Below are 68,435 nucleotides of genomic sequence, written 5' to 3'. Positions count from 1 at the left end.
TTTAAGAATGGGTTCTAGAACATCCGTAATATCCCCCCAGAAATGCGCCTCATAAGATGTCTTCTAGAACATGAATAAAGGGGTCCCCACCCCCCGGGTCACGGTCATCCCATTACCGTGGCAGCTTTTAACATTACACGATATTTACTTTCGAATAAGCTTTATAATTGGACAGTGGGTATGGACAGGTTGAGGTTGGCCTTTCTAAAACCCAAACCTCAAAATCCAACTTCATTTCCGCTCCGTCTGGCTCTATCTTTATATTCCTTTTCTATCCCTAACCTATCCCAATAGGTCGGTCGGATGTAAGGAAATCCATTTGGAATAAACCAAAACTTTACAGGGTGAAACTTGACATCCGAACTGAAATTTTTTGAATTCTGTTCGGTCGAATTCCCCACAAAAAAACGAAGTGAGAGGGCTGGGAGCATTTTTCGAGCCACAGATGCTCTTATTTTGTCCAGAGAGGCAACAACAAACAACTTAAATCACTGGTTCGCATGATTAATCACGCCGGTCCCTCTGAACGATGGCACTGCTATCAAAAGAGCAAAAAAAAACAGAGCAGATGAACACGTGCATGTGGCCGGTGCAGCCAAACACTGGGAGAAATTGAAGATTCCGCCACGAGGTCTCCACCAGCGTATACATGTTAATATAAGAATATATGTTAATGTTTAAGAAGCCAAGCCAGTAGTATATTTGCCCAGTGCAGGCGGCCAAACGTGCGGAGAAGCTTCCGCTAGGTCGTGATGCCCCTGGTTTTCTTTTCTCCTCAGTACAAACACGGGTTTTAGAAGTGAACGACCGCCAAAGCAGGCCCCCGGAAAAAAATGAATTTCGTGGAAGAATATTCTCTATTAATAAGAGATCCTGTAAAGATCGCTAAAAAGATCCATAGAAGATTATGGTCCCAGCTACCTTCAATACGTTTCTGGCAAAAGGGTGACAAATCACTCCATACGCGGGATATGAAACGGAAGTGGAAGCATTAATATATAATGCTCATCATACACGTTGAAGTAGATTTATACGTCGAGGATCGAAGAGGCATTAATATCATATCTCTGAGTCGAGTCACGATTAGGCCATGAGTCGACTCTTTCAGCCCCATGAATCTTCCCGGTGTTATTGGTAACAAAGTCTGGTTTCAACCAAAAGAAAATAGAAAAACTACACCAGTGCCCACAACTAGTTGAGATGGAAATTCAGGTTATTTTTGGTGATCTTCGTTAGATATGTGAGGGCAGTGTCAGTGACAAAGATGGTAAAAATGAAATTTCGCTATTTATTTTCTAAAGTAATCTATTTTCATAATCCATGCACAAACTTTAAAATTTACATAATCTGAATACGTAGGTCACGGCTGTTGGCGGGACTGAGGAGGTGAGCTAACGGATATGTATCCGCCTTAAGAAGACAGCTGGGCTGCTTCCGCTAACCGACTTGTCACCTTGTGCGTCTCTGTGCTGCTTCCTCGCATACTCATAACTGCTCACGCGATGAGCCAAAAGTCATTCAACAATAGATCCCCATCTATCGGCAGTGTGAACTCCACCAAGCGTATTTACCTCCACGGTTATTCATTCCTTGTTCCGGCAGCAAGCTGCTGGAGCCCTGAATGGAACCCATCCCCGTTCGAGGAAAGGAAGGGTCTCACTCAGGGCTCCCCTCCATTTCTTTGCTTAGAGATAAAGCAAGAGCCATAGAGATAAAAGCGCTTAATCCCAGCACTTATCGGTACGAGACAAATGACCTGAACTGATGAGTGATGCTGGCAATGTAGGCCACACTCAAAAGGAGACAAGCTAATGTAAACGACTTGTAAAGAATTCATTACGTCTTCCCAATACTCAATATCCGCATTTAGTATCTTAGTTCCTTCCACGATTGAGAGTACTGGAAGAAAGCAAATAATGTGACTTCGGAAGGGACTTGACGACATCTAAGCCAAGTTGAGACATTTTTTTGCTGGGTCGGACTTGAGTAGGGCTCTTTACTGTACTAGCGCAGAACAAATATTACTCTACATATTGATTACGAGCGTTGCCATCTGAACAAATGAATGTTTTTGAGAATTTCAGACAAAGATGCAAACAAAAATTGTGATCTCCATTCTATAGGTGATTAGGGATATAAACTACCCAATAAGTAACTTATTCATAATTGAAAGTTTGAAAGTATGCCGGTTCAACAGGAAACCTACTCCAACCCAATCTGTTCAAGGCAGCGATAAGTTTCCACTAGAAAACTTGTGTTGGGTGGGTCAAAGGTGGGGTTAACCATCCAACCTGGTGTATTTTTAAATATATATTTATTTTAAACAAATATCTCTTACTGACTGAAGTTAGGGATGGGTTGGCGGATAGAGAAAGATTAAAGACTGTCATGTCTCTGTGCCAATCATTTGCGGTAGAATCTACAATTTTCCTTCTCACGCCCGACAAACAAATCGTATTCAGCAAACTAACCTCCCAACCAACCATCAAGATACTTGGTGAATATTTCAGGTCTGGTGGGGAATGGTGTTAGGTTTTCCCCAACGTTGAAGGATTAGCTTCTCTTCCGCAAAAAGCAGAAACTACAGAATGGAAATTAGAAAAATGGATTGTTTTAACAATCAGCCTCTGGGTAGGACGACTTCACATTTGGATACAATCCACCAACTTACATATTGTGTTGGTAAATATTTAATCCAAGTTACTGGGAAATCAGCTTCCAAACATTTTGGCAATTCAGTCCAACATCCTACCTACATTGTCTGAATTTTTACACAAACGAAGAAGCAAGGGCCTTTCATTAGAAATGTTTATTATGGTTGGTAGGTAACCTACAGGCAATTTCTTCAGAGAGAGAGAACTGCCAAACTGCTTTTTGGACATTTGGACTCGACCAAATTCTCCTCCGGTGGTAAGTAGGAGTTCGGTGGACCGACCTCCGCGAGCTCTTCAACATGTAGCCAAAAAATGTGTTGAAACTAATCGACATTTTCAGTCAAAGCGAGCATTAACAATTAACGAAAACTCGGTTTTTTCTTCTGGGGGTTGAACTTGCTTAGCCAGCAGAATGATTGATTGTATGAACATGTCCGCTCTTTCAAGAGGCAAGCGGTACGCGTGATGGATGTCACCAGTGTCAACGAGTCTTGAGTTCCGACGCAAATTCTCTTCGAAGAAAGAGAGTTTCCGAGTCCCGAGAGCGTGTGAATACTGTAACTCACCCGATGACGCGGAAGAACAGCTGGTCAAAGACTTGAATGCTTTTTAAAACTGTCAGATTCTTTTATAAAGGTTTCTGAAAGGAAACGCAACAAGGTGGGGATATTTCTTAGTTGTTTCCAACTATTTTATTTTCATCAAGATCAAGGGTTCTTCATCAGTTCATCTCACTCTCCAAAAGAAAAAAAAAGAAAAAAAGAAAAAAAAAGCGTAAAAAAGAGAAGAAGGGTCATGTGCCCACTTCCGCCATGAAATCCGTGAGTGACGGCACCGTAGTCTTTTTATATCAACAAGGCCATGAAACCCCTCTGACGGGCGGTACGACTCCTCGACGTGTCTGAACAGCAACATGTTGACCATCAATATATGGCTTCTAGATATCGGGTCACTGCTCACCCTGGAGCTGGTTCTCGATCAGGATCCCAGATCAGCCATAACTTACACTTCACTGCTTACACCTTATGGCCGTTGGTTTATTTATGACCTAGTCAGACGAGGGGAATGACACATTTTTAAAATGCCTTGGCAGCGCAGCACAAGTGGGTCTTATTGTGAATTTTTTTGCTAAATAAAATGAGAAACCTGGCTGTTTCCAATCAAAATAAAGGTCGCATCGTTCCCAGGACTCACTCTTCTACCTCCATCAATGTCATTTGCGATGAGCAGCCACTGTGCCTTCTAGATCAATTAAATGATCTTTGAACAGCCTGGGTAATTGGAGTTGCCCACTTCTTTCGTAGAAATTGAGCATTTGCGTTTCTTTGAAGAGAGTTTTAGTAGAGAGTAGCTAACAGTTTGTTTTGGGCGGCGACTCATTAGTAAAACCCATCGGCATCATAAAATTAGGGTTTCTGTAGATGTGCCCATGTTCTGTCCTTCGGTTTATTAATAATGCAATTATGCTTTCACTTGAGTATCGCATTATCGTTACAGCATGGAACTTGTTGTCTGCTCCGGCATAATTTCCATGAAACATGTTGTCCAGATGACCTAAGTGAGGCCATTCATTGGGTCAGCCACTACTCCGCTGCTCACAAAATTATAAATCTAGCTTTTGAACTTTTAAGCCCCCTCCCAAGCAAGATCTCAACGCAGTATCCATACTCCATCCACACCGCAAAAATAGTCAATGGCTTCTAGACAAAACCTGAATTCTTTTCCACACGGACGTTAAAAAACAGAAAAAGAATCCATAACTCACAACCGAATGCTCACAAATCCACTCAAACTAATTAGAATGCCTGTTATGAATTTAGTATTAACCAGTGAAAGAAATCTGCATTTGAGTACATCTATGGCTGGAGAATACTGATGTCCAAAAGTGACTTCTAGAAGCCGGCCTGCGTGTATTTGGGTTGGGTCCTCCCTTTTGCAGCCTTTTTTACTTTAGGTAAAACTGTAGAAGATTCCGAGGGAGAGGGAGAAGAGCAAAAGATAAGAGATACTGCGTGAATCATCATATCATATGTCCAGTTTTTACAGATCAATGACCGGAAAAAAAGAGGCAAGATGCTTGGGAAGTGGCAGGAGTTTGGCCAGACGACTGGTCCAGTATTTTACGCGCTCACTTTCTCTTTTTTGAAAGTTTTGGTGTTGGGGAAGATGCTTTTTTTCTCAAAGAGCAAAAGGGCTTCTAGAAACTGGAACTCTGAACGATAGATGCTGAAAAACCAGAAGGTCTGGAGACCTCTAACTCTAAAGAAGAATCAAAAGCATTTTAAGGTAACAAGCAAAGCACCCGTCCAATCCCCCGGATGCTATTCTATTGGAATAAAAATTTCTTTTAAAAGATAAAAAAAAAAAAAAATTGACACACATAAATTTCAATAAGAATCATAAGATACAAAGCTCAGAATTCTACCGGACTAAAAGGTTTAAGAATTTAAATGAATGTATTCAATCGTATTAAGAAGATAAAAAATTCAACTTGTATTTAATTGAAGTCTTTAGCGAAACAATAATTAGTATTTACTCCTAGAGCATGAGGCATGCTTAAATACCCCTAAGTCACCTTAGAGCATGAGACATGTATCCAACCTGTTTGCCTGATTCAAATTAGACAACACTGATTACTCTATTTTTGGGTTGAATAATGCTGCTTCATGAGTAAAAAAATGTTTAAACTTTAATCCGCACACAAAAGCGTATTAACAACAAATTAAACTAATCTTATTTCAAGAACAGAAATATAATATAAGAGAACAACACAACGACAACAACAAAAAATCCAGTGCAAACGTGGCTTTGTTGAATTTGAAGTTGATGATGATATCTGCTTGACTCTTTCATTAGACTATTTAAGGATGTCACAGCATGTTAACAAAAAAAACCTACTCAGGTGGAATGAAGGGAAGTGAAGTGGTTAGGTGTGATTCAAGCCAAATCAATTATGTTCGACTATTACTTGATCATGATAACATCATAGTAATACCATTATGATGTCATTTCTCTTTCTCACCATAAAAAAAAAAAAAAAATGGGCCAAAAGAGATGAGAGGAGAGAGGGGCCTCTTCTAATTTTGTGCGGGCAGAAATTTCCTCCACGATTAGTAAGGACGATTTTTAAATGATTTTTTTATACATTAGAATAACATTATTTTAGGCCTTTGTGTATATAATCACAAATCAGAAAGCAGGAGCAGGATGGAAACAAATCAGGTAGATAAAAATCCAATCCTCGTATATACTCGCATTTTTGTTCTGATTTTTTGTTTTTTTATACCTATTATATATACGAATTTAAATTTTATTTTTAAATACCTTGGATCGTGTCAGGTTTTTACCGTTAACCCAATATTCTACCTGATGTCTCACATGAGTTTTTCAAAGGATTATTTTCTAAATTCAAATTATACAATGAAAAAACCCACCCCATTTAAAGCAAGTTGAGTCGCGGCTGATTTCCCAATTGAATCTGCATTGTCGCCATCCCTACAAAGGAGTGCCCCTACTCCGTTAATTAATCAGTACACCATGAATTTAGAGTTTGGTTTGTTCTTTTTTCTCTCCTTCTAAGGTTTTGCTATGTAGACTACCACCTAAACACTTCATCCAAGGATGGTCCATTGATAGATCCTGTTGGAAATTCTAATCACAATCCAATTTGAAAGAATAAATGAATGATCAATATTATTCAAAAATACATTGTTGGCTTATATAAGCCTTACACATAGATAAAACTAGAACCCATTACTTACAGATCCTAAATAATAGGATCTATTGATCGGACAAATTCAACTAAAAACTCTAATAATCCCAACAGATCCACTATAAACGATGCATGACAATGAGCCGCTTGGAAGGCCGATCGTGTCCCAGAGATAAAAAATATTAAAGTCAACTCAAGTATATTTCCCTAATTATTAAATGACGGTATGCTAATGGTTAATTTATTTACTTTGTATATAATTTCTATGTATATAGATGTCTCTCCATCCACACCCTTGCTCAAGCAAGTACGTGGTCTATTAAAGGGCTCTAGTCAAGGATTTATAGTCCACTCCTCATTTATTAGTGTGTTTGCTAAGAAGATGACCATTGGTAAACTCAAAGTAAGCACATTTGGTTTTGATAAGGTTACATGGCAATGGATCTCAAAGCTACCAAGGGCAAAGACACCCAAGAGGAAGAGTATTCGGGAGATGACAAAGTCTAGATCAAGACCAAACTAAACAATAAGCCTTGGTGAAAAGGAAGAGAACTGACCGGTCCTCTTATTCCTACCGGTTCATGAAACATGAGGATGATGCGGATGACATCAAGGAAACCCTAGTGAATATCAAAGCAGCCCAAATTGAACTCTAAGAAGGACAAAAGGAATTAAAGACCTTCTCTACTCCGTTATTGATTACACCTCTCTTTCACATCGGCCTCCATCTCCACCCACAACATAGTGTCTTGGACTTCACCTAGTCCTATTTTGCCTTAGGTTGACCTAACTTATACTCATTTTATTTTTATTTTATTTTTGTAATTAAAGTTGGTGTTTGTTTTCCAAAAGTTTATAGACTCATTATACTCATTAGCTCGTTTTGAATTAATGAAAATTTAATACATTTTTTTTACAAATCTTTGTGCTTATCTTTTTGATCCATGACAAAAAGGGAAAGAGAAAATTGAAATAAGAAAATTGCTTAAGGGGGAGTACTTAAAAACTATGATTAAAGTTGCATGTACAAATTCTAAGGGGGTAAAAGCTGGTGGGCTAATGCAAGAGGAAGTGTACCCTGCTTAGCCTTAGTGAGCAACAACTTGTGGATTGTGACCATCAGTGTGATCCATTTGAACCCAATACATGTGACGTTGGAAGCAATGGTGGGCTGATGACCACTGCTTTTGAGTATACACTCAAAGTTGGTGGGCTAATGTGAGAGGAAGCCTACCCTGCTTAGCCTTGGCGAGCAACAACTTGTGAATTGTGATCATCAGTGTCATCCATCCGAACCCAATGCATGTGACATTGGATGTAATGGTGCACTGATGACCACTGCTTTTGAGTATACACTTAAAGTTGGTGGGGTAATGCGAGAGGAAACCTACCCTGCTTAGCCTTAGCGACCAACAACTTGTGGATTGTGAACAACAATATGATTCATCTAAACTCAATGCATGTGATGCTGGATGTAATGGTGGGCTGATGACCATTGCTTTTTGAGTATACACTCAAAGCTGGTGGGCTAATGCAAGAGGAAGCGTACCCTGCTTAGCCTGAGAGAGCAACAACTTGTGGATTGTGACCATCGGTGCGATCCATCCGAACCCAATGCATGTGACATTGGATGTAATGGTGCGCTGATGACCACTGTTTTTGAGTATACACTTAAAGTTGGTGGGGTAATGCAAGAGGAAGCCTACCCTGCTTAGCCTTAGTGACCAACAACTTGTGGATTGTGAGCATCAGTGTGATTCATTTGAACCCAATGTATGTGACGTTGGATGTAATGGTGGGCTGATGACTACAGCTTTTTGAGTATACACTCAAAGCTGGTGGGTTAATGCGAAAGGAAGCCTACCCTTATATAGGAATTGATCGTGGTCAGTGCTAATTTGACAAGACAAAGATTGCAACTTTTGTTGCTAACTTTAGTGTTGTTTCCCTTTATGAAGACTAGATTGTTGCAAATCTTGTGAAAAATGGTCCGCTTGCAGTGGGTATCAATGCAGTTTTCATATGGACATACATTGGCAAGGTGTCCTACCCTTACATTTGCGACAGGAGATCGGATCATGGAGTGTTTTTGGTAGCTATGGATGATATGCTCCCATCAGACTCAAGGAGAAGCCATTTTGGATTATAAAGAACTCTTGAGGGGAGAACTGGATTTAATTTTGAAGACCAATGACTTAGACCGGACCGGTTTGAACTCAGATCCAAACTGAATTTGGAACAAACCATACCAGACAAGACTCGACCTGGACCAGATTTGGACCAAACTCAAGTCGGACCATACCAGATCAAACAAGACTCGACCCATATCAGATTCGGATCAAGTTCAACACAGACCAAGACTCGACTTAGACCAAATTCGATCCAGACACGACCTGGACCAGATTTGGTCCAGGCTTGACTCAGACCAGACTCAAACCTATCCCAGGTTGTCGAGATGTATATCTTAGGCAAAGACAAACTGGGGTATTTGGAAGAAGATCTCCTTTGCTCGTGGTTGAGATGACCACGAGAATGACTGGATTATCATTACTTTGAGTAAAGCTTCAGCCAATACCCAGACCACCGACATTGACACTTCCCAGGTGTATGATCTCCGGTGACATGTGATAGTGGTAATTATGTTGAAATATTCTAGAATAATCTCGAGGGCCTCTTTTATGAAAGAGACTTCCGTTGACCGTACCCGATGGAGCACTCAAGAATAGAGGATATATGATATATTTTATCTCCGACCAAGAACAATATACAACAAGAACTTCTACAACACACTTGCAAGTTGGTCATAAGAGATTTATATAAAGGGGGACTATTAACAAGTCTGAGAGACAAAATTAAATAACTGTAATTTTATTATATAAACACTGAATGTAAGTAGATAAATGCATTCGAATGCAAAAGAAAGATTTATCGAAAGTTTACATTATTTGTTGTTCTCGACGTATCGTTGAACGGGCCATCACCAACTTTCAAAAGAATGAAAGAAGGAATTAAAAGCAAGAAGGACACTGGACTGACTCCGGCAAAGGACAAATCTGAGTAAATCAGGGGAGAAAGCTATGAGAAATAAATAAACGAACAAAAGAGAGAAAAATAAAGGCAAACAAAAGATTGGCAAAAGGAAAACAATCGATGATCTTCCGACTGTCTCCAACATCCAAGACATGGAATCATTTCCATCTCCCCTTTCTTCCTATTTCATTCCACTCGTCCTCTCTTTTCTTCCTTCATCACTCTTCCTTTTTTCTTCTTGGCATGGCGACGTCACGGAACGCACGCCGCAATTCCGAGCTCCCCCGTCGTCTCCCATATTAAATGCAAAGGGTCGCCGAACGGCGACCATCGACGACGAGGACCTGACACATTTTCTCAATTGCTCATTATTAAGTATCTAGCAAATATTACCCAAAAGGTCGGCCAAGTAGGTAGTGGAAAGCCAAGTACTTAACCCAGGACCATAACATCACATCTCACCTTCACGAGCCAATGACCACTCTAGTGATGGCCCACTCTAGCGACGGCCTACTCTAGCGATGACCCACTCTAGCGACACCGCTAGGTCGCCCCCTCTGGGATTCGAACTCGCGATGTGGGTGTCTGCTCTGATACCAAATGTTAAACACCTAGCCAATACTACCCAAAAGACCGGCCTGGTAGGTAGCGAAAAGTCAAGTATTTAACCCAGGACCATAACATCACATCCCACCTTCACGAGCCGATGACCACGGCGGCCCACTCTAGCGTCACCGCTAGGTCGCCCCCTCCACGAGATCGCCCCCTCCAGGATTCGAACTCGCAATGTGGGTGCCCGCTCTGATACAAAATATTAAGTACCTAGCCAATACTACCCAAAAGACCTGCCTGGTAGGTAGCGGAAAGCCAAATACTTAACCCAGGACCATAACACTCACTTCAAAATCCGGATCTCATCTTGCTGGATCGATGAAAAGATCGTCGGAGAGACTATACGGCTTTGAGGAAGTCTCGTGTGAGGAGGAACGCAACGTGTGCTAGTAATTCTATTGGTGTCAAAAGGAGGAAAAGGAGGAAGCAAAGACATTAATGGAGGGAATTTGGCCCGACGGATTTTCGAATTTCAGGTAATTGTTTGTTTACCAATTTTCATTTTGACCAAAGCACATAAGGGGCTGTGACCGCCAGCAACCACAATCATTCCAATGCGAATTTAGTTCTATTTTGCATGCATCGATCTCAGGTAACTAAACTAAATAAAATAATACTAACTCAAAATATTGATTATTACAAATTGACAAAATAATATTAATTTGATGTGTACTCTATCGCCTCCTGTCATTAATGGATACTCTACATAATACTAAAGTTGATTTTTGCTTCAAAAGATATAACAACAAAATTAACATTAATGCGAAGTTTTTTTTTGTTTGTTTATGTACTAAAAGAGTGATTTTTTGTCTTGAAATTTTCACTAAAGAATATCTAAGCTTCCATCCCAACTATAAATTGAAAAGAAAAAAACGCTCTCTCTCCTCATTTTCTTTATTACGGTTCAGTTCTATATTACGGTTTGGAACCGCAAACAGCACTTGTATATGATGAGCCTTTTAAGAATTAACGCGACGTACCCCGGTTGCAGTCGAAGTACAGAAGAGCTATGGAGGGAGATAGAGAAGGTCGCACGCAGAATCACGCAGTCACTAATTGAAGCTTCTGGCAGAAAATCATGTGAGGCTGGACAAACGTTCGAAGAAATGGCTAGTCCAGTACTCTGAGTCTACAAGCATGGCCGCACTATACCGGACAATCCGGAACTGAGTTCTCTAAAATCCGACGTTATCCGAATGCTGATAAGAAGATCCGACTACCCGCACGCCTTATGCATCCATGCATGCGATGGGGCATCCGAGTTTCATGTCTCTACTCGTCGAGAATCGGTTGGATGTCTTTCTACCCCCGACAAAGAAGCGCTCCTTGTGGCGATCAGATGCAGGTACAACCAATTTATATAGCGTTTAAATCTCTTTGAGTGCCAACTAATCTGGAAAAGCCAAAATGGAGATCTAATTAAAGTGACCGCGCCATCTCTTTTTCAGGTATGGACCGACGGCCTATTTAAACATGCGGTGGGAAGACCCCTTTTCACGTCGAAGACGAAGACCCCATATCGATGGCGTTCATTTATACTCCGACGACCGCCGCGGAGCATCATGAGTCCTGTTCTTCAGGAAGCAGCCAGAAGATGATTTCTGCTAGGCAGCAAGTCGTAGTGACAATCTGCCTCACGCTTGTCTATCATCCCTTCCTCCAGTTCCATAACATGATGGCAGTGACAAAGTGAGAAATATGCGATTTTTTGTTGCAGTCAGCAGCGAGGGATGCCAAGAGTGAATCCAAATTTTTAGGTTGCACTCGGTTTGATTGAGATGCCTTGCCACTGGGGATCTATACGTTCGACTGTTATTTCCCTTTTTCCAAACGACAGAAAACGCCTTTACGTGTTATAACCTCCAATAATTAACTTGTAGGCTCTTCAAACTCGGCCGCTCCATACAGCCAGGGGATCATAAACCTCCAATAGCTCATCAGTAGGAATGCTGGACGCAGACCTGATTCTTTCTGCCTGCATTGTGCTTCCTGTTGCGGACCCGATTCCAAAGTGAGGAACCGATGAGGAAAAGAAGAGGCAGCCGTTGACCACTCCCAAAACTTGGTAACAGGCAAGAACGTCGCTGAAAGTCGTGACTAAAGAGAAAGTGATCAAATTCAGCACGATGGACCAGGTGAAACGAACGATCTTGATGATGAAGATGGTAAACCATTAGAACATTGTCAAGCTTCACGAGGGGATTGGAAAGAAGGGATACAATGGCGCTAAAATGGATCTCTGGTCCTTATTTGACAGGCTTCATCTCCGAGGAAAGCAAACCCCTGATGAACTTGAAATGGAAGATGGAGATGAAATTGATGCGATGTTGCACCAGACAGGGGGTGCGGATGTGTTTGCTTGATTGCAGCGAGATGGCGGGAACATGGAGCAGTAGCAGATCTCGCCGCCGTCGCATAGTCGGCGACTGTCAGACTTCTTGCACAGCGTGAATCTCAAATATGTGAAACTGGGTTATCATTACTTGATTACCCATTTGCTGACTCTATTGTTGATTCCGTTAATGGAGAAGATTCTTGTGGAGGCGAGCCAGACAAACCCGGAGGAGCACTCCTACCGCCTCTGCGTCTTCAAGGTGAATCTATCACCAGAAGCTGGACCCCACTATTATTAATGGGGTCACCTAGTTCAGCGATCTCACTCCAGAGGTGTTCGAACGCAATTATTTGCGGTGAAGTTCAGTCTTTCCTAAAGGAAGCCCAGAAGGTTCTAATTCTATCTACCAACAATTTGCCAATTGAGTTTGATTGGGGAGATCGTGGGGCTGGTACTCTTGTTAAGAACCAAGGTTCTTATGACTCATGTTGGTCTTTCAATGCTAGTGTTGCGCATGAAGGTGCTAATTTCATGGCGATGGGGAAATTGCTTAGCCTTAGCGAACAACTACTTGTGGATTGTGACCATCAGTGTGATCCATCCAAACCCAATGCATGTGACGCTAGATGTAATGGTGGGCTGATGACCACTGCTTTTGAGTATACACTCAAAGCTGGTGGGCTAATGCTAGAGGAAGCTTACCCTGCTTAGCCTTAGCAAGTAACAACTTGTGGATTGTAGCCATCAGTGCAATCCATCCGAATTCAATGTATGTGACGCTGGATGTAATGGTCGGCTAATGACCCTTGCTATTGAGTATACACTCAAAGTTGGTGGGCTAATGCAAGAGGAAGCGTACCCTGCTTAGCCTTAGCGAGCAATAACTTGTGGATTGTGACCATCAATGTGATCCATTTGAACCCAATGCATGTAACGTTGGATGTAATGGTGGGCTAATGACCACTGCTATTGAGTATACACTCAAAGTTGGTGGGCTAATGCGAGAGGAAGCCTACCGTGCTTAGCCTTAGTGAGTAATAGCTTGTGAATTGTGACCATAAGTGTCATCCATCCGAACCCAATGCATGTGACATTGGATGTAATGGTGCGCTGATGACCACTGCTTTTGAGTATACACTTAAAGTTGGTGGGGTATTGCGAGAGTAAACCTACCCTGCTTAGCCTTAGCGACCAACAACTTGTGGATTGTGAGCATCAGTGTGATTCATCTGCACCCAATGCATGTGACGCTGGATATAATGGTGGGCTGATGACCACTGCTTTTTGAGTATACACTCAAAGCTGGTGGGCTAATGCGAGAGGAAGCCTACCCTACTTAGCCTTAGCGAGCAACAACTTGTGGATTGTGACCATCAGTGTGATCCATCTAAACCCAATGTATGTGACATTGGATGTAATGGTGCAATGATGACCACTGCTTTTGAGTATATACTTAAAGTTGATGGGGTAATGCAAGAGGAAGCCTACCCTGCCTAGCCTTAGCGACCAACAACTTGTAGATTGTGAGCATCAGTGTGATTCATTTTAGCCCAATACATGTGACGTTGGATGTAATGGTGGGCTGATGACCACTGCTTTTTTAGTATACACTCAAAGCTGGTGGGTTAATGCAAGAGGAAACCTACCCTTATATAGGAACTGATTGTGCTCAGTACTAATTAACAAGACAAAGATTGCAGCTTCTATTGCTAACTTTAGTGTTGTTTCCCTTTATGAAGACTAGATTGTTGTAAATCTTGTGAAAAATGGTCCGCTTGTAGTGGGTATCAATGCAATTTTCATGCAGACATACATTGGCAGGGTGTTCTGCACCTAGTTTTGCTGCATGAGATTGGATCATGGAGTGCTTTTGGTAGCTATGGATGATATGCTCCCATTAGACTCAAGGAGAAGCCATTTTGGATTATAAAGAACTCTTGAGGGGAGAACTGGATTTAATTTTGAAGACCGACTCAGACCGGATCGGTTTGAACTCGGTTCTGAACTGGATTTGGACTAGACCATACCAAACAAGACTCTACCTAGATCAGATTTGGACCAAACTCAAGTCAGACCATACCAGATCAAACAAGACTCGACCAAGACCAAATTCAGACCAACTTCAACACAGACCAAGGCTCGACCTGGACCAAATTCGGTCTAGGCTTGACTGAGACCAGACTCAAACCTATCCCAGGTTGTCGAGATAATACTATGAGATAAACTAAATAAGATAATACTAACTCAAAATACTGATTATTACAGAGTGACAAAATAATATTAATTTGATGTATACCCTATCACCTCCTGTCATTAATGGATACTCTACATAATACTAAAGTTGATTTTTGCTTCAAAAGATATAGCAACAAAATTAACATTAATGCGAAGTTTCTTTTTTTTGTTTTTTTATGTACTAAAAGAGTGATTTTTTGTCTTGAAATTTTCGCTAAAGAATATCTAAGCTTCCATCCCAACTATAAATTGAAAAGAAAAAAAGCTCTCTCCTCATTTTCTTTATTACGGTTCAGTTCTATATTACGGTTTGGAACTGCAAACAGCACTTGTATATGATGAGCCTTTTATGAATTAACGCGACATACCCCGGTTGCAGTCGAAGTACAGAAGAGCTATGGAGGGAGAGAGAGAAGGTCGCACCCAGAATCACGCAGTCACTAATTGAAGCTTCTGGCAGAAAATCTTGCGAGGCTGGACAAACGTTCGAAGAAATGGATAGTCCAGTCCTCTGGGTTTACAAGCATGGCTGCAGTATACCGGACAATCGGGAACTGAGTTCTCTGAAATCCGACGTTATCCGAATGCTGATAAGAAGATCCAACTACCCGCACGCCTTAAGCATCCATGCATGCGATGGGGCATCCGAGTTTCACGTCTACTCGTCGAGAATCGGTTGGATGTCTTTTTCCCCCGACAAAGAAGTTCTCCTTGTCACCATTGGCGATCTGATGCAGGTACAACCAATTTATATAGCGTGCAAATCTCCTTGAGTGCCAACTAATCTGGAAAAGCCAAAATGGAGATCTAATTAAAGTGGCCGCACCATCTCTTTTTCTGGTATGGACCGACGGCCTATTTAAACATGCGGTGGGAAGACCCCTTTTTCATGTCGAAGACGAAGACCCCATATCGATGGCGTTCATTTATACTCCGACAACCGCCGCGGAGCATCATGAGTCCTGTTCTTCAGGAAGCAGCCAGAAGATGATTTCGGCTAGGCAGCAAGTCGTAGTGACAATCTGCCTCACGCTTGTCTATCATCCCTTCCTCCAGTTCCATAACATGATGGCAGTGACAAAGTGAGAAATATGCGATTTTTTGTTGCAGTCAGCAGCGAGGGATGCCAAGAGTGAATCCAAATTTTTAGGTTGCACTCGGTTTGATTGAGATGCCTTGCCACTGGGGATCTATACATTCGACTGTTATTTCCTTTTTTCCAAACGACAGAAAACGCCTTTACGTGTTATAACCTCCAACAATTAACTTGTCGGCTCTTCAAAGTCGGCCGCTCCATACAGCCAGGGGATCATAAACCTCCAATAGCTCATCAGTAAGAATGCTGGACGCAGACCTGATTCTATGAATTTGCGGATAATATATGCAACCGCTTCGTATCCTTTCAACTATGTTATCCCTCCACCCTCTCACAATGCTGCAATGCCGGCCAACAACGGAATTTGGACTGTGAACACTACTGATTCAGTTTTGGATACTGCTTATTCATCAATCAACAGAATAGAGTTTCAATTTTGATTCAGGGATGAATAAATGAAAGAGACGTGCTCAAAGATGGAAATCAACATTGTTCAAATCATATCCATCTCAGTTTCAGTATGATAAAATACAGTAAGTCAGATATGTACCTCGCTAAAAACTACCATCCTAGACAGATGTATAGACAAAACTATCACAACCTGTTGGAGTCTGACAAGAATGATATACAAAAACCCAGTAACAGCCTATATCACATTCTCAAAACATCCAAAGAGCTCTCAACAGACAAAGAAGCCAGGGTGGAATTAGTAAAACTACAGCAGTTAAGTGAAAAAAAATACAAAAATACAAAAATACCCCCAAGAAAAATTTCTTCACTGCCAACGCTTAGTAGATTTTGTTGATGACAATGATCCTAGTGTTTGGTTTGTGGGTATTCTCAAACCTGAACAACATAAGAAAATCGTATGAGATGGCTCAGCCCTTTCTTCTTGAATGTTTATCACATACACCCTATGCCCTGGTGGGGACTTGAAACCAAGATCTTACTCTATAAACCCCTCATCTAGCCATTCAGCCAAAGGCTTAATCTGTGTCTTTTTTTTTTTTTTTTCGAATGCTATGATTGAGTCCTGCACATTTATGTCGACATATACCTCGCACAAGCAAGATGTGAATGCAGTGAATTGACAGCCCGTTTGATCTTTGATGAGGTGTGTGCATGTCTGACAAAGCTGATAGAATAGTATACTATTAGAGTAACCGGTTGTAGATTACACATGTACTAACCATTAGGTTAATCTAGCACACTTAACTCTCTGATTTTCTCCATCAACACAGATATTGATATAGGACAGTAAACTTACTAAGAATGCCCATAGGATTCTAGCATGTCAGCCAGCTAGGAAAGCACTTCAACTTCATCACTTACAATACATCCTAGTATAACTTAAGTCGGGGTGATAAAGAACGTTACATACTCGTTGACACCTTGGAAGGCTCCTTTATTGACGAGACTTTTGAAGATTCCTTTGATGATACCCTAGGAGACTCCTTTGCGGCCAGACGACTCAGAGCTAGCGGCCCAGACTTCTGTAGTGGTCGAGGGAGTCTATTTGGAAGTTTAGGTCTGCATAATGAATTAAACATGTATTAAAACCATAATAAGCCAAAATTTAAATGCTTCTTATGTTTTATCTATTTGTTAGATAACGATACTCGAGCCAATTATAATAATTGAATCTTGAAAGAGAACAAGCATCAAGTTAACCACATGAGCCCATGCAACAGAACACTAAACAAATAGAGCTAGCTCATGACCAAGCAATCACAGGAAAAAAAGAAGTAAAATAAGACATTTAAACATAGTAGATCAGTCTTTCTAAACAAGATAGCCTTCAATTAAATAAAAAACTACGATTGAAACATGGCATCTGGAGTAAGCATATAGAGATGAGGAAATTAGTACGGTAAACATGAAACAAAGAACAGAAGATTCTTTCCAGCAAAACAGTACCAAACTCAATTAAAAAAAATCTACATCTAGCTAATTTAAGCAGGCAGCATGAGCAGCCGTATGGGGCTGATCATTCATCCCCAACCCCAAGTACACAAAACCCTTCAAATTGGGTTTTTGAACAAGGAAGAACATGCCCCTATATTCTCCCACAATGCAACTGAAAGGTGAACTAGGACATGAAAACAATTTGCAAATGGGTTTACTCCAAATGAAAGTTTATGAGGTATATTCTTCACAGGGCCAGCAGATATTGGCTGCTTTCTTGAAGGACGAGTCCACCTATAGTGTAGCAGGGATTGGGGTCAGAGAATCTGGGGTTATAGAAACGAGGTTTATGCTGGGAAGCCAAATTGTGTTATGTCCTCCTCAACAAATGTTTGCACTGTTATTACCGAACTACAGCATTTTGCTTCTATCCCCAATCAAAAGAAGTACATGTACTTACTTGTTGGTGCTCTCCACCAGTTTGACACCTTCGGTTAAAAGGGAGACCTCGCCTTCAGTTTCTGTTCCCACGGAAAGGCCACTGTCAGATATATCACTCGATCTCTCCACAGATTCTGCATCTCCAAATCCCAAGAACTCAACATCAGTGGTTGAATTCTCACCAAATTCTGCTCCAGAAGGTATTGATTGGCCTAACAATTCCTTTTGATGGCTATGATCTTCCGTAGACTGCTGAGAACTGCCTTCAGAATGTTTGTCGCTGCAATCAGAGCAATTATCTGCCTCAGCAGCTGTGCTGGTTCTTCCACGTGACAGACTTTGACTTTTATTAGGTTGTTTGGCACCAATAGCTGATCTTTGGGGAGAGGATGGATGCCTCAAAGCATTTGCCCGTTGTGATTCATGGCGAACATTTGGAGACGCACTTCTTTGATCTTTGAGAAGTTGCAAACGCTCAATTTCTTCATCTTTCTTAGCAATAATGTCCTGAAGGGACGCCACCTGCAAGAAGGCAGAAAATTTGGATAACTATGCTTTCATAGAAACAAAACTTAACATACAATTTTCAACGCACGATATATCTTTGATAATTATTACTTCCATTCATTAATAGCAGTAGTGTAAGACTGAAAGGCCTCTTTATGTAGGGCCATAAACATAATACAAAGATTTGACATAAAAATGAATCTCCTGAGCATACTAATTGATCTGCTGAGAGGTATATAATTGTCGTCACACCAGATGGTGACAATTGTAGTTTCCCCAACCTATCAGTGGATTGAACAGTCTTAGCCCATAACGGACACTTGCAAATTTGCCTCGATTGACTGTGTTGTCTCAAGGTTTGTGACCCTGAGTTTAGTGAGCACATGCAATCTTCTGCAAAAATATTCATGCTTTTCTCAAACCACACTTCTCTTTAATTAATTTCATTTGCACTACTAAAGAAATACTTTTTTGCTTCTACATATTTATTCACGGTCTTTAGAACCAGTATTTCCAAAAAAATTGAAAGAAAGAACAGTTATTCCATAAGCTACTTGCTCTATTCATGTGACATAGTCACTGAACTACATCACAAAATTTCATGTATGGCAACCTTACTGGCTATCGAAAAGCCTAGAGATGCAAATGAATCTAATTGAAGAAGTATTATGAGAAGATGGAATCTTCCAATGCAGATTATTTCAGTGACTTTGAGCATATTAGAATCATAAAAACATGCAACAAGAGGCAACTATGTGCACTGGGGAATATTCATTTAAGTCTGATAATAGAAGCAACTAAGTTGCAACAAGTGACTAGTATGTATATTTGGAAATAAGTCTATTACTCAGTCTACTCATTTGCATTATAACAATAGAAGCAACTTTATGATTTTTTAAAGTTGTGAGTGAAACTGCAGATGAGTTGTCATGAAATATTTTAATCCCCCACGACCATCTCTCTTTTTTCTTTTCTGAGTGGATCCTCAGTTCTATTTCCTACAAACCACAGACAGACAAACTTCGAGAGAGTTTATCACTCAGCAGAAAGTTAAACCATTTATTGAAAAGGGTTTGTGTAGAGGCAAACTTGTTCAATCAATTCTCTAACATCCTTGCCCTCTTTACTGCTTCTCGCAGCTCCCAGCTCTACTCCAGAGACCCTTTCTGCAAACATTAAGGTACTCAGGGTCTCAGAATATGATGCTGCATCTGGATTTAGTTGTACAAACATGAGGGTCTTCGCTTGACCACCTGAAATAAAACAAAAGAATGTAAAGTTTTAACAGATTAAGAAATGCAGAGAAATAATCCACTCATTGATGTAAATCAAAGTAGAAACTTTTAGGGTTAAGACCTAGGGAACCCTGAAGGACTTGAGTAAGCTTGCTATTTCTGTAGGGTACATGAGCACTTTTTTGGGATAGAGCAAAGATGACATCCCCAAGTGCTGAGAGTGATTTATTGATATGTTGTGCCTCTTTAAGCCTGTCTCCTATTGCTTCAGAACGAAGAACTCTTTCACTCCCTGCCAGGTCAACCAAATGAAGTGAACCACGCAAGACAGAACCAGTCTTCAAATCCATACCACGAACATGAACAGTAACAATACTGCAAATATCCCAAATGTTAGGATCTAAAAAACAGGAGATCAGGTAACTGGGTAATAACCTTTTTTACAATCACGAACACATACCTATGGGACCGGCTACTTCTGACATTAAGAGCTGTGGCACCAACAGATCTGTTTGTGTGACCAGCATGCATCAATTCTAAAACATCTTCAGTTGATTTCACAGGGTGCATACTGGCATCAGGGACAGCAAGTCCATTGGGTTGAGAGGTACAAATCCCAAGTGTGTGCAAGTTAAAGGCAACAAAAGTCAACTGAACAAAATAAAAATTAAAACAAAAAATAATCTATTTAAGAAAAAGGACTATGATTTCACATTTTGACTCTAATGAAAAACAAGATAAAGCAAGACACAAGGTGACAAGGAAGCAGGACAAATCTATATGTTAGGAGCAAGGAAAATCTAAGAGAAGCTCACAAGTTCAAGATTAGATAAAGATATGCTTAAGCTGCTTGTCCATTAGATTGACTAAGACAATGGATGAGTGTTAAATTGGATCCAAGGCCCTATCCCAAAATGACTAGTCAACTTAGGAAACCTCTTTTCCAACTAATAAACTCAAGATCTTTGTATTCACTAATCCATGTGGGATTATTCCTTAACACTCCCCCTCACGTGTAAACCATCTTTTGTGGCTCTACAAGTGGATAATTTAGGAGTAGGCCCTCTTTTGTAGCTCTATAAGTGGATAGTTTTAGGTGTAGGCCCTTTTTTGTGGCTCTACAAGTATATAGTTTTTAGGTGTAGGCCCACATATGAGTACCTACTCTGATACCATGTAAAGTTGGTTCCAAGGCCTATCCCAAAATGACTAGCCAACTTAGGAAACCTCTTTACCAACTAATAAAATCAAGATCTTTGTACTCACTAATCTATGTAGGACTATTCCTTAACAATAAGTTTATATATACTGTACTAAAACGGGAAAGGACAACCCTAGAGAAAATACCATTGGTGTGAAGAGCAAGAAAGGAAAAGATGTTAATAGTGCTAGTGATCGTGACTCAATTAAAAGCCAAACAACCAAACATCACCGATAAAAGCCAAATTGACGGATATCTCTTTGTTGAACCACCGTTAGAGAGCAGATCACGAACTTGTTCATTGTAAATCTCGACTATTTGAACCCCAACTTCATATGTTACAGTTACTTTCCTCTCCTGAGATATATGAAAGAGATCATTTAAAGCTCGATAGTTCACCCCCCACTCTTCTGGAGATGCCTCCTCGGGGCCAGTCTGTAAGTAAGAAGTGTTCAGATGCTTAAAGTTACCAACTGTGATTCTCCAATCATATATCTAGAAGAGGAACATGAAAACCATGCTGATATAGAAAGTTAAATGCAAAATCATAAAATAAGGAGGTTTCTTATACCATTGTGTAAGTCTTCCCTGAACCCGTTTGGCCATAAGCAAGTATGCAAACATTATAGCCATCAAGAACAGACCGTATTAGTGGTTGCGTATCTAAAAATACTTCCTCTGTCAATGTTTTAACAAAAAAACATAATTAAAATTTTGTATCTTGAGGGACAAGCAAAATGACATAAAAACTAAGGTTACATGATCAAACCAATTATGGAAGAAATATAAGAGCAGTTTGTGATGCCCCCAAAGGAAACATTAAAAGCTAACCCAAGGAAAAATTCGTCAAATATGATGCTGGCATGATGCATGTCTCATAAAACAAGAACCATGAGGTTCAACAAATCAAGGAGGCAAACAGTTTACTTTTTCAGCAGATTCTCTTTTTCTCTTTTTCTCTTTAGGACAGTGAATGATTTTGTAAAAGGAAAAACAAAAAACACACCAGTAGAGATTAACAGAGCCAAAACAATCAAGATAGGGGAGAAAGGGGGTAGGAGCTCCCACAACAAGAGAGTCATGTATGACTCCCTTTGCAAGAGCATGCCACAGTGTCAACGAATTTGGGTATACATTTCTGTTAAAATATGTCCAAATTCATTCTCTTATTGCCTTGCTGAAATTTCTCCTATATTAGAGGCTAGATTAGCTCCAGGAATTAATCAACTTTCCTTTTATTGATTATCCTATATTGTATATAGAATGACCATTGTAGTTGTGATTAAAGTAATTGTATAAGAAGTTTTTCTTCTTCATTTTCATCATGGTATCAGAGTTTAGGCTCTAAATTCTTCTTTTTTTCACCAACCTTCATTGTCAGCAGTCACCGTTATTTCTGGTCTTCATTCCAAGAAAGTTTTTTTTACCCTTTTACCGGCCTCTATTTGCTGAAATTCCTTTCATCGGCCTTCATCGTCGGACTTGTCCGTGCAGAAAGGTGCAACAGCAGCTTTCTCTTTTCCCTCATACAACCATCATGTCTGAAAATTCCAAGTCCTCTGCAATCACCTCTATTCCCCAACAAATTCCAACTCAACCTGAGAATCCCACCCTTCAAATTTCTACAATTAAACTGAATGGAAGGAACTTTAAGGAGCAGCTGTAATCAGCAAAAAAGATTTTGATGAGTCGTGGGAAGTTTAAATATGTGAATAAAGTTGCAAAGGCACCGCCAAAGAATGAGACATCCTACGAAACATGGGAGGTTGCCAATCCACTATCATGTCGTGGCTGCTATACTCTATGCAACCTGAGATTAATAGGACATATTTGTTGGTTCCTACTGCTGGGACATTTGGTTGGCTGTGCATAAAACCTATTCCAAGATAGGATTTACTTCTCAAATTTTTCAGAGGACCACAAGACAAAACAGGGGTCCTAAAGTGTTACAGACTACTATAACAAATTACAAGGGTTGTTTACAGAGTTAAATGTGTATCAGCATGTGGAAATGGAATCTACTATAGAAGCAGAAAAAATAAAGGACATGTTAGAGAGGAAGAGAGTGTTCCAGTTCTTGTTGGGACTCCATCCTGAATTCAACCAGGTATGTGACAGTGTTCTTGGTAAAAAAACCTTTTCCTGATCTTGTTGAAACATTTACTCTTGTTCGAGGGGCTTAAAGTCAAAAAGAGTTATTAGGTGATAAAGAACCCGATCATGAAAAATCAACTGTGGATATCTTAGCATTGATGGGAACTAAGTCCAACTCTAACAGTGTTGATAAGAAGAAAGGGGTTGAGAAAAATAAAAGGTAGTGTGATATTGCAATAAGCCTAGACATACCAGGGAATCATGTTGGAAGTTTCATGGTAAACCTCCTAACTGGAAGAACAAAGATAGTAAAGGTATGCATGCAGCTACACAAAATCAATGAGCAGTTCATCCCAATAGTTCCAAGACACCTTTAATCAATAAGGAACAATTAGAGCATGGACTAATGAATCAGTCCAAAATCTAATCCCAATACTCTGCTACTAGTTCACTTGCTCAAAATGGCAGTTATCCTGTCACCCTTAACTCTTCTTTGATCACACACTATAGATAGTTGATTCAAGTGCGAGCAATCATATGACCAGTCTTTCTCATTTGTTCTCGTCCTATACTCCTTATCCTGGTAATCTTAAAGTGCATATTGCATATGGGTCTTTATCTCTGGTTGTAGGGAAATGCTCTATTATTCTTTCTAAGAATCTATTGCTGCAATCTGTCTTACATGCTCTTAACTTGTCTTGTAATCTTTTGTCCATCAGCAAACTCAGTAAAGATTCAAACTATGTTGCTAAGTTCACTCAATCTCGATGTGAATTGCAGGAAATGTACTCGGTGATGATGATTGGTAGTGCTAGAAAGGTTGATCAACTCTACTACTTTGACAAAAGTGCATCCATGGTTAGACAAACTCAAATTTCAGGCAGTTTGTTTTCTCTTTCTATTTTTTTTAAATATGTTTTCTCTTTCTATTAAAGAATAAATAATTTTATGGCACTATAGACCATGCCATCCAAATTTCTTGTATTTGAGTAAGTTTTTCCTCACTTTTCAAGAATAATTTTTTTTTTTTTCCGATGTGAAATCTATCAACTTGCCAAACATCACCGTACCACCTTTCATTCTCAACCTTACAAACAATACCAACCTTTTTATCTCATACATAGTAACATTTAGGGGGGCCATCGAGAGTAAAAAATATAATAGGGACACAGTAGTTCATTACATTCATAGATGATCACACTCAAAGTTTGTTGGGTGTATCTTTTGAAAGAAAAACCCAAGGCTGCCAAGGTGCTTCAAAACTTGTATACTATGATTGAAACCCAATTCCATACTAAAATCCAAATCCTAAGAACAGATAATGCAAAGTTGGTTCCAAGGCCCATCCCAAAATGACTAGCCAACTTAGGAAACCTCTTTCCCAACTAATAAACTCAAGATCTTTGTACACACTAATCCATGTGGGACTATTCCTTAACACTCCCTCACGTGTAGGCTCCTTTTTTGTGGCTCTACAAGTGGATAATTTTAGGTGTAGGCCCACATATGAGTACCTGCTCTGATACCAAGCGAAGTTATATCCAAGCGCATCCCTTGACGTTTGGTTGTGTTGTGTTTGTTTATGTTCATAATCATACCTATAGTAAACTTGACCCAAGAGCTCATAAATGTATCTTTCTTGGATGCTTCCCAACTCAAAAAGGATATAAGTGTTTTGATCCTACGACCAATTGGGTCTGTGAGTATGGATGTCACTTCCTTTGAAGATCAATCCTTTTTCTCCCTAACTTCTCTTCAGGGGGAGCATCATTTAGATGTATAAAAGTTTTAGAAAACAGTTGTCCCTTTGCCTGTCTCTTTTGTTTCCTCTTGTCCAGAAATAACCACTTCGTCTTCTCAACCATAGATTTTTTCCTATCACAAATTGTCTTCCTGAATACGAGTTTATTGTGCCAGAAACTAAAAAATCTAATGTCAAGGGAGAAATACTACCTGAGAAAAACAAAGAGTTGCATGTCTATACAAGGAGGCATAAGCGACAAAGTGTGGAGCAAAAACACAAATAAACTGTCAAGATTCAATTCCGAGTACATCAGGTAATTCAGATTCTTCCTTGTGTCCACACTCTTGTGATTTTCAATACCTTAATGCCCCCATTACTCATAGAAAAGGCATAAGGTCATGCACAAATCATCATATATCTCACTTTGTGTCCTATCACAGGTTGTCCTCAAACTTTAGAGTCTTTTGTTTCTAACTTGTCAAAAACAAAAATTCCTAAGTCTATTCAGGAAGCTCTTGTTGTTCCCAAGTGGAAAGAGGTTATTCTTGAGGAGATGAAGGTGTTAGAGAAGAATCAGACTTGAGAATTGGTATGTCTTCCCAAAGGAAAAATTCCAGTTGGTTGTAAGTGGGTATTCACAATGAAATATAAGGTTGATGGATCAATAGAAAGATACAAAACAAGGATGGTAACAAAGGGATGTACTTAAACATATGGAATAGATTATGATGAGACCTTCACTCCTATTGCAAAAATGAATAGTGTCATAATTCAATTGTTCTTGAAGCTATTATGGACTAGTCATTGCAACAACTGGATGTGAAGAATGTTTTCCTTAATGGTGAATTGGAAGAGGAAGTGTACACGCATCTACCTCTAGGATTTGAAGGCTCACTTGAAGTTTGCAAACTCAAGCGATCACTCTAAGGTCTTAAACAATTTGCTAGAACATGGTTTGATTGGCTCACTAAAGCTATAGAGAACTTGGATACCTTCAGAGCCAAGCAGATCACACTATGTTTTTTAAACACATTAATAGCGAGAAGATTGCTATACTTATTGTGTATATGGATGATATTATCCTAACAGGTGATGATCTTGTTGAACAAGAGAAGCTCAAGACCTTTTTGGCCAAAGAATTTGAAATAAAAAAACTTGCATTTTTTGGGTATTTCCTGGGCATGGAGGTGGCAAGAACTAAGGAAGGAATCTTGGTGTCTCTAAGAAAATATATTTTAGATCTTCTCAGGTAAAACACCTATGGATGCAAATTGCAAGTTGAGTGCAAATGTTGGTGTTGAGGTTAATAAGGGACGATATCAACAATTAGTTGGGAAATTGATTTATTTCTCACACTCGACCTGATATTGTTTTTTGCAGTTAGTGTATTGAATCAACTCATGCACTCCCCTCGTGAGGAGCACTTAAATGTAGTTTATAGGATTCTCATATAATTTTAAACAAACTTCGAGAAAGGGATTATTGTTCAAGAAGAGTGATAATGTATGTGTTGAAGCATTCACTAATGCTGATTGGGCTAGAGGTATAGTTGATGGAAGGTCTACATCTGGATATTGTTGCTAATATATATATATATATATGTAAAATAGGAATAGGGTAGGGGCACTATTGTAATTTTGCATTCATTATCACTTGCGGGATTATATGTTCCCTAAGTTCTCTCTTTCGATGGATGAAATCAATTGGGGAAATAAGAATTATCGCAAGATTTCTTGACATGGTATCAGAGCTCCGTTCCGAGCCCTAATTTTTTTTTTCAGAGCTTGTTCGGCGCCCTTGGCGGTCTCAGTTCGGCGTTGGAGATCATCGGCGAGTGCTCCTTTGGGTGAGTTATCTTTCCCTCTTTCTCGGTTCGTCATTTCTCGGATTTGGTTCTCAGTTCTCACTTTGCAGTGGATTTCGAAGGCTCTTGTGGCGCCATCTTGGTTTTATCTCGGATTTAGTGGATTTCGGAGGTTCCTATCTCGGATATTTTTTTGGTTGTTCGTTTTACTGTTGCGTGTGGATTTTTTGGTTGTTACTATCTTGCAGAAACCTAACAGGGGAGAACGTCGACAAAGCACTGGTGGTTGTCAGTGACAACAGCTAGCCAATACACCCAAAAGACCGATCTGTTAGGTGCGGAAAGCTACCGCCTATAAGAGTGGATGGAACCACTCTGACACCCACCCCGCCCATTCTTGACCGCCTCTCATGGGATTCGAACGCGGGACGTGGCGTGCCCAACTCAGATACTATGACAGTGCCTAGCCAATACAACCCAACAAACCGATCTGTTAAGTGCACAAAACTACCGCCTAAAAGAGTGGACGGAACTGCTCTGACACGCACACACCCCCCCCCCCCCCCCCCCCCATTCTTGACCGCCTCTCACGGGATTCGAACGCGGGATGTCACGTGCCCAACTTTGATACCATGACAGCGGCTAGCCAATACAACAAAAGACCGATCTGTTAGGTGCGGAAAGCCATCGCCTACAAGAGCGGACGGAACCACTCTGACAGTCAGTGCTTCTCGTCGGGATCCTTTGAGGGGCCATTGTTGCTCTCGTTTGAGTTGCTTCTTCACCTCTGGTGGGTTTGGTGGCTCCCCAGAAGAGGAGCTAGGTTTTCTAGGGTTTTTGGTCGCGGTTGTGGAGGTGTTGAAGTGGCTCGATCAGTTGGGGACGGATTAGTGGGGTGCTTCCCGCTGCATTTCTTGCCAGGAACTTTGGAATTAGGGTTTTTCCGTTTGTTGGGTGGGATGAAAGCAGGGGAGATTCAGTAACAGGGGGCTTCTCAAAAGGTCTAAGCCATTTTTTTGGGCTCTATGTCTGTAGATACAGAACACCAGCCAAGTGCGTGTACGCAAAGAGGGCAAAGAAAGGAAAAAAGGGTGTTTCTTTTCTGCAATTTGTGGGCTTCTGTCCAGAGAGGTGTCATCTGGATTTTATAATGTCATCTGATAGGTTAGACTCGTTCCCTATCCGTTTCACGGGTAAAAATTACACTGCCTGGGAATTTCAGTTTCATTTATTCGTTATGGGAAAAGAGTTATGGGGTCATATAGATGAGAGTGATCCCGCACCTCGAGAGGCCGAAGCTTTGTCCAAGTGGACAGTCAAGGATGCTAGGGTCATGACCTGGATCCTTGGCTCATTTGTTCTCAATATGAGGCCTTATAGAAATGCAGCTGATATGTGGAGTTACCTCGCCAAGGTTTATCATCAAGACAACACGGCTCGACGTTTTCAATTGGAGTATGAGATGGGTAATTTCACACAAGGAAGTCTCTCTATTGAGGAATATTTTTCTGGTTTTCAAAACCTTTGGGCTGACTATGCAGACATTGTTTATTCTAATGTTCTCGTTGCAGCTTTCTCTGCTATTCAAGTTGTGCATGAAACCAGCAAGAGAGATCAATTCTTGATTAAGCTCCATTCCGATTTTGAAATTGCACGGTCTAATATGATGAATCGTCATCCTGTACCTTCTCTTGATGCTTGTTTCAGTGAACTTCTTCGTGAGGAGTAGCATATAGTAACTCAAGTTGGCATGGAACATTGGGCTAATGTTAGTGCCCCTGTTACTGTGGCTTATGCAACACAAGGGAGGAATAAGGGAAGAGACTTGCGTGCTGTTCAGTGCTTTAGTTGTAAAGTTTTTGGTCATATTGTTCGGGATTGCCCTAGGAAGTTCTGTAACAATTGCAAGAAATAGGGTTATATCATCTTTGCCTGCCCCATTCGACCTGAAAGAAAGTAGGGTACTGCTTATCATGCCTCCGTTGGTGCCTCTAGTTCTATTACATTGCTTGCTGCCTCGCCGGTTGTTCCTATTCCTGTTGCCCTTGCAACCTCAGCAAACCCAAACATACTCACTCCTGAGATGGTATAACAGATGATCATTTATGCTTTCTCTACTTTTGGGCGCTCAGGAAATCATAAAATTTCTTCTAAGCCATGGTATTTTGATTCTGGAGCTTCTAACCATATGACCAATACTGTTGTTTCTCTTTCCAATGTCAGAAATTATGATGGAAATCAGAAAATTAACACCGCTGATGGCAGTTCTCTGCCTATCAGTGTTGTTGGTGATTTTTCCTCTTGCTTAACTGATGTTTTTATGTCTTCTGAGCTCTCCACAAATCTTATTTTTGTTGGTCAATTGGTCGATAATAATTGTAATATCCATTTCTCTCGATTTGGTTGTGTTGTGTAGGATCAAGTGTCAGGGACGATGATCGCGAAGGGGCCTAAAGTAGAACGACTGTTTCCTCTTTATGCTTTTCCTTCCACCATTAGTGTTAGTTTTCCTTTCCTTTCCTTTGCATGTAATGTTGTTGGTTCTGAATCTAAGATGTGGCATAAACATCTAGGCCACCCAAACTCTGATGTACTTCGAAAATTATTTAATTCTGGCGTATTGGGACATACAGCATGTTCTTCTCTTGATCTTTCTTTTGAATGTCCATCATGCAAACTTGGCAAAAGTAAAGTTCTACCTTTTCCTCATCATGCATCTCATTCCTTACAATGTTTCGATATTATACATACTGATGTTTGGGGGATTACACCTGTTGTTTCTCATGCGCATTACAAGTACTTTGTCACCTTTATTGATGACTGTATCCGGTTTACTTGAGTTTACTTTCTACGGGCTACGGCTGAAGTTTTTTTAGTATTTAAGCGTTTTCTTGCTCTTCTAGAGATTCAATTCTCTGCCAGCATCAAGGTCTTGCGTTCTGATTCTGGCGGTGAATACATGTCTAATGAGTTTCAGGACTTCTTTAAAGCAAAGGCATCGTCTCTCAACACTTTTGTCCTTCGACACCGCAACAAAATGGTGTTGCTGTGCGGAAAAATCGTCACCTTCTTGATGTGGTCAAAACCCTTTTAATTGAATCATTTGTTCCTTCTCGTTTTTGGTGTGAAGCTCTTTCAACTTCGGTTCATTTCATCAATAGCTTACTTTCTCCTACATTACATCATGCATCTCCCTTCTTTAAGTTGTTTGGCCATTCTCCTTCATATTTTGATCTTCGGACATTTGGTTGTGTTTGTTTTGTACATCTCCCTGCTCATGAACGACATAAACTTACAACCCAGTCAGTTAAGTGTGTTTTTCTTGGTTATGCTATACCTCAAAAAGGTTATGTTTGTTATGACCCACATGCTCATCATATACGTGTTTTTCGGAACGTGGCTTTCTTTGAAAATCAATATTTCTTTCCTTCTCATGTTGAGTTGCCATCTACATCTTTATCTCTTCTGTCTAGTTTTGATGATTCTCCGACAATTGTGGAAAGGTTCAAACCTGGTTTTGTGTATGGAAGACGAGTAGACATGAGTCTGGTTCCACTTCCTCTGTGCCCCCTCACGATCTTGTCCTGGCGTCTGCTCCTACTCCTGCTCTAGCTTCCGCCGGTCTACTCGCCCTTCTCGGCCTCCTCATTGGTATGGTTACTCCTCCACTGTCTCTCATGTGGTTACCTTATCCTCTATTCCCATTCCCACTTGTTACAAACAGGAATTGGAGCATGAGTGTTGGCAGCATGCAATGCAAACAAAACTTCGAGCTCTTAAGGAGAATCACACTTGGGATAGTGTTCCTTGCCCCCCTACAATTAAGCTTTTTGGGAGTAAATGGGTTTTCTCTGTCAAACTTCGCTCTGATGACTCTTTGGATCAGTACAAAGCTCGCCTAGTAGCTCTGGGCAACAAACAGGAATATGGGATAGATTATGAAGATACATTCGCTCCTGTTGCCAAAATGACCACGGTTCGAACTATCTTAGCTATTGCTACTTCCCAGTCGTGGCAACTGTATCAGATGGATGTGAAGAACGTCTTTCTTCATGGTGGCCTTCAAGAAGAGATCTACATGAAGCTTCCCTACCACTTCTTCTCCTCATGATGTTTGTTAACTAAGGCGTTCTCTATATGGACTCAAGCAAGCTCCCCGGGCTTGGTTTGAGAAGTTTCGCAGTAAGCTTCTTACCTTCATGTTTACACAAAGTCAGTATGATTCGTCTCTCTTTTTCCACAAGTCGGCATCGGGTATAGTCCTTCTCTTGGTTTATGTGGATGATATTATAATTACTAGCACTGATTGTGGTTTGATTACTAAGGTTCAACAGTCGTTACAAACCACTTTTCATATGAAAGATCTTGGCCAACTCACCTACTTCTTAGGACTGGAAGTACATCATCGGGCCAATGGTATTTTCATAAACTAGCATAAGTATATTCAAGATATTATTACCTTGGCTGGTTTGGAGGATACTTCTTCGGTTGATACTCCTATGGAGGTCAATGTCAAATACAGGAAAGATGAAGGGGACCTACTAGATGACCCCACTCTCTATCGGCGCCTGGTTGGGAGTCTCATCTACTTGACCACTGCCCGCCCTATATCTCATATGCAGTTCATCAGGTCAACCAGTTTATGTCCTCCTCTCCTCGACATCTCCATATTGCTGCAGATCGACTCATCATTCGCTATCTTCGAGGTTCTCCTACTCGTGGGTTATTCTTTCCTACCGGCTCATCCCTTCAACTTGCTACTTATAGTGATGCTGATTGGGCTGGGTGTCCAGATACACGTCGATCTACTATGGGTTGGTGTATCTTTTTAGGTGATGCTTTAATTTCTTGGAGATGTAAGAAACAAGATCGTGTTTCAAAATCCTCTAAGGAGGCCGAGTACCGTGCTATGTCTACTGCTTGTTCTAAGATTGTATGGCTACGTGGTCTTCTTTTGGAGCTTGACTTTCCTCAGACTACTTCTACCCCTCTTCATGCTGATCACACTAGTGCTATTCAGATTGCCACTAATCCCGTTTTCCATGAACGCACCAAGCACATTGATGTTGATTGTCATTCTATCCGAGATATCTTGGAGAGTCGGGTGATATCTCTTCCTTACATTTCTTCGGATCTCCAAGTGGCCGATGTCTTCACCAAAGCAATGACTTGACAACGGCATCAATTTTTGGTTGGCAAATTGTTGATATATATATATGTAAAATAGGAATAGGGGCAAGGGTATTATTGTAATTTTGAATTTATTATCACTTACGGGATTATATGTTCCCTAAGTTCTCTCTTTCAATGTATGAAATCAATTGGGGAAATAAGAATTATCGCAAAATTTCTCGACAATTGTACCTTTGTAGGAGGAAATCTAGTGACTTGGAGAAGCAAAAAGCAGAAATGTGGTGGCTAACAGCAGTGCTAAAGTTGAGTTCCGAACTGTTGCATAAAGGATACGTGAGTTTTTGTGGATAAAATGGTTTCTAAGTGAGTTGAAGACTGTGCTAACCAACCTATGAAGTTATACTTAGAGAGAAAAGCAGCTATTAGCATTTTACATAATCCAGTACAACACGACATGACAAAGCGCATTGAGATCGATCAGTATACTTATTGTGTATTTGGAAGATATTATCCTAACAGGTAGGAGATAACTTCACGAAGAGTCTTCAATCACAGCAATTTGACTTCATAATTAGCAAACCGGGAATGCTCAACATTTGTAAACCAGTTTGAGGGGGACTATTGAATTATGACAAGATTCATTGTAGAAATATGTCCAGATTAATTCTCTTATTGTCTTGCTGAAATCTCTCCTATATTAGAAGCTAGATTAACTCTAGGAATTAATCAACTTTCCTTTTATTCGTCATCTTATGTTGTATACATTGTAGCCATTGTAGTTGTGATTTATGCAATTGTATAAACAGTTTTTTCTTCTTCATTTTCATCAAATTCCATGTAAAAATCTTTTTTTCTTCAATTTCCTTAAATACTCACTGGCTTTTTCCAAAATGGGATGAAGATGAGACAATAGTATAGATGATTGTCAGTGGTCACTTTTTTAGTTTAAGCAAGCATCACCTTCTAAGCATAAAACACAAGAAGATAAGTCAAAGTTTGAGCAGGTTAATATCTGTGTGTTCCTTGATACACCCAATAAAATAAAATATATCAACAAATGCATAAGAAGGCAACAAACAGAAGTTCTAAGTTTATCCATTCATAAGATTTCCAGATTAGAAAATTAAGCATGGCATTCTTATCTTTATGAAAAATGGAGGAAGAGGAAAGAAGTAGAGTTGCCTGTTGATCAAAAATAACTTGGCCCATTCTTTGTATTAATTTTTGTTTGGTTTAAAAGAAATTACAATGCAACTTTGTTGTATCAATGGAGGTTAACTGCCTCATTTCATACCATTTCAAACATCATCACTGTATAGTATTTTACTAGATAACCGTGACAGAAGGATGAAAACCATTCATCAGTTTAAAAGAATAAACCTATAACCTTCTGAACAAGAAATTGTGTATATAATGAATGTGGCATTTTTTTCTTGAAAAATTCTAATCAATGTGATTCCATGTGCACTCTTTAAAAGAAATATTCACTGAAACCAATGTGAAATATTCTCCAAAAAATGAAGTGTATATCTAAGTTCTTAAACGAGACAAAATCAATAACTTCACAAATGAAAATGTTAGGCATAAAATGAAAACCTTGAGAAGCTGTTGGACCAAAGCCCTTATTAAACTTGAACATTCGGTGCCCTTCTTTTCCTTGTTTGGAAGGATTAGTAAAAATCAGCTCTCCCTCCTCACTTATATATTCAATAGTTGACTGCCTTGCCACTTGGCCTGGAAGAAATGGCCTTACACGACAGTATACTCTGATATTTCCTACATAAGAAAACCAATTGAGAGTTTGACAGCTAGGGAAAAGAGGATCAGTCTCATTTAAATGTGAGTTCATGTAAAATAGTCAAACCTTTCAAGTCTTGAACCTCATTATAAAGTTTTCTATTTTCAGCCAGAACTGCATGATAATTTTGAGCTGCATCTGTTAAACCTTTAAGCTTTCTCCCTATGCAAGAAACAAGTTGCATAAATCTATGATACTCAATGCAGAAGTTTTCAAACATTAAACAAAAAGGTAATAATAAGGGAAAATTTATATAAAAGTTCCTACCCAAGTCATTGCATTCCTCGAGCCACCTCTTTCTAGCATCCAACACTTCTTTCTTAATGGATCCAGAAGATGCCCTCAGATCCTAGTAATTTTCATAAGGTCATACGCCTCATGTTAGTATTACTACAGGAATTTAAAAAAGAAAAAATGACATCTATGACATACACTTAGAGCTTGAAACTGAAAGCTCAGGAAAGTCTGGTAAGTATGTTCTTTCTTGCTCCAACTTTGAACTTCTGACAGCGAGAATGCCTCTAGTTCTTGATTTTTATCCCTTGATTCAGTTAGAAGATGCTCTACTTCCTTTAATTTCTCCTCCAGCCCCACTTTTGTTTCCTTGACTTGTGTTCCCATCTGCCGGAAGCGCTCTTCATATGTCCTCTTTGCTACCTCTAGTTCTTTCTTGAGCTCCATGATTTCGATGTCACAGTTTTGTTTCTCTTTTGTAAGTCTAGATAAATCTTGCTCCCCAAGTCTTTTTACCTCTTCCATTTTGATCTTTTCTGTCTGCAGTATGTAAGTTATAAACAAATATAGTTTCAGCAAAAAAAAATGGTAAAAAGAAAAAGTTATGTTCACAGAATCTGTCAAAAAAACAAATTTAATAGAGATCCTCAGAATTTTACCAGAGTTAAATTCAAAAAAATGGTCAAACTGTCTTTGTGAAATTAGAATGCCATTTAACATACCTCACTGACCTCAAAAATAGTAACAGTCCTTTTACAAGGCTAACATATAGGTGATAGCAATTGACCAAATCATCCAGACTTAGAGGGATAATACAAATTTTAGAAATTCTAAATAAACAAAAAAAACGAAAGGCTTTTGGCAGTGTTATGTCAATGACACACTTCTAGTGGTTCATAGTTACATTAAGCGATTCTGATGCATGAGTATTCAGACAACAACATGCATGTGTTTTCACTTAATACAGTTTGACAAGAGTCAGACCCAGTATCCGTTCATTTAATTGCAATTTATGAATCCAATTGCAATTAGTAAACAATTTCGAATGCTGCAATGAATGACCATTTTTATAAATCAATTGCATGTCCAAATTCATTCTTCAAAGGAGAGACCACTATATCCCCTACTTTGACAGGTGTCGAGTTATAGATATGTAACTCACTTTTTATCTACAGAGGTTCAATACCGATTCTGTTTGACAAGAAAAAAAAACAAAAGATATATGTTTTCTTATTATTGCAACCATTTATTCTTTCTGGATATTTCCATTCAATCATTCATCTAGTGTTGTAGCTCTCTCACTGTTCAAAAAAAAGTGTTGCTGCTCAACTTAGCTGTGAGTTGCTGCAAGAAGATCAACTATAAATTCACGGTGATAAAAAAACAATGCAAAGAAGTCCTACACTTAGTCTTGTGAAGAGTATAGTAGTGAACAGACTCATGTTAAAAGGGTAAACATTTCAGAGCAGAAGCCCTTGAATGGTTCAAGGAGGTCCACAAGTTGGAGAACTTCTTGTGGTATATTGAACAGTATTTTTATGCCTGTAAATCTGTCGAATTTAGGACCCCATGAATAATACCTCGAGCAAGGGGAGAGAGAAAGAAAAGGAGGAAAACAAGAAAGGCTCTCGGGTTTAGAGAGAAGAAAAAAAAATAAAAAAGGTTTGGAGAGAGAGCTTCACACAAGAGAAGAGAAACTAAGAAGCTTGCTTGATTAATTTTCGAGTTATAATCACCTGTATTTATAGTTGAGGAGATGATAGAATCCATGTACAAGTAATCTTAGGACTGCTAATTACATTCCAACAAGAACTCTCTAAGATAAGCCTATCATGACAAAATTACATTATCTATTTGAGAGACTAATTTAACTCAACTTCTAACTCTTCTTTAAGCACGTCAACCAAGATAGAAAGCCAGTTCGTGGTCTTATAATTGTGGGTCCCACATGATCTTCCAGCTCATGTTAATAGAGATACCAACTCGTGGTATCTTTGTGGGTCCCACTTGATCTTCAAATCTTCTATTTAATTCTAGTTCATGTTCCTTATCTCCTAGCTCGAACCAACTTGTCGTCAACTTGTATGAGGGCCCTTGTTGATATCTCTCACCCTCATGGTGGGTCCCACCAGCTCATGTAGCCATGGTGGGTCCCACATTGTAACAAAATCAAAAGAAGAGATGGTAGTAATGATAACTATGTACCTTGATGGAAATACAAAATTGTTGCAGAGAGACTGTAGAACGAGGACAGTCTGAGTACTAAAACTTGGACAAGATGGAAGCAGCTGAGAGTTCAACAACTTGTTGGCTCAAGATACACTAAGGAAACCTAAGCAAACCAAACTGCTCACGAGTATATTGAACAGTTTTAGCCGCTCATATTGCAAGTAGAAATACGTGAGAAGAGACAAAAACTATAGCTTCATATTTAATCCTCAGCCTTGCACGAAGGGCACTATACCAACTAGTTGCTATAGTACCTATAGATGCCAGGGTTGGTAGGACACACCTTCAGAGACTTATATTCAAGTTTAATGAAGTATATACCAAAGAATTAGAAGAAGAAAAAGAATATCTAATTCCATTATTATCACTGTTATTTCCATTCTAGGTCATCTCACAGGCCACCTATTCTCAATACCATGACAGTAGTGGACAAGTTAGAATGACAGACACAGCTACAAAAGCAACAGGATGCCATTGTAGTTTCTCAGCGGACCTTCAAATTCAAATCCTTTAATGAAAGGTAGATATTGTAAACAATGATTGAAGTGTTAGGACTAGAACCTCTGTATGCTGCAGCTGGTTCATAGATATCTGCAAAAGAAAAGAAAAAAAAATAGTGCAGTCGGCTTCAGATCCACTGGGTAGACATATTTTTCACTAGTTGAGAAAATTCATATAAAATTAAAAAGTAAAGAAAGAGAAAATGTTGACAGGAAAACACATACAGCCATAATGGTGAACTTATTTGCATTCTAAACTACAAGACGATACCTGGTTTTCCTGATGTGAACCATTAGCTAGTGTTTCAAGTACTTTGATTCTAGACAAATACTTCTCATCACGTGCTTTAATGAGATTACTTTGCTGCAACAATAGACCCATATAAATAACAAGACCCAACGAAAACTTAGATTATCACTTAACCTTTAATACATCCTCACATTTCTTATATGCTCTGCTTGTGTTGAAATCCGCCGCTCAATCTCTTGCACAACTTTCCTTAGCAAGCATGCTACACGCTGAGCAATGAGAAGGCATCAAATGAGTTTCAATAATTAATAATCATAAGAGATTATTATTGTTTGGATTAGAAAAGGAATAAGGTAAAAAAAAACACATATTCAGGAATTCTTTAATATAAATAATCAATTTTTTTCACTAATATACATGGGGAATTTCCCCATTCTTCTTGTCCATGCTTTCGTCAAGAATCCCATTGACAACACTAAGAAGTGATTGTGTCGGAGCATTCTGCAACAAAGAGGTGCTAAAAAAATTTTAGGCAAGCATACAAAAAGAAATAAGCAGTTAAAATAATTTGAGTTGATTTTTCACTTCAAAAGTTTACATCTAAACTGGTAGTCTTCAGCATCTCCAAAATCTTTGCAGGGGGAAGATCTGAATAGCGTCCTTGTTTAAGTTGAAAAACCTCATGAAACTTATGCCGTTCATGATGTAATGTTGTAACAGATGGTTCTACAATAAAAAGACAAAGAAGTATGTAAATGATCCAATATTTTGTTACAAATAAACCATACAACCAAGATAATAAGAATGAAAGAAAACTCATAATGGCAAGAAGCAGAGCAAAAAGAGGATACATAGTGCTGGTAACATTTTGCTTGTTTTTTTCAAAGAGAAGCTGGTAAGGATTTATTCCATGAGTAATATACAATATGACACTATGCTGATAAAGCCTAAATCAGATGTTTTATAAAAGCATGCAACAGAAATATAATAATTAAGTGGACTAGCTTACCATTATAATTAACTATTCAGGTATCTATCATACATGCCCAGCACCTACATCGCACTTAGATACCAAAGGCAGCAAAGTAAGCATCCTTTAATTTATGAAGACATCAAAAGTAAAGTTATACATCAAAGCCAAATTTGATAGGCCTGCAAAACTACCAATTTCCAAGAAAAGAAACTTATACATGTACACACATACATACAGCATATGAAGACATCGAGCAGCCAAAATATTACTCAATTTCTAAATATACTATGAAACAAGATGAAAGCCATATAAGAGTTACTTCCTCCCAGTGGAAACACAGGATAAATATCAAAGCATGTGCAATAATCAACAGAGACACAAATAAGAACTATTTCTGCGATATCCAATTTCATCTATTCTGTTCTTTGGAAATTTTATATCATACCAGGCATAACAGGACTTCTCAGAGCACGCTGGAATCTCAACTCCAGAGAGCTTCTGCGTCTCTCTTCTGCAGTTCTCGGAGATACAGGTGCTTGTGCAGACTGATCACCATGTGTGCCATTTGTTCCCTCTTGAAGTTTCCATTTGTTCCTTCGCTGGTTCCCATAACTCACGGGTGAGCTAGCTCCTCTTAGTTCAGAACTAGAGTTGGCCTTGAGAGCTAAAAGGCAATCCACCACTGATGTCATAGATCCCTACCACAACAAGTCATGTAAGCTCAAGATGTGGATGAGTTTTTTATGAAGACCGCACGAGTAGACCATATTAAAACAAATAATGTCATGGTCTGCAGCCTGTGTTTGACCAATCACAGATTTAAAAATTAGGAAGCAGAGATGGTGCAAGACATTCGTAAGAACTGAAAAAAGGGTCAAACTGCAGCAGAGCCACAACACCTTTATACATGAAAACACTTAAATAAAAAATAAAATATGGGACAAATACTTGTTGCAAGTCTGACACTACAAACACAGGAAATCCCATTTCTTCCATTGTCGAGATAAATTTCTGAACCTTCTCCAAACGAGGAACTTGACCCTGCAATAAAAAGTGAGTATGAAACAGAAATACTGGGATGTAGTTTATAAAAAAGAATCAATAAATAAGATTTAACCTCATCTATGAAAGCAGGATTCATCCAATACAAAATGCCAAAGAAGACACTTCCATCAATCAAGCACTCCCTTAGCTCCTCATCAGAAGCGTCCAAGGGCAATTTTAAATGAGGGAACAAGCCATTTAACCATTCCACCAGATTTTCTCGACATTTTGCTGAGTTGGAATTCATCAAAATTGAAATTGGATGATGTACTCAAAAAATGTAAAAATGCGAAAAGAAACAAATGATAAGACAAAAGAATGATAAAAAAAACTACATCTATTACCTTCATCAACCTCGAAGGTGGTTTGCATTGACAGATGCGAGTTGCCATTAGCCATTGCATTATTGCCATTGGCTTCCCCATTCCTTTTCAAGGAATCTAATGAATGAGGATTCATCACGCAGTCCGCTAAAAGAGGCTTCAGATTGCTCCGCCTTCACAACTCGGTCTGTGGAACGAACATCACGACTTTCTGAAAGAGGAGATGAGAGATCTCCTCAAATATAAAAAGACTTTCATAACAAGTCAGGTGCTGTAATAAGTTTAAACAATTGAAGCTTTTGCTCGAGCCATCAAACTCACTCAAATACATTCTCCACAAAACAGCCGTGTGTAGATACTCTGTAAACCTTCCTCGACGATTGCAGAGTAATACCCGGCATGTGTTTCAGCAAAATAAAATTAAGAGGGTGGATCCGAAAGAGAAATCCGCAAGCAACACTTTGTGCTTTTAAGAGGAAATCAAGACAAGAAAATAAGGAACACAACCAGCCAAATTAACAAAAGTAAGTGTAATGCAGTAATACTGAAAAAAAAAAAAAAAGAGTATTCACTTGGAACCAGATAAATGAAACATAAGAAAAAAAAAGATCAATACAGATATGGAATCGGTCTGACCTCGATTCAGCGAGATGACAAAGCCGAGCTGAAGCCAAAAATTAGAGCTTTCTATTCGGAGACTCAGAATTGGTCATTGTAAGATAATGCACTTGACATTGAACAGAAAAAAGAGATCAAGAAGAGCACGAACAATATTTTTTGAAAATAATTGTGGAAACCTAATGAGTGGAAGACAATGCGGGAGAATGGTTGGGAGATTCAAGCCTCGCAAATGCCGAGCTTGTTGCCGTGTCGTCCCTAAACACGCGTGTCGGAGGCTATCTAACCACAACGGCCTGGGCCGGTCTGCAGGAGGAGAAATGCTTAAATGCCGGAGAGACTTCAACGTGGAAATTGCGGACGACGGACGGCTGGGAAGAAACAGAGTTTTAGCGCCGTGAAGCTTTCACCGAACTGGATGGCTTGAACGTGGACAAGCGAAAGGTTTGACATGCAGATCTGCTCCGGACCTACTTGAAGTTTGAATGCTGATATCAAGTTCCAACGAAGTACATCAATTATTTAAAATATTACGTAAAAGCCACTCCGAAAACCAACTGCATCACTCTTGTCTTCTGAGAAGGTGACAAAATAGTTATTTTGCTGCAAATGTTCTGTAAATAAAACTAAGTTTTTGTCTATTGTCGGTCTGATATTGTCTGTAAAACGTTAACGGCTTTTCAATCCGTTCCCGCCTTTTCGCGGTTACAGGATGGCCGGCCGATTTGCTTTTCTTGGCATTACTAATTAAATTACCAACGTATCCCTCAAACTCCGTATTTTAAATTTTCCAAAATGACGAACATATCCTTCTCTTTACGCGGATTGCACAGTCGTGAGAAGCCCACAAGATTCCGGTCTTTTGTGGAACGGCACGTCGAGGAAATGAGATATATATCATCCATATGTATCAGAATTTGGAAGTGCTGGTACGACATAAGATATTAATTCTGTTTTAAGTCAAGATCGACTCGTTGTGGAAGTTTTACTAAAACCAATATGACCTGATGCATAGATCAGATTCAGATTCGGCACCAAGAAGCTGAGTGGTTGAGCTTAATCCAACCGAAATACATGAAAAAGGATGGAAAATATACTATATCATTGAAATAGACCAACATATTATTAATCTACTGACCATTCTTTACAATCTTGAAACGCTTAATTTAATTATTATCCGTTAACCCAATTTGTCTAAACAGATAAACAACCTTGGTAATTTTAATTTTTTCACAAATTACAACAATCAACTAAGCAGTTCTGTCTGGTTTTCTTGGGCAAACTTTCCGTTTCTCCCTCCGCCGAATAAATAGTAAGGCCCTCTGTCTTTCTCTCTCTGGGGCGTTGCGTTGGTTTCTTTTGTTTCAGACACTGATAAAAACAAAGAACTATTTACTGGAGCGTCTCTCCCAAAGATTCCCTCCGGTGTCTGAACTCTTCATATTTCATTGGCGGGGAACAAATGGGTCGTGTGCGGCTCGGAAAAAAGGAGGGTTCCTGTTTCAAGCAATCGGAGGTGAACCTTCTCTCCTATATACTATGTATTGGTGACAATTTGAAGAAATTGTTGATTTAGGGGTCTTCTCAACTTAGACATGCTAGACTGAGGCTATCTGCCAGTGAAGGATTTGTATGTGTTAGTGGAGCAAATTATACGTATTATAGTTTGATTCGTAGGAATGTCTCTTTCTTTGAGATTATCCCGAGCATTTATTAAGAACTAGCCCGCCTCAGTCTGGCTATAAAAAAAGTTCGGTAGTATTTATAAGATTAGCAAACGAAGAGGCCAAAGTTACAAAGAGCTTATTGTGGTTTGAACCTAGAATGTAGCAAGGGGACCTCCTGGAAAGTGCAGGTTGGGATTTATTTCTATTAGTCTATCATATGGAGGATTGCACACTACCACTTCACAAAGCTTTCAATTCTTTTTGTTTCCCTTTTCTTAATTGATGCAACTTATCTCCAGTGAGTGTCTTTGGAGATGAAGCATATAAAAGGGTGAATACAGGCAGAAGTTATGGGTATGATAGACATTGCTGTTTGAATTTTATTTTTTATTTTTATCACAAATGAGAAGAGAGGATTCATCAAGAGATAGCCCCTGGGGAGAATGCACAAACAAGGACCGACAAGAGGTTAGGAACAAAAACTTACAAAAGAACAAGAAAAGAGAGGCTCAGATGGGATAGGAGGTGGTGACAGTGAAGTGCTATGAGGTTATTCCTTTCCTGGCCTGGAATTATGAGCATTGTTTATTATTTGAATTTTAAAGACAAACCTAAGTGGCTAAATTGGAAATCCAATTACAAGTGAAATAGTGAGAAATGCATGAGATATGATTTGAAAGGGAAGAGAGATGCGCAGCAAAATCATGTAAAGAAAGAAAAGTTGCAAGGACAACCAAATATAAACTAGTGAGAATTTTTTATTGATTAAAACAAGAATACAAGTCAAGAGCTATAAGGTTAAAATCTGTCCAGCTGCTGATTCATATGTTTTGTCTGCTTAGAAACATCTAAAATTGGGTGGCCTCCAATTAGATTTTTTGCTACACTAGCCCTCGAAGGCACAGAAGAACCTGACATGGCTCTAATTCACATGCATGCGTTTTCTTTGTATGAGTTTTCTGTATATCAGGTTTGTGTCCTTCTATATAGTGTTAGTGTATGTATTATATGAAACCTGTTTTCCGTGATCTTTCTATCATTAAACCTGGCATCTTTTGTGAAGAATGAAAAATTTGTCGGGTCTCTTATCTTCAATTTCTTTTGCCCCTTCCCCTCCTCTCTCTCTCTCTCTCTCTCTCTCAGGTGTTTCAATATGTATCCTTTTTGGGAATTGCACTTATTTGATTGTCTGCAACCCAGATTGAGCAAATGGAGAAGTTATTTGTTGAAGCAGTTGATCAATCTTTGAGCCAAAATTTCTATGAGAAGGTTACCAAAAAATTCAAGTGAGATATAGGATAGGTTCATTTTTCTGGTCATTTGTTGTTTTATGAATTATAGTCCAGTGCTTTCCTCCAGATTGTTATTTTTTTGTCATGTCTCACTATGATTCTTCTTCCCCTGCCTTAAATTGCCGAACAGTCTTAATTCAGGCCACTCTGGGAAGGCCGCTCTACAATGGGAACAGGTTTGTTGAGCCCTGCTGGGACTTTTTTTGTTTCAGATATTTGTACTCAGGTGTTTCTGATGTCATTTTTCAGGTTGAGAACTGGTTTCAGTGCAAAAGGCTAGAAAAGGAAAGCCAAATTTCTTCCACTCCAGTTGTGTCAACAGAAAAAGAAGAATTTGTACCCTCAAACGATGATCAGTCAAATAGTGCACCTGAAAGTTCAACTGCTCCAGAGAGTTATTCAAACATGGTCAAAGGTTGTGTATGACATAGATTGAGATATTAACTGGTCTGTTATTGGTGATTCACACTGTTGATATATTTACATGTCTCTAGGTGCAACAAGTCATTGATTATGATATATGCTGCTCCTTTTTTATTTGGTTACTGTGAGTGGAGTTCCATAAAAAAATGTCACTTTCCTTTCTAAAGTCTTGGTTTATTGGGGAATAAATGAGAGGGGGTGAATGGGGTTCATCATCATAGTCACAGGCAATGGTTTTCATTGTCATCATTGTCATTGTGTGCCAAATCCATCATTTGGTCAACCTGGAGGAGAAAAATGAGGCTTCCCTCCTCTTCCTCTCAGTTTTCAATTTGTTTTTGTGTACTTGGATGCTGGATATTTTGTCAGGAAATTATGTTTCTGACAATTACTATCATCCTTCATTTTTCTACTTTGTGCACCGCTTGTTAGTTCATATGGGAAGTTCAGAAAAAAGAATTGATAGAAAAAGTTTTTTTTCAAATATTTTATTTTTAAACATCTAGAACACAAGATACATGCCTGTTTAATCACTTAATTATTTATATTTGTTGTTTTTACTGCAAATCATGTATAATGGGGGTAGTTTGAATTCTAATTAGTATCTTACTTCTAACTTATTTTTGTCTTTTATGCCAAAGTTCTTGATTTGGCTGTTATAGAGAAAAGGAAGCATGTCTTTTGGTACTCATACTGGATTTTGAAAATAGGGGAGAAGGTACAAGACATATTTAAGTTAGAGTTTGAAGCCAGATCAACAAAAGATGGGGCATGGTGAGCTATAATTTTTCAGGCTTTTCTATGTGTTTTGCTTCCTGTAATTTTGTTTTTCATGCAGTTTTTAGTTTTTTCTGTGAATCATCTTTTCTTTTCTAAAATAACAAGAAAGGTTGTATGTCTGTGTTCAAGTTCTCCTGAAGGAGATGTTGATACAAAATGAAAAAGAAAAGCCCTAGTGGGCACCAAACACGGGCTCTGAGATCCTCCAATGGATTACTATAGGTTCAAGATACACTTGATTATAAGGTCCACAGTTTTGTCTTAAATCTGAAGGAAGCTCTAGGGAAGATTCTCTCTTTCATACACTTAATCGATGATGACTGAGTCCTACAACCAAGGTCTTTGAGATGCAACCAGGATAGATTATCATGAAGGAGAGCCTGGTGCTTAATGTCTGCAGAATCCCAGTGACTGAAATGGGTGGAGTACATCAGGAGGATTTCCCCTTGTCAAGTGTAGTGCCATCAGATATTTGAGTGTATGTTTCACTCTTTGTAATGCTTAAGTTAGAATAAAACTACCCTGATTATTTTTAACTTGGCTCGTGATGTTTCACTGATTGAATTTAAAGTTATATATGTTAAGGGAAAATTTGGAAAATGCTAGATGTGAAAATTAAAATTGTTATCAGCCCTTGTTTCATCAAAATAACAATCTACATCAACCCTTTCCTCCATTCAATTTTTTCCTGAATCTCTTCCATTCAAATCTAGAAAATAAAAATAAAAAGTAGGATCACATCCTTCTTATCTGGTATGCTTCTGAGAAGTATAGTTTTTTTTTTCTCGAAAGTTTGTTTTGATTGTTTTTTGGCCTCTTCCTTTGCATGTTTACTTATTGAGCATACTCAAGTGTTTGAATGATAGCAGTTGACTGCAGGCAGATATGTCTCTTCCAATGTAGCTATTACCCTTGGTCAATATTCGTGCTCTACTTCATAGATTAGGGGTGTATGGGCAACCAATTGGCACTATTGCCATGATTTGGCGTGAAGAGCTTCATACTGTTAGGCGCTATTGGCACTCTTGATATGATTTGGCATGAAGAGACTCGTAGTGTTAGGTGGTATTGGCTAACCCTAAATTGTGTGCACCTAATGATTTGCTCAAGTTGTTCCAAAGCAAACTAATATCTGGATGGAATCTTCTGCTGATACTTCAATTCCATTTCATTTCATAGTTTCTTTTATGATGCTTCTGTGGTACCTCTCTTAAAGTCCTATGGATAGCATTCTCCAGGTAATGGGTCATAAAAATTTAGCAGCCAGTTTTGAAACGATTGACTTGATAAAGCTGTATAGAATTGGTTTGCTTCAGACATAAGATATTCTAGTTTTCCTGAAAGTCTTGTATAGTTGGACCTTTCATCTCATTTCAACTTCTCTAATACTTAGGAGCAAATGTTCTTCTTACTGTTTGCAATGATTTCCTTTAGACATCCCTTGTTTTTTATTGTTTTATTGAAGTGAGATATTTAATCTTTCTATGGAAACTGATAATTATCTTTGGAAACTTATCTAGCTGGTAATCCATTCTGATCTGTGTTATATTGCTGTGTTGGGTGGAAACTTATGAACAAGTATTGTTTGGACCTTTCACTTCATTTCAACTTCTCTAATACTTATGAGCAAATATTCTTCTTACTGTTTGCGTTGATTTCCTTTAGACACCCCTTGTTCTTCATTGCTTTATTTTAAGTGAGACATCAACTATTTTCTGTGAAACTGACAATTATATTTGGAAACTTATCTACCTGGTAATCCATTCTGATTTGTAACTATTGCTGTGTTTGGTGGAATTGAAAGTTACCTAAATGACCATATTAAGGGACTGCTTGATGTCTGTTGGGTGTGTTGGGGCTCTACCTAAAAATTTTGGGCTATGTTGGGTGTGAGATCAAAATTTAGACAAAAACCATTCTTGACATCACTTATACTAATTGCAGGTATGATGTTGAAACCTTCCTTGCACATAGAGTGCTTCATTCGGGTGAACCTGTATGGATGTCTCTTTCACTTTCCTTTTTGAAAGATTATGCAATTCCGTTTTCTTAGTTTATGATGTTTATTTTTTTGTCAGATTTGTCTTAATTACCAAATCTTCTACTTTCCTCTTTGTTTTTATATAATGCAAGTACCCAATTATTATACGTGGAATTTTGTGATTTTAATCTTCTTTGGCTCTGTCCAATTAAATACCTTCATCTGTCTGTCTGTTTGTCTCTCTCTCTCCCCTCAATTTTTCCCTACAGGAAGTGCGTGTAAGATTTGTTGGGTTTGGTGCAGAAGAAGACGAGTGGGTTAACATCAAAACAGCTGTTCGCAAGCGTTCCCTTCCTTTAGAGCCTCCAGAATGTCGGAAGGTTGCTGTGGGAGATCGCGTCCTCTGTTTTCAAGTTAGTTGTTGAGATCTCTCTCTGAACTTTTTGGCAAGTTCTTCATTGTTCTCCAAATGTCTCACTGCCGTTAGCGCTCAGGAAAGAAGGGATCATGCCACCCATTATGATGCACATATTTTGCAAATTCAGAGGAGAGCTCATGATATAAGGGGTTGTAGGTGCATCTTCTTGATTCGATATGATCATGATCTAGCTGAGGTAACTATTTTGCATTCTTTCAATTATTCTTATTTTTATGAACGCTTATGTATCAGGCACTCTCGCTTATGCTTCTTTGTTGTTTTGTTTTTTTCTTTTGAATAACAGGAGAAAGTTCCTCTTAGAAGAATTTGTCGTAGGCCAACCAATTGATTTTGGCTCTTGAAAGTGCTTTTTGAATGGCGAAGAATCAGACATAGAAAACTGGAATCAGTTGGTGATATGGCTTTGTTCAAGATGTTTATTTCTCGTAAGGAATCTTCAATTGGAATGATGTCTGAATAGAAGATGTCTTCTCGAAGCTAGGTCCAAAATTGACTTTGAGCATGTAGATCAATGTAGATCATCAGAATTGGGAATCCTAATGGTAAATAAAAAGTCTGTAGCATCAGACTATGAAGGAAGTAAATGATAACAATATCAAACTATTTTTTACTAATTTTCTTTTTAAAAATTTGAAGTTGAGAAACAATTCTCTTTTCATTCGTTTTCTCGTGTTTTTGTTTACAAAGAACAAATAGAGAACTTCCACAAATATTTATTCATAAATATGAATTTCATCATTTTAAAAGAGAATTGCTAAAAATGAATGCTGTCCCACTAAAACTGTAAGCACATATCTCAATATCTCAATCTCAAAACCAAGTATGACTTTGAAACCCAAGTATATTTGCACTGAAATCGAGTTAGCACGTCTGAAAAGATGATAAGTTTCTGGAGAAAAAACAGAAAAAGGAAAAATTTACAAAAAGAACAGAAATCTTTACCGACCATTTGAAATGAAAAAATGGACTCTAATAATGAGCGTAAATGTAGGACAAAGATGAAAAAAAAAAACTGGAAGATTCGCATCAATACTAAGTCATTATTCACCACTATTTAAAACATAGTAACTATTTTATAGAATTTAGTTCAGTGTTCCCAATAATAACTTCAGTGGCGTATATGACAAATCCCCTTCAGAAAGAGAAACCTAAGAGATCTAAAGTGCCGAGTATTTTAAAGCTTCCCTCTTTCGAAGAGTGACCGATTCTCAAGCTTCAGCAAGAGAACAGGATTCCTTCGCCGCCATCGTACTTTCAGATGTTTACCAGATCCAAAATCGTCACCTGCATCTCATCTCTAAAAATCCTGTATTCCTGTACGCGAGTTTTCTTCTCAGAGAAAAAACGACCATCCTTGGATACCGATAGTCTAACATATTACGATGTTCACCCATTGGAGCACATAACTCGTAGTGGATGTTTACTGCAAATAGCTGTCATGCCTGCTGCCACTTCATGGGCCATAGAAACTTCTGATCACAAGAAACACGCACTCGTGTTCAAGCTTTCTAGAAATTCGGTGATGCAGTAATATTCTGATCTTGGTCACTTCCGTATTATTATTACTGACACCAACCCCTGTCACAAAGAAAATTTTCAACTACAGCAAATTTGTGATCTATAAATTTTACACAACAGGGTTGCGGAAGATGCCAGCTTGCCTCCAGCAATTATCACTTCATAAACCAGGCTTTCACGGGGGTATCATACCAGTATCAAATCGTATCCTAGTTCAGGAAAATCGAAAAAACTGTAGACCTTTCCAGCATGTGCATACCAGTCATCTGGCAGCAGATAACTTACACAACGAAACTCATGTCACTGACCTATTCGGCTGAGTGAGTAATGACAACAATAACAAAAGATAACTTGCCTCTTCTTCAAAGTGCAAGCGTCCGCCAGCAGACCTGAAACGAGGGAAGAAATGAAACAGAACTGTTGAATAATGTGACAACCACTGAATAAAAAGGTTGAACTCGTAAAGAGGAAACAATGATTCCACCTGCATCTTACATCATATTTCTAACTTCCTGGAATCTGCACCATACAACTAGAAGATCTCTCTGTTCTTGAGGGAACTTGGACAATCTAACTGTTGTTCACAAGAACCCATCCTCCTCTGACTTAAGTCTTACAACTTGTTGAAAATGTGATTCACTCACGGAGTGCATCCTCTCAAAGTATGGAAACATGATATAATAGCTGATGAAACCTTTCCTGACAACCGATATTAACAGACACTGTTTCAACCTTACACAAAAGTATAGCTTCAGTTTAAAAAGGCTTCCTGACTTGACTTTTAACTCAATTCAATTTCGAAGTCCATGAACGACAAAATAAACACAAATAAGAAACTGCCAGAATGCAATTATAGAACTTCTGGCTACCATACAAGTGTAGTCTAATGGGAGATGACAGTAAATAGTCACTGCAACTTACACAACCCTCAAAAAACTGAAGGAATGTGAGCCATCCCACATTTCAAATCATTGTGGAAAGACAAACAAACACATCATGTAATTTGACAAGTATCTGAGTTCAGGATTTACAACATTCATAAGGGTATCAGTCAAACTCCTGCATCACCGGCAAGTCATGCTGCATGTTTGCTTCTATTTTTCCATGCACATCCAGCCAGGAACAAATGCAGCAGTATAGGAACAAATAATTGGAGATAAGAAAGTTTAGTATGGATTAGTGTCAAATAGACCAAAGAAAATGGCAAACAGCATAAATAAGGGGCTTTCCCTCGTGTTTGTCAGACTTGCCTCAGACCCAAGAGCCGAATGTGGAAATAGCCCATGAAATCTGGCACAAATCTGACAGGATTTGACAACCAATTGCCTCGAACCAACAATCAATAAGTCGCGCAAAGCTGTATGTTATAGACTTCAATACCTCCCATCAGCTGCCTAAAGCATTGAACAAAATAGACATAATATTGTTTCAATCAAGTAATTGATTATTCAACTCTATACAAACTTAACAAGAAGTACGGATGCCCACCATCCCCTTTTTTCTTGAATTCGAGCCTCTTCACACACTTTGACATTTTGACATTGCAGAGTTAGTTGGTAGCTGATACGTGAGATGTATGGATAATGGTTCTAACAAGTAATGCTTGCACATTAAAAATTTCTCTCATCCCAGTCCACAACGAGCAGTTTGGCTTGCAAAATGAGATGTTACACCCCCCACTATCAAAAACAGCAGCAGCTAGAAATAGTAGATGCTACATGATTGGCCAATGTATAGATATATATCTCCAGTGGTGTTAGTGCACATCCCTCAGAGAGTTGAAAGAAGATTAAGAAACTGTTCGGCCATAACAAACTGATGCAATATACAGATTTTTCCCCCACTTCTCCTGCAAGCATAAAAGTAAAACCATAAGTACCCAACAAAAGATCACATTACAGACAAATGCAATAAAGTCCAAGGCCAAGGCCAAGTAACACCTTTACATGTGCACTAGGAAATGCTGATGTTCGAAGTGTTTCCTGTGTCTCATCTGCTGGCTTTCTTCTTGGTACACTAAGCACAAGAGCAGCTTGATCCCATGTTGCAGCAGTTGCAGTTATACGATAACCACTGTCCCATCGTCGATGGATACCTTCACTTGGATACAGAAAATCGAGCTCCACCACCTGAAGAGATTAACTTAGAAAGAGTCCAACCATACTGCTTTAAACAGCTGTGTTATACAAACAGTTCTAAGGCTATGATAATCAAACAGAAACCTGATCTGAGAATCCTGCATTGCGAGACATGACAACTCCCCATCGACTTCCTGCAGTTGCCATGGATGTGACAAAGAACCCCTCTCTCCATTTTTTGTTGATCCACTTAAATGGAAATGAGTCACTAACTTTGTATGACTGCTGTGCATACTGTGTACCTGCAGTCATAAACAAAAAAAGAAATTAGTGTACGAAGCATAATAAAGTAAGGTGGCAGTGCAAATGTTGTTACCACCTTTTGACATCACTACCAGGGAACTCCCATTGTTAGCTCCAGCTATTGCACTAATGTAATAGTTCTTCTCCCACTGCTCCATTATCCATTCCTTCAAAACATAGCCAGACAAGTTGTTGAATAAGATGTTGAGCATGATAAAAACAGAATGGAATCAGCAAGATGTACTTAATATAGGACTAGCAACTTGCTCTTTTCCACAAACTTTAATAAAAACTAAAATATACTCACTTTGTGAAGAAAATAAGGAGAGAGCTCATAAACTTGCGCTGTAAAACCAGTACCAGCATCCATGATGAGAGCCCACAGGTTTGTACATGATGCTACACTACTAATAAATAGTCCATCCTCATTCCCCTTCTCAATGTGCTGTTGAAGTCTTGCATCTGCAACATTATAATGGTACCTGAAACAAAAAAAGCTAGAGTGCATGAGTATGACATAGCTTGTCTAAAACAAACACATTAAAAGAAGTTTGGTCCAGGCAATTTCCACCTCTGCTTCATTGGTCTCCGAGCATTGTACACACTAATCCACTGTGTTGCAGGCATCCCCATTCGAACCTTCTTCTTAGGTTGCTCGTCGTCCTCCTCATCGATACTTAGACGGGCCCTCTTGTGACCAACCTGATATATAAGCTTTACAGCACATAACCACACATTAGATCTATCTACATCTAAACTTATCTCCATCATTTGAGTGAAGGAAAAAAAAAAAAAAAGACCTAACAACTACCTTCTGAGCACCATCAGTGTTGATCGGTCGTATATCAGGGTTAGGACCCACAATCCCATCAAATAGTGAAATATACTTTGCATAGTTTGGTTCCTCATCAAATTTCAAGTTGACAACATATTCAACAAACTGCCTGAATGGCACAGGGCAAAAGCAACATAAAGTCTCAGGGGATGTAGCCATCTTTTTCTTGCAGACAAGGAATCCTTTATTCTCACCCTGTGAGAGAATTGAAAATTGTAAGACTTGAGACAAAAGCAAACAAGTACCAATATAACCAAGCCCAGAATATCTAACAGACAAATTTAAATTTGTCTTACCTGATATCCTTGCCAGGGGAGACGGCCACGAAGAAGAAAAATAAGGGTGTAAGCAAGCGACTCCAAGTCATCTCTCCTGCTTCCAGTTCTTCCAAGGTGAGCATGCACACTTGCATAGCGAACAGTTCCTCTGCAACATCCGAAGCATCAAATTATTTTCTCAATATGAGACCTCAAACACCATGTAAATGTTTCTGAGATCACCTATAGAAGTTACCTGAAGACATCTGGTCGCTGATCATACTCAACATGGTGGCCAGTTGAACTGTCTTTCCACCTAGTGGCTGATAGTGAAACAAATCCCCAAGATCGTGAGATATTGCATGTACCACTTTCTGAAAGCCAAACAATAAATTCACAATAACATACCTAATCCAAGGTCAACAAGGAAGAGCTTCTTCTCATCGGGTGTCCCGGGGGGTCCAAGCAAAAAATTCTCTGGCTTTACATCCCCATGCACATAACTGAACAGTTCCAGTAAGTCATCTTTCAGTTTACAATTAACTCTTGATGCCTTCATGATTTTTTTTTTTTAAATGGTGGTTGAAGAATGGTTAATGATTTACAAATGACATGCAAAGGATATAAGTGTTTGAGATTGGGTAGAAGAAAGTCACCAACCCTCTAGAATGCATTTTCTCCAATATTGATATTGCTTCAATAGCAATACATGCAACCATCTCAACAGACATCCTGCAGACAAAGAAATACAGGATTAGAACTTCAGAGGAGCAAAAAAACAATATATATTATGATGTAAAACTTCAAGAACTTCAAGCTGCAAAAGGATAATACTGCAATAGAACCTACGTGTGAGAGTTGTTATTCCACACGTCCCAGAGGCTGGGTCCCAACATATCCATAACCTGGATAATTATGCCATTTGTGTACTCCAATAATAAGAGATTTAAAAATGAAAAGAAGAAGGGTCCACCAAAGAATTGAGGATAATCTAAAAAACATTCAGTTTAAATACCATGACATAGTAATCCCCTTGACGCCCCTTGAAATGAGCACGAGGCACACCATGACTACCACCCAAGGTGCTGCAGGATCAGAAGCACATATAATACAAAAGGGATATTGAGATAGACAGCTAAAAAGTAGAAGAAAAAAGGTAAAATCTAAACAGCAGATAGACATCTTCCTTGCTTGGTTAAATAAGCATACTTCATCCTACTTATTGGTAGGGCACCATGACTTGAAATAAGGCGACACATTTCATTTTTCTCCACAGATTTGTATAAAGTAGAAAAAAAGAAAATTAACTTACTTGTAAACTTGCCACTCATAAGGGGGGCCATAATTGCAACCTTTGCTGGTCCTATGCTCGAACTTTAAAGCCACCTAGAGAAATACAGAAATAATTAGGCATTTCATAGTAAAAAAATATTCAATTAAAAAACATCATCACCCAAAAGGTATCTCACCTCTACTGCACCTGGCCCAGTAGTCCTCTCTATACCACCAGGAGGAGGAGAAATGCGACGACCAACATAAACTTGTCCAAAACCTCCCTTCCCAAGCTTTCTTTCAATTCTGTACATCGGAGAACCACCAACTTGGACCTGCAATAAAGCAACTCACGCTCTAAATGAAGGTTACAAGGACAAAAAATAGAGAAAAATGGTGAACTTAAAGAGGTGTCCATGCGAGGCAAAATTTTGTTCAATATAACAGATAAACAACTCCAATGAAAAACGTACAACCGTAACACTAGAAGCAGCTGTACTGGTAAAAAATGATTAAATGTGAAAAAATATGAGATAAATTTGATGAACAAGACTCGCAATAAATTTCAAACAAGTGGGAAGGATGAGAATGTAAGCAAAAATCAAAATCCACACAATGAAGGTAGAGCTTAACATTCACAGATAGATTTCAGAGAGAATCGGAACCCACAAACTGAAGGCAAAGCATGACATTTACAGATAGATTTCAGAAAGGAGGACCGGAATATCCTTGATACCGATATAACTCTTTCTTACATGCTACGAATCCGATTAGCTTTGAACAAGAAGAAAACAGTTCAAACTAAAAAAAAAAAACGATCATCGACAACAACAATATAGCAAGAAGAAATTGACCAAGACAGGATCATCATGAATTTGCTCCTTTGCCCCAGTAAACCGAAGTCAACCACATGCACATGTGGGAAATGAACGAGCGAGCTCAACCCCAAAGATAGAAAGGAAATCCAGTGAAGCAAACTTGAAGAAAACCACAATGTAATAACGGCGCAAGAATGATATTGTAACTGAACAAAAAGAAACAACCTTTTCAGGGAGCGGGAGGGTGCTTCCCTCATCTTCTGCAACAGCGACCTTATCAGCACTCTTCGCACCACTATCGTAGTCATCCATGTTTTTCTCCCCAACCTCTTCCTGAAACTCTCCGGCGCGCTCCGAGAACCTGGCCTCACAAGATCTAGTAGGCGTACCGCAATCCCTCACTATATTCTCATCGATCGGATCCTTCTGATTGTTTTTGGCCGTCCGTCGCCGTCGATTTGGAGCGTTCACTCTCTCGGCCTCCACCACTACCGGCTGCTGTTGTGCACGGCCTCTCCGTGCGCCGCTACGCAGTACCGGCATCCTTCATCCATCAAATCTCATAGCTCTAAACCCAGCTTTTCCCAACCTAGAGCGCGATGTCGATTAACCGTCACGACTGGAAAAAAGAACAAAAAAAAAGAAAAATAGGGGAAAATGAAGTACCGAAAGAAGGATTCAAAATTAAGGCTGTTTCACCGCCCAATCTGGCAGAAAAGATCAATCGAAAATCGAGAGAGAGGACTCGGAAAATTCGAGAAAGAAAGGTCAAGAGAGAAGACTAGGGTTTCAAATAAAATTTTCGATGAAATTTGGGGCGGGTTTGGAAGCAGATGCCAGGCAGCGAGATACGCTAGTAGAGAACACAACTGGGAAAGAAGGGTACGAACAGCAGTATTTCAATTTGTGTCGTAAGTATTAGTAGATTCGGCTGATCTGACTCGGTTAAAAGTTAAAACCTACCTCTACAATTTTATCGGGAGCCACGGCACTCAAAAAAAAGAGGACACAGAAAAGTAATTGCCTTTTAATTCGCAAGCACAATTGAAGGCTTGCAAAAGAGACAATTTTCTACTGTACGTGTATGAGACAACCGGAATGGAATTACGGCAGTACCCATTGTATTCGATGAAGAGCCGTTACCTGTCACGTGAATGCCTTACGCCTTCCCTCTTGTGCCCCTGCGGTTAAACTACAATTCGATTTGCCATCGCCGACCGGCGGTAACTTTTCGAAAATTTTGCTGGTGAAAAGAGTCTTACACCAACCAACCATTGATTTTGAGACCTAAGATTCAACCGAATTAACTTGTTAAATTTGATTAAAAATAAAATAAAATAATTTAGTCCTTAGGCTTGTATAATTTTCTTTTCTTTTCAATTTTCCTTGTACATCCAAAAAAGAGGAACTCTTTCTTTTTTTTATTTTCTCTCTTATTATTCATGAGCATCCTAACAAGAGAAAATAAACTTAATTTATTTTATTTTATTTTTCTTTTCACTTTCTATGTTCCAAACATAACCTAAATAATATAAATTTTCTCACTTTTTTTCTTCTTTCAGAGCTCATATCTAGTAGTCTTCAAAACCAAGTGAGACTTGAATCAAATCCCGCTGCTGCCAAAGTCTCTTCAATAAATTGACCTTCCTTGATATGCATACCTTGGTTTGATTTATTTTATTTGTGTTCTATGATCTAATTTTCTCTCTTATAACATGATTTTATAACATGATTTTAAAAATTTCCTCAAGTAATCTTTTCTTTAAGAAAATCTGAATAGCCGATTCTTGCCCTGTATTCTTATTTTATACAACAAAACTACAAACTGGATTTTCAAATTCTTTGCTCAGTTCATGATGGCACCAGTATCCTAATGCATAAAATTCAAATCTGTGTCAAGCAATTAGTTGTTGATGTAAACCGACCCAGTTTGCATTTTCTCCCGCATTCAAGCCCAAGGCATGTAGACACTGGCCAATAAAATCACGTGATATCTGTATGCTGCTTTTAGACCTTTAAAAAGGGTTCATAATTCAACTGAAGATCCGTGCAAACAAGACGCCAAATCCTGATCACAGCAATGTGAGACAATGATTTCTAGCGATTGTCCTGAATAGAAGCGAAAGAACAAGTGCAGTGGATCAATGTGCAACCGATTCACATAAGACAAATGGATGGCCCATGCATCCTCATATGGAGGAACAAGGAGTCAGTGACATGCCATCCAGGGAATGTGGGTCGGTTCAATCAACAACAGCAATCATTCAGCTGAATCCTGATGAGACGCTTCATGGCTCCAAGCCTTTCATGTTTTCTTTCAATTTTCAAATACAAGGGTGTAAGCACAAATTCGGAATGTCTTTTTGAGTGAAAGATCATACACAATATAAGTTCTTCATAGCTCAGTTGTTAGAATCATTAGCATCAAGCATAAGCTTAAAGTCAACATTACAGAATTGTAAATTTCTAAGTTAAAAAATGTGAGAATATTATTCCAAAATCCCGAAGTTGAAATCACATATTTCACCATTTTGAAGACTGAAGGTTGCACAAATAACTACGTAATTTTCCTACCCTTTCTGACTTATTTATGTCTAAATTAAAAGTTTGACTCTATAGGCAGCATGATATCATCTACATACATTAATAAGATAATAATTTCAGACGATCGGTTCATAATTAACAGTGTGCTCATAGTGGTTTCTACGAAATCCCATGGTTATAACCACTTGATTAAATTTCTCAAACCATGCTTGTGGACTTTGTTGTAAGCCATAAAGGGTCTTCTTGAGTCGACATACCTTATGTGTCTCCCCCTGAGCAACATACCCTGGAGGTTGTTCCATAAAGACTTCCTCTTCAAGATCACCATCTAAAAAGACATTTTTAATATCCAGTCGAAACAAAGACCAACTTTGATGGACAACAACTGAAATGAATATGCAAACAAGAGATAAGCAGGAAACCAGAGAAAAAGTCTCAAAAACATCTACACCAAAGATCTGAGTAAATCCATTGGCAATAAGATGAACCTTATACCGTTCAACAGATCCATTAGAGTTGTATTTAACTGTATAGACCCACCGACTTCCAACCACATCAACACTTGGAGGTAAAGCACATAACTCCCAAGACCTTATATCGATTAGTGCTTTCATCTCAACATCCATAACTTTCTTCCAATGAGTTGTCAATGGAGCATCCTGCACTGAAGAAAGAATAGTGCAAGAGGAGATGGGCAAAGCAAACTTAAGATAATTATCAGACAAGGAATCAAATGAGACAAAGTGAGATAGAGGGTGGCGAGTACCATTGTGAATACCTTTTAGAAGAGCGATAGGAAGGTGGAGATCACTTACTTCAAGATCAGGAGACGAGGAAGAATCATGGGTTGGGGGGGGGGGGCGCTACAGTGGTTTCTCAGTAGGAGCATCACATGAATTCGGAACACATTCATCAACTAGAATAGTAATAACAGGACTAGGTACAAAAGGTACAAGAGGAACTGACTCAGACTTGGAAGATTCAAAAAAGAAACATCCTTGAAGAAAGTAACATCTACATATACAAATGTTTTCCTCATAGATGGCCAGTAACATTTGTATTCTTTTTGTGTCTGAGAATATCCCAGAAAAATACATTTAACAAAATGAGGAAACAATTTATACTCGGAGGGATCAAAGATATGTGCAAAACTACACACCCAAACACACGGGGTGATACAGGGAAAATAGGTGAAGTGGGTAAAACAATCTAAATGAGAATCTTGCCATCAAGAGCAAAAGACGACATTCTATTTATCAGAAAATATGCAGTAAGAACAACAACACAATATGGCTTAGGTACATTCATATGAATTAACATAGTGTGAGCTACCTCAAGTGACGATTCTTGTGTTCAACAACAACATTTTGTTGTGGAGTGAACACAAGAAGTCCGATGAAAGATTCCTTGTAACTGACAAAAAAGTCAAATTTACGGTTCATAAATTCAAGACCATTGTCTGTTCACAAGATATGGATAGAGTTGGCAAACAGATTCTTTATCTTGTAAAATAGTTGAAATACAACAAAGGCTTTAGATTTTTCTTGCATGAGATAAATCCAAGTACATTTACTAAAATCATCAATAAACAAAATAAAATACCTATGACCAAACTGACTGGTCACATGACAAAGGCCCAAACATTTGAGTGGACAAACTCAAATAGTTCACTTATCTTATGAGATGAAACAGGAAAAAAGTTCTGGTGATGCTTGCCCAATTGACATGACTCGCACTGAAAAGTCATACTAGAAAGAAAATTTGGAACTACTTGAATCGGTTTTGCAGGAGATGGATGACCGAGTATGAGATGCCACTAAAAAGGTGAATAAGTTGTGTGTCATGTATGCAAAGTACTATCTGGGTTGTGGTTGTCAAGATAGTGTAGTCTCCCTCTCTCACAAGTGCAACAAATCATCTTCCTCATCACGAGATCCTGAAAACACAATGAGTAGGATAAAAGGTTAGAGAGCAATTCATGGACTTAGTCAGTTGACTGACGGACAACAAATTTAAAGGAAAATTAGGAACTAAAAGTGCAGATTGAGGGGAAAGAAAAGGAGCAAGAGTAACAGTACCTGATTGCCTGTACTGATGAAACTGACCCATTAGCAAGGCTAACATGCTTAACGAGGCAATGGGACGATCTAGAGCACCAGGTGGGACGATGTTGTAGTTTTAGACCCTGGAGTTGTACCCTCATGTGTAATAGCGTTTGTCTACACAGGCTTCCCAAACTTTATCCAACATCTATCTGAGTAATGATTTGTGCATCCATAGTGAGCGCACTTGCGCTCAAATTTACCATCTCCTCGGCTTCTTCCTCTGCCTTTGCTAGTCCTTGTGCACCCTCTAGACGTCTCAGTAGAATTAGATGTTGTAGTTAATGTATTAAGGGCAGTAGCTTCACCCACTTTGGTATCTTTTTCAGCTTTAGGCACAACTATTTTTTCAGTTCTTTGTACCCTATTAAAAGGTAGTAGAGATGTTAGGCACTTCATCTGAGATCAGAATTTGTGCCTTTATGCTGTAAAATTCAGCACCCAAACCATCCAGAAATTTTGCCACAAGGAGTTCACTTTGTTGTTTTCGGAGTTCCTATTCATTTGTAGTAAATGGATGAAAGACATTGATCTCCTGCCAAATACTCAAAAAAGAACTATAATATTCTGTCATAGTTTTATTACCCCTTTTCAAGCCAAAGAAATTTGTATATAATTCATAACCCCTGGAAAGATTGCTCTCTTATCCATAAAGAGCTTCCAAAGACAGCCACATGACTTTGGCCGTTTCAAAATTCATAACTTGGCTCCTGATATTAGATTCCATGTTGTTGACAATCCAAGTCATCACTTGATTGTCTTCAGCCTCTTTTAAGGGACAGGATGGTCATCCCTAATAAATTTCAGCTTTTTTTGCTCTTACATTCTAACAGATCTAGACCAAGTAAGGTATTTATCACCATTCAACTTTTTAAAGGTGATAGTAATAATATCTTTACTATCCGGATGATATGATTCTTTAGATGGAGTGTAAACCTCACTAGAATCAACCATATCAGATAAATAAAAATACCAAACAGATCAAATAAAATTTTCAAAAAGTTCCAAATCAACCAGCTTAAGTGGGGCCCACCATGTAAAATTACGATTAGGGCAGATAGATGATGTGCACTGGTCAAGAGATCCAAAAATCCAACACAAGGATCAAATTCCTAAAGATACAGTGCCCTGAGAGCAGCACTAGGGCTGACGTCTGTAGATGCCGAAGATGATGTCAGTAGTGACAGATCTGGAAGTTGGCGCACATCTCGAGATGAACATAAAAAACCTCTTTTGGGCGAACATCAAAATTTCTTCTTAGAATAGTAGAACCAGTAACCTTAGTGTTATGGCAGAGAGACAAGGAGAAAAAATTGGATTTTTATTAACCAGTAGCCAAATACTAGATGAAAATCCTATCATTATGTAGACGTCTGCTTCAAAATGATGAAAAAATTGACAAAAAGTCATCCCATATGCGATCTACAACTCTGATACCATAAAAAAGTTAAGAAGAGAGAGAATGAGAGGGAGAGAAAGTGGAGAAGAGAAGGAGAAACTGATATGCGTTGCCCTCAACCCCTATTTGTAATAAGAGTTTGGGTACAATTTCAAAAATGCCCTTACTTAAGTGTAAACCCTAATCTTTCTATATCTCCTATTCTACGTGTTCTCTTTACATGAAACTTAGTCCATAAAAATAGTTGGACAAATAGAACAAGATTACATCAAGAAATATAAATAAAGATAAGGTAAAATAACCAAAATGCCCCTATACTTGTTTTTCAACAATATCTTTAAATTCAAATTTATTTAAAGAGCACAACGCAATAAAGATGATGGAAATACTACAGTCAGAAAGTCACATAGGACACCATCAAATTCAGAGTCTGCTGTGTGGTAAAAAATAGGAGAACAATCAGAAGAAAAAGGAGAATAAGAAAATAGTACCTTGCATTGTTTCATGTCCTCCGTAGAATGTCAATACTTGTTCTTCTAGACCAAAAGTCTTCATTAAGCTCGTTCCCTCTTCTTACTTACCAGTTAAAATGAAATATTAAGCTTCATAATACTACTTTGTAAAACTGTGGACTTCAACAACCTAGCAAGTTCACCTCATAAATCTGCCGTGTTCGAGTAAAATCATCAGTGCCTAGTACATTTCCAGTCATAAAAAAAATTGAAAAGGGTTTCCTTTGATACCAGTTGACTCATCACGTCACCAACCAACTCAGCAAGTCAGTCAACAACTTTCCGACAATGATTGAAAGGGCCTCCAGAACAGATCAAATTATAAATAAAGCTTGGGTAAAACATGAGGATGGTCAATTGATTTTTTTTGTTTCATTGTATAATTTCCCTATCATTTGTACAATGCATTCAGGTCGCTATATAAGAACAAATAATGAATACAAATTACCAATTGGCAAAAAAAAATTGCAAACGAATTGTGGAGTTTCCCTGTAACGAGTAAGAAACACATCAAAGATACCTAAGTTGCAGCCTTTAACCTGATAAATCCTCATGGTAAGTTAGATGAGGCAAGTCCCATGGATGCCGCAACTTCTTTGGCAGCAAAACTGTCTGCTTGCTCCTGAAAAGCACAAATAAATAGGCACTTTTGTTTCAAGTCATTCATTTGTAATCAAGCACAAGATCCACACCAAGAAAAAATAGACCCATGCATACCTGAAGGCGATGCAGCAGAAACATCAAAAAAAGATGGACGAATACCTGAAGACAAGTACATGAAAATAGCAAACATTTATAGTTTTCCAGGTGCTTGAAGTTGAACATCAAAAAACAGCTGGGAACTATCTGTTATTTTTCCTTTTATCATTCCTATAATTGAAGTCAAAGAAAAGGGGAACTTAGAAGCCTGTTCTCACCAGGTAGAAGAGTAAGAGGACTCGAGCAATTGGATACCGCCAAAGAAATCTAGTAGCACTGGCAGCACCAGAATCTATAAGCTTCACTGCTTTTTGGATCTGAAAATAACAATATGCACCAGAAAATTCTCAGTAAAAAAAAGGTTTTATATGCATACAATATATACATATACATATTTATATACGTAGATAGAGAGAGAGACCTGTATGCTTGCCCCAACCATGTGACGATGGTGTAAGGGTAGAGGCCTGCAATTATTATCATTATAATTAACTAGTGCTTAACTGTCATAAATACCAGAAGGAACACAGAAAAGAAATTCAAAACAGTTTGTCAAAAGATATAGCATGCTAGGTTTCATGACATCACGAATCCCTTCTCAATTTCCAATGAAGAGTAAGACCCTACAACTCACATGACAAATGACAATTTACATATGAGAGTTTTTTTTTCTCTTTGAATGCTTGAAAAAATCATTAAAAAGTCGAAGAGAAGAAGACTATCCACAGGTAAAAGACTAGGTTCCATCACAAATATTCCCAGAAGTCAAAAATCTGTTGTAAAAAATATGAATTACCTCTGCCTAAAGCACAAAATCGAATTATCATGATAGCTCTTAGATCTAGAGGAAACAATGACAGTGTCGATGAACAGGTAAAACACATAACCAATCTTATAAGAGAAGTTTTCATACTCAAGTGCTTTAAAATCAGCATCATCTTCCCAGGATGATGATGCTCGACGTGACACTCTACTTCTTTCTGCTTCTACCTGTCAATAGAAGTAAAATCACTCATGACAAGACAAAATGAAGTTTATTTTTGCCGAATAATAAAAACAGTTTTAATTGAAAAGAGAGTAAGGCACTTGCTCAGTGAAAAAGGGACAAATCCAACAGCTACAAAGGTGCAAAGTTCCCATGACAAGACATTGAGAAGCTCCTTACCAGCAACTGAAAAAGATTCCACCAACCTGTGCTTCTTGAAGACGTTTGGCTTCTTTCTCCAGTTGGAACTCTGCTGTTGCTTTTTCACTTGCCATAGCTTCAAGTTGTGTTTGTTTGTAGTACTGAATCAGCACCATGGCTCATCAGTTCACAAATAAATAAAGCACATGAATAATTGGCAGAATGCAAAGCAACTTAAACTCTACATACCAACAAATCAGTCAATTCACGGTATCTCTTCTCTAGTTCCATATGTTCCTGAATTTTGTAATCACAGACAACAACTTAAAGATGTGAAATAGAAAACCAACACTACCAGCAAGCAATGTATCAAATGAAAGGGTCGAAGAGATTAAAGAACAAAACTGCTAGGAGAAGTGAATTCTGTGACTTTGTCACACATTCACAAAATGAATGAAAGCAAATAATATTTTCAGACATGCCCGAACACAGATCGAGGACATCCCAATTTTGTTGAACAGGCATCCTTCACATGAATCCAAAAACCATTTTCGAATTGAATTTTGAGTTTACAAATGGAATTTCAGAGAGAGGATACTCCTGTTTGGATGAAAAGGAAGAGAAGTGGAAAAGTAAGCCATCACATGTAAATCTAATGGTTAAATTCGAATAGGGTTGCTCATAACTTACAAGGAACTGGTCCTTTCTACATCCAGATTCCTTGTTTCTTACATTTAAGGTTTATCTACAAAAGGAGGATTTATAAAGTTGGCTACAAAAAGTTACAAGGATAGATCAAGAAACACCTCTATTCTGATTCCTCTCAAGACTCTAAATTTTTCCTCTTATGTCCAGGATCTTCAAGGTTATCTCTCTTTAAATTCTTTTTCTAGATCATCCTAAAATGAATAACTACATGTAAAGTACCTCAGCAGCTTCTTGGGTCTCCTAAACCTGAAATGAGAAAAAAAAAACAAAGAAAAAGAGACAAAAACTTTTCTGATTTCTCACTGTTAATAAGGAGGATGTAATCTAGACAGTGTTCGGACTTAACACTGTGAATTTGGATCTGACAAGTGACATGTGTTAGAAAATATGGAACAGGGGTATGTTGGTAATTTTACCTAGGTAATACTGTCTCTTAGTGACCCGGTATCTTGTTAGGAGCTAGGCTATAAGAGTATCTTAATATCTGGTCTTTTTCTTATGTTTTTCCTAATTGGTTTTAAGTGTATTACGTAAGGGTGTAGAAGAGGGGCATTTCTGTCTTTTTTTAGTCCCTCTCTCATTCAAGTTAATAAAAGAGATTAGGGGTGGATTTCTTCACTAATTGTACAGCAGCCTTCACGCTGCTTTCACCTTCCCCTTCTTCTTCTATCAATTTTCCTCTGATTTTACAATATGCTACCCCTTAATCTAGTTGACTTTACTATTTTAGAGGTAAGTACTATAATGTCTATGTTTTGCCAATTCAAAGAACCAATGCTGGAAATTTTCTGTATGTAGTGATTTTCAAAAGTTCAAATTGCCTCATTAAATTGGAAATCAAGTCAAGAGGTTCAACTAATAAACAATGAAGTTATAATTATCTAAGTGAATACTATTAATTGCCTGATGGACAAGATTTCTTACTATTAGTGGAAATAGTCCAATTCCTATGGTTATTAGTTGGGAAACAACTTCCTAATTTTTGCTAATCATTTTGGGATAGACATAGACCCAACTTTAACATTGTATTAGAATAAAGCATCAGTTCTGTTGAGCATAATTAGTGTCTTGTTTGGTTTGTACCCTAATTGTATTGTCTGCATCTCTTGCCCACCCATTTTGAACCAAAAGGCACAAAGGGGGAAAGATTTTTTTTTCGAAAATTATTTTTTTGCACTTGTGAATAACGCACATGCGTTAACTAAGAGGTGTAGCGTCGTCAAGGGTCGATGGTTCCAAAGGGTGTAGAAGCTCCGGTGGTGGTTGGGTGGTGGGGTGGCAGGGATGCATCAGAACATGTGGCTGATGATCGACGGGAAAGGTGGATTTTGGCAGTGACATGGTGTATGCAATAGAACGGGTTCGGTCGCAGAAGTCATCGGGGCTAGGGAAGGAGGCCAGATGGTCGGATGCAGTGAGAGGCGGCGACAGAGAGGCTGACGAATGGCGAGCTCATGCTCCTTTCTTTCTCTCTCATTCTGCTTTGCTAAAGGTGGTGACGGATTGACAATGTCAGTCGGTGGGTGGGAAAGGCTGGTTGGCGATGGAAATCGCTCGGATTTGTCAATTGGTGACGGCTGGCGTGTTCTGCGGTAGGAGGAGACTTCGATTTTGGTTGAGCGAGGATCTATGACACGGGGAGGGAAAATGGGATGGTGTCAATCGTGACGGGCTGAAATTACTGTCACTGCAAGCGTGTATGGTCACTGCACATACGGCTGAAAGAGGGAAGTAGCATCAACTAGGGAACAATTTAGCTGCTGGGAGAGGGAAGTAGCATCGACCAGGGGACAATTTAGCTGCCGAAATAGAGAATAAAGGAAAAGACAGAGAGGAGAAGAAACAAGATTTTTGCTCTGATACCAAACTAATGAGGGATGAACACGTGACGGAGTGAATATAATTGTCGTATGTGAAATGATAAATAGGAGAATAGAGACGAATAATTTAGAAAAAGGAGGATAGAGAAAAAATAAGAAGGGGAAGAACAAGTAGAAAGGGGAGACCCGAAACAAGGAGATTTCAAAAATATATTATCAAAGATGCATTACACATACTGTTACAGCCTATAAATAACTTATAATTAAAATTTAAGATTAAAATATATAAGAGCACTATTTGATCAAATCCATTAAAATCAGAAAGATAAACTAAAATTCGAATTGAAATTTAAATTTCAAAATAGATAAGATCACTATTTGATCAAATCCAGTAAAATTAGGAAAAATAAAATAAAAATAATTTGAACCATAATTGATGGGTCCACTGGGAACCAATGGGCATACTGGTGTCCCCACCACTTTTACACTTGCATTACGATTTCAAAGGGGGATTCTATTTTCAAAACTTTTGAAAAACTTAATAGAAAATTTTGGGGTGCACCAAAATTTTTGTTGAAACTTTCTTGAGATGTTACATAGGACCATGCGTAGAAAATTTTAGGAATATATCTAGAAGGCTTCTTCAACTAGAAAAATGTGTAAAAGTAAAAAAAAATAAATAAATTAGAGGTTGACTTATAAGTCTTTATAAATGGAGTGAGAGAGTGAATGCATGGAGCGAGTAAGATTGAGCCGAATGCTGATGGAACCACCATGATCTCATTGACGAAGAGAATGAAGATGATTGAGAAGTGGATCACTATCGAGAGAAGAAAAGAAAAACAAAAGGAAACACTCAAGATCGATGAAATAAGGCGAAAGGGATGTCCAAGGATGAGTGTTCAAACCTAGATGGTTGAACAATGTCGACACTCCCTTTGATATGGATTGATCAAAATCTTCTTGGAATCAACTTCTTACAACCGGACATGAGCAGTTATGATCATGAGGTAGTACAAGGCTCACTTGTGGAAGAAGAAAGTCATATAAGAAAAGGAAAGAAGAAAATTGAACTACAATCATTTCTATATTTGAAAGCTATTTTTTTAGGAAACTAATCTATTAGGGAGAGTGCCCTTTAGGAAAAGTGTTTCTTTAGTAAGTTTCCTTTATTATTAATCAATTTAAAAAGTCATAATGTTAACAAGTCCATTGTTGGTAGTTTCCATCTGAGTTAGTTGCTGGGATTCTTCTCTAGCAAGTGGTTTTCTAATTTAGTTAGTCAGAATTCAATTTTAATTGGTGATGTAAGTTTTTATGTTTTCCAAAGAGCTCCTAAGTAATCATTTCAAAAAAAAAAAAAGAGCTCCTAAGTAGTAGTTATTATATTTTTACTATTTTCATTTGTTTCCTTTTCTGTATGACTGTTGTAATGCATCTATTCACTATATATATATATATATTGTAATTTATATATAATATATTATATTATATATATTAATCCAGTTTCTCCCTCCTTTCTATTTCTATCAAAGAAGCTTATTATGGGTTAAAAACGTCATGGAAAAACATTGTAGTTCCAAAGAGGATGTGTTAACCTGTCGCGAGTAATGCTCAGCATCTCTTTTCATGCCTGCCATTTCAACTCTCATCTTTTGCAACTCAGCCTGCCAACAATAAAATTAGATTCTAATGCAACATCCCTAGATGTCAAAAGATCATGATAGAATTACAGCCCATAAACATTGTTTTGGAAGGGAAACACTTGAATGAAACAGGTCTTTAACGTTGCAGAAATGACCACAGACAACTAAGACTCTAGGAAACCTCAAAATCTTGACATAGATCACCTACTAGCGTAAGTTTTTGTTTAAATTCCTCTGTTATTTGATTATTTCCAAAGATCCGTGCTTCTTATCTGTTGGGTATTTCATTCTGGGATTTATAATTGATGCTTCAGCTTTCAAAAAAAATCATATAATAGTTGTTGGAAGAGAATTAACTTGAACATACCTCCATAGAAGCAAGCTTGCTTTCTGCATCTCTTTGACCTTGGTGTGCTCGCTCCACTTCTTTTTGCCATGCCTGCATCTTGAAATATGAAAGAAACAACATAAAATTTCCTAAGAGATTGCTGGAAACAGCTTCTGAGTGCATTTGCATGAAAATTCCAAATTATCATCCGTTATTTACAATTTAACATACATATATATGTGTGTGTGTGTGTTAAAATTGGGTCCAAGCCCATCCCAAAATAACTAGCTAAGTTAGGAGGTCATTTCTCACTAATGATCCCCCCACATCCAAGCTTGGACAAATGTACAACAGGCCTGAGAAATGTATAACACAAATGGGATACAAATTAAATAGGCCACAAGATGGGCAAAAGAAGGCAAACTTTCTAAATTGATACCTTGAAAAGTTGGATCCATGGCCATCCCAAAATGACTAGAAATGTTAGGAGTCCATTTCTCAATTAATAACTATAGTTTTTTGTTTTTTTTTTTGAGAAAGTGAGATTTTATTAAACTAAAAAAAAGAAACAACAACAAGCAAGGTAGGGGAGTATAGCTTTTAAAACAAGGTATTGGAGGGAGACTCCTTGCTTAGCAAGCAAATCAGCAACAAAATTAGCAGACCAAGGAATTTGGGACCAGATACAGGTAATGTGGGGAACTAAATCCATAATTTCATTAAATATATCCCAATATCGCCAAGGTGGGGGTGGAGGAGAAGGAGCACCAACTGATCACCACCTTGGAATTACCCTCGATATGAAGTGGGCCACAAATATCCTCGCGGAAGACAATGAGACCATGGAGGAGAACTTGAAGCTTAGTTGAAGCGGAGTCTGAGATGCCCAGAGGACCGGAGTATGTGATGAGCTGGGTACCTGCAGAATCACGAAAAAATGCCACCATAGCCAGTCTTGTCCCTCCTGAATAGTGGAGGGTCTGGATGGGGAGCTCCTCTGGGCTAGAGCGCAACAATTGTCCATGAGAGAGAAACCCAGCAGGGAGGTGAATTCTTTTCTAGTATGTAGCCAAGAGGAGATCAAGCCAATGATGGTGTCCAAGTGACCCTCTCAAGAGAGTCGGCCTTTCCATTGAACCTTTTATTATTTCTTTCCTTCCAAATACCCTAGGGGGTGAAAGCAATGCATATAGAAATAAGCAATTTGCCCATCTTGGGAAAAGAGATCCCAAGGAGCATCCAACTGGCTAAGATGAAGTCCCCAGGCAAACAAAGTTGAAGACCAACACGTCTGAGGATGGCTATCCACACCATCCAAGAGAAGGGGTAGGAAAGGAGGAGGTGGCTGGCAATTTCTTCCTCGGAACTGCAAAGAGGGCAAAAATTCCTTGCATTATGGTTATCCCTGCATCTAAGATTGTCAGCCGTGAGGATCTTGTTAAGGCTAGAACTCTAAAGGAAAAAACTTGACTTTATGAGGGGCACTGAGGCGCCAACAATGGCCGCATTGTGTTCAGTGTAGCTAGAGCTCCATCCCTTAATGAAGGTATAAGCAAAAGAGACTGTGAAAGTACCACTCTTATTCAGCCACCAAATCATTTTATCAATCAAATTGTCCCTAAGACTCGAAGACCTAAGTTCCTCCAAAAGGCGAGAGGTATCAAAGGCCTCAGAGTCATCAAGGCCACGCTGCAGGTGTCCCAAGAGCCGTTTCCCCAAGTATTGCCAACTCAAAGGTTCTGCTAGCTGAAGATTTGCCATATATTGTTGAAAGTGTCCCAAAGAGAGCCGCAACCAACCTAAAAAGGATTTTTGTCTGGCAACTAGATTAAGTAAAGTCAGCTAGTTCTAGTATGGTTTCAAACCCATCCAATGCAGCAATTAGTTGACTTCTATCTAAACCCCATCGTTCAGAAACTAACTATAGGATTTTTCTTAACACATTTATGTTGGACTATTCTTACTAACATACAAAATTTTCAAAAAGAAAAAAGAAAAAAGGTTTGCACCTTATATGTTAAGCATTCTATATTTTCCCTAAAACACATGTAAAAAAAATTCAAGAGAATCTTTTAACACTTCACTTAGATACATTAGTAGCGCCAAAAAGTTATGCAGACTTGAATAATCTGTGGGGTTCCAGACCTGTGCTTTGAGCAGAACAATGAGTGTACGAGTGTG

The 68,435-nt window shown here is 38.7% G+C and overlaps 4 protein-coding genes and 2 pseudogenes across 9 annotated transcripts in view; 3 read left to right on the top strand and 3 right to left on the bottom strand.

The window, feature by feature from the left end:
• Positions 1–9,548: 9,548 nt before the first annotated feature.
• LOC137940750 (uncharacterized) lies at positions 9,549–12,371 on the top strand (annotated as a pseudogene).
• Positions 12,372–12,530: 159 nt separating this feature from the next.
• On the top strand, positions 12,531–13,054 carry LOC137940749 (cysteine protease RD19A-like; annotated as a pseudogene).
• Positions 13,055–16,219: 3,165 nt separating this feature from the next.
• On the bottom strand, positions 16,220–39,261 carry LOC137940256 (kinesin-like protein KIN-14C). Its single transcript, XM_068785205.1, has 21 exons — positions 39,111–39,261; positions 38,840–38,997; positions 38,671–38,763; positions 38,168–38,420; positions 37,348–37,475; positions 37,167–37,250; positions 36,941–37,018; positions 36,771–36,863; positions 36,561–36,590; positions 33,969–34,310; positions 33,804–33,885; positions 33,603–33,698; positions 33,335–33,514; positions 21,535–21,641; positions 21,220–21,398; positions 20,223–20,384; positions 19,884–20,137; positions 19,617–19,780; positions 18,040–18,542; positions 17,056–17,204; positions 16,220–16,520 (listed from the first exon to the last, which is right to left on the bottom strand). Exons 1-21 carry the CDS (start codon positions 39,223–39,225, stop codon positions 16,450–16,452), a joined length of 3,321 nt encoding a protein of 1,106 aa, XP_068641306.1. The 5' UTR covers positions 39,226–39,261; the 3' UTR covers positions 16,220–16,449.
• Positions 39,262–41,080: 1,819 nt separating this feature from the next.
• Positions 41,081–46,863, top strand: LOC137941910 (protein SAWADEE HOMEODOMAIN HOMOLOG 1-like). 3 transcript variants are annotated; one of them, XM_068787525.1, is made up of 9 exons: positions 41,081–41,223; positions 42,575–42,660; positions 42,797–42,842; positions 42,916–43,081; positions 43,800–43,863; positions 45,814–45,865; positions 46,120–46,263; positions 46,345–46,464; positions 46,573–46,863. In XM_068787525.1, exons 1-9 carry the CDS (start codon positions 41,170–41,172, stop codon positions 46,615–46,617), a joined length of 777 nt encoding a protein of 258 aa, XP_068643626.1. In that variant the 5' UTR covers positions 41,081–41,169; the 3' UTR covers positions 46,618–46,863. The 3 variants fall into 3 exon arrangements, with proteins under 3 accessions (XP_068643626.1, XP_068643625.1, XP_068643624.1); XM_068787524.1 differs by having other exon boundaries at positions 43,752–43,863; XM_068787523.1 differs by having other exon boundaries at positions 43,731–43,863.
• Positions 46,864–47,323: 460 nt separating this feature from the next.
• Positions 47,324–54,268, bottom strand: LOC137940034 (casein kinase 1-like protein HD16). Of its 4 annotated transcripts, XR_011110308.1 has the most exons (18): positions 53,596–54,268; positions 52,750–52,887; positions 52,593–52,666; positions 52,296–52,365; positions 52,130–52,185; positions 51,941–52,012; positions 51,689–51,783; positions 51,537–51,603; positions 51,320–51,449; positions 51,000–51,218; positions 50,760–50,902; positions 50,496–50,670; positions 50,265–50,355; positions 50,030–50,187; positions 49,748–49,936; positions 49,296–49,656; positions 48,303–49,201; positions 47,324–48,196 (listed from the first exon to the last, which is right to left on the bottom strand). XR_011110308.1 is itself a non-coding variant. In XM_068784937.1 (17 exons), exons 2-17 carry the CDS (start codon positions 53,911–53,913, stop codon positions 49,597–49,599), a joined length of 2,055 nt encoding a protein of 684 aa, XP_068641038.1. In that variant the 5' UTR covers positions 53,914–53,959; positions 54,037–54,268; the 3' UTR covers positions 49,231–49,596. The 4 variants fall into 4 exon arrangements, 3 of the variants coding, with proteins under 3 accessions (XP_068641038.1, XP_068641037.1, XP_068641039.1); XM_068784937.1 differs by lacking the exons at positions 47,324–48,196; positions 48,303–49,201 and having other exon boundaries at positions 49,231–49,656; positions 53,596–53,959; positions 54,037–54,268; XM_068784936.1 differs by lacking the exons at positions 47,324–48,196; positions 48,303–49,201 and having other exon boundaries at positions 49,231–49,656.
• Positions 54,269–60,073: 5,805 nt separating this feature from the next.
• LOC137940748 (golgin candidate 1-like) overlaps positions 60,074–68,435 on the bottom strand; it is an 18,060-nt gene continuing 9,698 nt past the window's right edge. The window contains exons 14-22 of the mRNA XM_068785881.1: positions 66,294–66,371; positions 65,879–65,947; positions 62,002–62,049; positions 61,818–61,913; positions 61,540–61,616; positions 61,048–61,093; positions 60,845–60,943; positions 60,645–60,689; positions 60,074–60,549 (exon numbers count right to left, since the gene is read on the bottom strand). Coding sequence (XP_068641982.1) covers positions 60,478–60,549; positions 60,645–60,689; positions 60,845–60,943; positions 61,048–61,093; positions 61,540–61,616; positions 61,818–61,913; positions 62,002–62,049; positions 65,879–65,947; positions 66,294–66,371 — 630 coding nt within the window. The 3' untranslated portion in view covers positions 60,074–60,477. The remainder of the gene's footprint in view (positions 60,550–60,644; positions 60,690–60,844; positions 60,944–61,047; positions 61,094–61,539; positions 61,617–61,817; positions 61,914–62,001; positions 62,050–65,878; positions 65,948–66,293; positions 66,372–68,435) is intronic.

This window comes from Aristolochia californica, unplaced genomic scaffold (assembly GCF_029961685.1).
Source record: "Aristolochia californica isolate CCGP_79_NKW_82.1479 unplaced genomic scaffold, dmAriCali1.0.hap1 SCAF_9, whole genome shotgun sequence".
Classification (NCBI taxonomy): Eukaryota; Viridiplantae; Streptophyta; class Magnoliopsida; order Piperales; family Aristolochiaceae; genus Aristolochia; species Aristolochia californica.
Note: the sequence above shows the minus strand (reverse complement) of the source record. Positions and strands in the feature narration are given on the sequence as shown.

What these genes read in the sequence shown, in the direction of transcription:
- LOC137940034 (XM_068784936.1), bottom strand. Translation starts at nt 53,913, where the DNA reads ATGCCGGTACTGCGTAGCGGCGCACGGAGAGGCCGTGCACAACAGCAG. An exon ending in CCCTCCCGCTCCCTGAAAAG is followed by an intron (nt 52,888 to 53,595) that starts GTTGTTTCTTTT and finishes GCTTTATTGCAG; the next exon opens with GTCCAAGTTGGTGGTTCTCC. An exon ending in CAGCGACCAGATGTCTTCAG is followed by an intron (nt 51,450 to 51,536) that starts GTAACTTCTATA and finishes CGGATGTTGCAG; the next exon opens with AGGAACTGTTCGCTATGCAA.
- LOC137941910 (XM_068787523.1), top strand. Translation starts at nt 41,170, where the DNA reads ATGGGTCGTGTGCGGCTCGGAAAAAAGGAGGGTTCCTGTTTCAAGCAA. An exon ending in TCAACAAAAGATGGGGCATG is followed by an intron (nt 43,864 to 45,813) that starts GTGAGCTATAAT and finishes TACTAATTGCAG; the next exon opens with GTATGATGTTGAAACCTTCC. An exon ending in ATGATCATGATCTAGCTGAG is followed by an intron (nt 46,465 to 46,572) that starts GTAACTATTTTG and finishes TTTGAATAACAG; the next exon opens with GAGAAAGTTCCTCTTAGAAG.
- LOC137940256 (XM_068785205.1), bottom strand. Translation starts at nt 39,225, where the DNA reads ATGAATCCTCATTCATTAGATTCCTTGAAAAGGAATGGGGAAGCCAAT. An exon ending in AAGCAGAGCATATAAGAAAT is followed by an intron (nt 36,864 to 36,940) that starts GTGAGGATGTAT and finishes CTATTGTTGCAG; the next exon opens with CAAAGTAATCTCATTAAAGC. An exon ending in AACGGTGGTTCAACAAAGAG is followed by an intron (nt 20,385 to 21,219) that starts ATATCCGTCAAT and finishes TAACTTGCACAC; the next exon opens with ACTTGGGATTTGTACCTCTC.